Raw genomic sequence first — 70,567 nt, 5'->3', positions numbered from 1 at the left:
GCCTTGAGGTGGGCAGGGGCCGGGTGAGGGTGTCAAAATGTGCGCGTTGATGCATGTGTTGCATGCGACCGTGCGAGGGACGGACGAATCGAGATAGATGGTTGTTGTGTTACGGATGCTCCTCTCTCTGTCTCTCTCTCTCCCTCTCTCTCTCTCTCACACACACACACAAGTAAACTAGAAGACCGTTCTCTCATGTGTACACAACGTATCGGCATCTGTCTATGTCTCACTCATGCATGATCATTTGCACATTCACACCTCTCTACGTCTGTATCACACGCACACCGTCTCCACATTCCCCTTCCGCCACAACACACATATGGACACATACACACGTTCTCTCTCAGTCACACACACAAAATCAGTATTAAAAAAACTAGGGCGCACCTAAAACGTCCAAATCCAAATAAACACGAACTGGAGCTAAATTCAAATATATGGAAATATTGCAGCGTCAAGAACTTTCACAGGAAAAAAAGTTGAGTAATATTCGAGGATTGTTTTCACACACACAAAAAGGTTCGATGGATGTCCTTCGAGCGTGACACGGTGACGCACCGTTCGATCGACCACGTGGCCGCGGTTCACGCGCTTGCACAGGATTCCGTATCGTGGCTGTGGTACTAACTAATAAAAGCACTGCCTAAGTCTAATGTTTTCGTGTACTAGTATGGTTTTCTTTTAAGTTTGACCAACCTTATATATAAAACTAAAGTAAGCTCCCACATGCGCACTCATCAATATGCCGCCGCCGCCGTTGCGCATGCCGGCGCCCGCCTGCTCCGGCCAACAATTTCTCGCCCATCACCGCCGTGTTGCCGCCATCCCTGTGCCATGAAGCCGAAGGCTCGCCCGCTCACGTCGTCTGCAGTCCCTCCTCGCGATGCCGCCGCGCTGCCAAGCACGCGAGCAGCTGGTGGAGCCGCGTCTATGCACGCAGCGTACAAAGAGGAGGACGAGCGCGTGTTCCAGCACGCCGGCGAGGAGGGACTAGCGTGTCATTATCGTCTCCGCCCACGCGAAGGAGGCACGCATGGTGGCTGTCGCGGCGGAAGCCGGTCGCGCGCGCGTCGAGCCCGCAAACCGGGTGCGGACGCGGAATCTTCCTTCGAGACCTTGAATGCCACGTGGATCCTGCAATCTGAAGGAGCAATTTGGGTCAGTCGACTCATGTGAGCCGTTTGATGCAACATGGATGGCTAGAAGGGCTTCTTCCACCTTTTCTGCCGTCTTCTTCCTTTGCTCCGTCGAACTTCTTTCACAAATCGACTGACCCAAATTATACTACTAGTACGAACGTATTAAGTACAGTAGGAACACGAAGATACGAGTAGTAGTACCAACTGCAAGAAGAACAGTAGTAAGACATAGTACTAGTACTACTGTACGTACTAAAGAGTTCAAATAACGAGAAAGAACATAAACATAGTTCTGCTGGGGGCCTCAGCACAACACACCCTTGAAAATAAACTACGCAACTAGTCCGCTTGACACTGCAGTAGAACCAGCATGAGCGACGACACTGCCACCTACTCGGAGTCCGAGTCCACGTCCTCGACTTCGTCCTCGTCCCTCTTCCTCTTCCTCTTCGCCGGCGCTTCTTTGCTTGAACCGGACACTTGGCTCTGCTTCTTCATCCAACCCTTATAGATATTTAAACAAAGGTAGGCATCCATTGCTGCGTACAGGATGTGATCTTCATCTAATGTCTTCGACTCCCATGCATGATGAAACTCGTGATGAGGTTTCTTCAGTTTAGCGTACGAAGGATCAATCATGGCTGCTGCCAGGGTCAGCATTGAAGGTTGAGAGGAGGACACCAGGCTTGCCTTCTGGAGATCGAAGGGCTGGCTTACAACGAGACCTATCCGACGCAGGACATCCCTGTCGTTCTTAAAGCCTACAGTAACGAATTTTACTCTTTTGTCCTTGAGGAAGTTCTTAAAATCCTGGCACTCAACGTCGGCATGGAATATGTGGTAGACCAAGCAAACGTTATGTACGCAAACCTGGATCACGGCGGGCTTCTTCCTCTCTTCATCCTTTAGATCCTTCTCTCATCCCAGGACTGTGGTGTACTCAACATCTAGCCCAGCGACCCATTCATCCGTTGAACTGTTGAATATGCGTAGGAAGCGAGCAAGCCATGCTTTCACCGTCTCGGATCCACGTGTGTAGATGACGATGAACTGTCCGCCGGTGATGGCTCTAACCTGGTACTCAACGGCGACCATGGAGATTTGGGAGGCCATGGATTTTGGAGGAGGGTTAGGAGAAGTTGAACTGTTGTACCCCGCAAAAAAAACTGGGAGCGAACTAATGTGAAAGGACGGGACGACTGGGAGCGAACTGTTGTAAGGTAGAAGATGGGGACGAGTAGGGCGTGCGAACGGCGTGGGGTTGCTGGCTTGCCCGGTGGATAAACGGCTGCAAGCCCCCAAAGAGTTCTCGAGAACTATGCGGGACCCACTAGATGTCATGTCTACTAGACCCATATCGTAGGCCTCACGGTATAGCTTCTGCCTGTTCGCACACCATGCCGGCGCGTGGATGTAACTTCACTTAATTCCGTCAAACGTCGCGCCTCCCACGACCTTCGCCTCCCTCGCGCGGTCGCGCCCTTTGAGACTTCGACCGGCTATAAATGAGCAATTTTTTTGCCTTTTTTTAGACAAGCAATTTTTTTGCCTACTCCGCATGCATGATACTCCCTCTGGTCCTCTTTACTCCCGTCAACCGTTTGCAAAGTGTTTGACCAAATTTATACTTTTTTTGAACACCACCTTATATTAATTAACCAGCCACACCAGTACACTCATTCGATACAATATTCACCACACAGGGCGGTACGTTATTTACAAGAATACCATCTAATCTATTGTCAAAGCTATACTTTGCGATTAAGTGTGCCACCTTATTGGCCGAACGGCTAATCTTTGACAATTGAAGATTGTTGATCAACTTCGAGATGCTCAACGCTTTCATCTTCAGGTCACGCATAGCAGACCTGTCATAGTCCCCCGATGCAAGAGACGCTACCACAAAAGCGCAATCAAGTCTCTAAAATTACAGGATTATGGAGAGAAATACCTATGTAGAGACCGGCAATGCAAGCCCTAAGCTCCGCTTCCTCCATGCTTTGACAGGCATCAATGAAATCCCACGACCAAATTTATACTAAAAAGATCAATATCTACAATACTGATTATAATGAGTATAAGAACTACGTTTTATAATGAGTGTAAAAATATTGATTTGACATTGTGAATGTTGACACATTTTTCTATAAGTCTGGTGAAAGTAGAGGTACATTGACTTCAGACAAAACTTAAATGCACAATGCAGACTAGTTCCTCCGTCCAGGTGCGTGCCATGTCCTATCTTGTCATCACAACAAGGTTAGCTATTAGGCTGGCCATAGTGGGGGTAACATAAGTAGTATCATGCACTTGGGACTCGCAAACATGCTAATGTGGTAGGCAATTAAAGAAGAGAGAGATGGTTATAGTAACATAGGTAGATACCGTAACATAATAAATGTGATGCTACTATGTGTCATGCATGGCAATAAATGAGACCACCTATGATACTAATCTATAATACTATGCACTATAAAGGTAGTAACATAGACTAGTAACATATGCTTGTTACTAGTCTAAGTTACTCCCCACTATGACCAGCCTTAGAGTACCACTACCTCCCTTCTAGTTTAAAGGGCTCGATTCAAAATTTCCACCTACTCTTAGCAAGATAGTAGAGGCGGTGGAATAGTTTTTGAAGTCTGCAAAAGTACTCAACTAGTGCTGTCGTTCTTCACAAAAAAATGTGTTTACCAATGCATGCATGAACACTAGTTACTCTAACCACCCTCTCTTCTTTAATTCTTTGCCACATCAGCATGTTTGCTATTCCCGTGTGCATGATACCAGCTAAGATACCACCATTATGGCCAGCCTTAATCATCTCATGCAATGATTTAGTGCACCTTGAAATATGAACATGTGTGGGGCGTGTATGTTTTTAATGAGTTGAGACTATACCTAGCCCGGCATGCAAGATGACTTATTATGCACCGTTCCCCATACCTGCAGGAAGCCCGTTCGTCTCCAAATCTTTTCCTCTCCATGTGTGGAAACAATATGCCTGCCAAACTCTCCTTCTCCCTCCGGCGGTCCCACCACTCCACCCCGTGTGAAAAAATCTGCATGCATGACTCTCCTCCCCCCACGCTCGTCCAATCCGTTGTGACCAGCAATATTTCCACCCCTTCGCTCCCCCGTAATTTACTCCAACAAATATGCCCACGTAGCTGTTACTTAACTGCAGGTGCATTGGGTCACTGACATATGGGCCCAACAGGGGTCTGGCCCACATGTCAGTGACGCAACTAGACCTGCAGTTAAGTCAGTGCAGCTCAGTCCATATCTTACGTAGGTGTGCCATTGCTCGCTATAAATACTGTGCCTCCCACGACATCGCTATCTCCTCCCCCTCACGTTCATCGCTATCTCCTCCCCCTCCCTCTCACGTCGACCACCATGGCATCGCCCCTCCCAAGCCCTAGGAGCCCCTCGCTGCACCGCGCGGACGGTCACGCGTCGCCGTTTCGTTCCTCGCCGCCACTAGTCGAGGAGGGCGCGTCGGTGTTCCGCTCCTCGCCGCTACGCGACGCTTCGCCATTCCTTTCCTCGCCGCCACTAGTCGAGGAGGACGCGTCGGCGTTCCGCTTCTCGCCGCGACGCGACGCGTCGCTGTTCCGTTCCTCACCGCCACTAGTCGAGGAGGACGCGTCGACGTTCCGCTCCTCGCCGCGACGCGTCGAGGTGGATGCGTCGGCGTTCCCAATCTCGCCAGCACGCGCGCCGGAGGACGCGTCGGCTCCCCGCTACGAGGAGAACGCCGCGCCGCCCGCCGAGCCCCCCCAGCCTTGAGGAGCTTTGGAAAGAAATATATGTCGCCTTGTGGGAGGCTTTGACTCCAGCAGAGCGCGCCAAAATAGAGGCGGAGAAGAAGGCCGAGGAAGAGAAGCGCACCGCGGAACAAGCTGCCTGGGAGGCCTATGTCGCGTCCGAGAGAGTCAGGCAATTGGCTCTTTGGCAGAAGGCTCGTGCGAGGGCCGTGAGGGTGGCGGAGGACGCCCGTGCTGATGCCCTGAGTGCAGTCGAGCCCAAGCGCCTCATCTATGCTTGGCGGTACATGGACCGGGTGCATGCTTCCAGCAAGGAGGAGTACCTGTTGGCGCCGGATCACCACACCGGTGAGATCGCGCTCGCCCGCCGGCAAGCCGCCAATCAGCACCTCGTGAGTTGTGAGGCTGAGGAAGAGGCGTTGTGTCGGCGCGCTGGGAAACGGCCGCGCACCAGGGCACTCGTGGCGCGCCGCAAGCGCTCCTGCGAGCGTCGTGACTTTTAGGAGGAGTATAATTTTTGTTTCGTAAGGCGATCTCATTAGTTTTGGGACGCAAATGATAAATCCCGAACGTTCAGGAATTTTTAGCTTCCTTAATTAAGTATGTAAAAGGGAAAGTTTGGAAACCTTGTGTATTCATACGCATTTTGCAAGTACGTGCCTATAGCACAAACTTTACTATATACTATCGCACTACACGTCTCTCTCGATATATGCTTGCAGATTGTGCTACTCCCTCCGTCCAGGTCAATAAGTCATCTTTGGTTGTGCAACGTGACCAAGAAGGAGGGAAGACTTATACACCTAGACGGAGGGAGTACTACTATTACTTATGTACGTGCAAATGCACGTTTTAACATTACGATGCGGTTTTTGTAAAAGTAGAAAAACAACACTAGTCAAGCTTGTGAAACGATTCAATGCAAAACAAATGCAAAAATGCTTGTTTGATTGTTTACTTTTAGCTTTCTTCTCTGTGGTTATTTCTCTATCGTACTTTGTATGGAGTATCTCACTGGTTGGAAAGGCATGCAAATTCCCAAACCGCTTCCTACACCCTGTATCGAATTTTTTGCCTAACAAGTTGTGCCGTGCAATTGGAATTCCAACTTGAGTACTACTACTAGTAGGAGTACCAGGGGCCAGTTCTTTTAGACTTCTAGATTAGTAATCCCATAACTACTACCTCCGTCCTGGTTTATTGGTCCCCATTGTAATCTGTGTCAAATTTTGATCATAAATTTAACTAATGAAATGTTAGTGCATGTCACATGCACTACTCCATCCGTCTAGGTGAGTAAGTCATCTTAGGCTGTGCACCATGACCAAGGAGGAGGAGAAAATGAGAAACGTTAATGTTTATTTGCTAATTAATAGTATTGCATGCAATGAACTAACCACTGCATGTCGTGTTTGATATCTCAAGTCATTAAAAGCATGCACACTCTTTATCTCTTATTGGTTGATATGTCAAGAAACAAGAAACAAGGTACGGAGTAGAAGTTAATGCACTGCGCTAAGTGTTTTGGGATTATTTGGTTTTCGTAAGATGACTTACACACGTAGACGGAGGGATTACAATGGTGAGGAATAAACCAGTTAAATCTTTGGTCAAAATTTAGCACAAATTACAATGGTGAGGAATAAACCAGGACGGAGTAGTAGTTTAGAAGCCCAAATAAATGAGTGAGGCGCCTTATTGTTACTCTCCACTGTGACTAGTCTTGTGGGAAAAGCTGGGGAAGCCGCCAAAAGAACTGACCCTAGGAGTAGTAGCTAGGGATCGAGTGTGCGAGATGAACCGGAGAAAGTAAATGCAGAGAGATGAAATGCAAAAAAGACGGAGGGATGTGATGGTTGCTTGTCCGTTTATTTTACCAGGCCACTTATTACTGGAAGTGGTTGGGTTTTGTGATATGATGGCTTTACTGCCGCGCCACGAGCGGGGTGAGAGGTGAGACTCCCGTGCAACGCCGCCCTCTACACTTGTACTACATCGGTCGTGGTTTATTAGTCCCCCATTGAATTTGACTGAAGATTTAAGTGACAAAATGTTAGTGCATGTCAACAAAAACTATATCGTTGGATTCGTATTTGAACATAGTTTTGAATGATATAATTTTAGGTGACATGCATCAGCATTTATCATACTATATATAATGTTAGTTCAATTTTTGGTCGTACTAATCTATAGTAGTAAGGTGCCCGTGCGTTGCACCGAAGAGTGAAATGCATTGATCAGGGAGTTGTTTATTTTGACAAAGGATGTGGGGGTCATCTCATGTGTAACGGGTATCGATAGGTTTCTTCGGATATTATTTCATCTCTAGAGCTCACAAACATCCGGGTGAAATAGATAAAAAGGTATCTTTTGCAAACAAAAGCGTTCAACTGTTCAACCTGCATCCAAAACTTGTGAAGAAATAACACTTATTGTGCTTTGCAAGAAATGATCTTTAAGAATTAGTTTTTGAGTATCGATTGTTGTACATGTTGGCTACAGATGACATGGCACTTTCTTATAGTCAATAGTTGGCTATACTATTAAGTAATATTAACCATGCCCTTATACACCTAGACGGAGGGATTAAATCAGGATGACTTGCAAGCGGGCAAAGGAGATGTAAGAAATGGTTCATCGTAAGTCTTTCACAAGTACTGTAGTAAAAATTCATACATGGAAGATTCTAGACTAAACCATAAACGGATACACTTTTATTCATGCGCGATACTCCAATAGAGCAAGATCCTGCATGGAAGTCTCCACATGCTTAGACAGCGGATTACATTGAGCGAAGACTAATGATCAACATTTAACTTGATAATGCGTATGTCCAGGTGAACCTCCTTGGAGTCCCCGTGCACCGCGTCGGCGGGTAAAGGATGCCATGGGTTTTCCAAGTCCACATTGGCGGGATAGTCCCAGCTCCCCAGAGTCCAAGTCCGTTCGATGAGGCCGGTGTCGCCGCCCACGCGACCCGGAGGGGTAGTAACACTGACCACACACCCGTACATCGGCCTCGTGTCAGTGTCAGCATCAGCGGCGTCGCCCCTGACGCACATTACAGAGATGGGGCGGCGGCCTGCGCGGGCCTCGCCGGTGCCCACGATCAAGAGGAAGACGCTGCCGTCCTCCTCCGAGACTAGCAGGCGGCGGTGATCCTCCAGCGACTCCGACATGGTGAACGGGTAACACATCTCGTACTTGATGTTCTCCGCCAAGGGCCAGCAGTGACCGCTGCACGCATCCATGAGGTGATGCACCATGTCCGCCGGCGAGCCACAAAACGACATCGGGCACTCATAGTAGTGGACGAAGGGCTCCTTGGAGGCATCGACCAAGTCGTCCATGAAACGGGAGTGGCTGTAGGGGACGTTGCGCCAGTTGAATATATGAGCAAGTTACTACGAGATTTAATCCGAATAAGCACAAAATAAATCATGACGGCTATAACAGAGATGAAACTAATCATGTGGACTAGCATAGTAGTAGGATACAGAGTAGAAACATGAATTCTACCACGATTTCGAATAGGAAGGACAGAAACACATACGGTGCAACGGGAGCAGCACCGTTGGCGTTGAGGTTGTCGCCCATGTCCAAACACCACGTAGACACGGTCTTTGAGCACGTTTCGTAGTCGTTCCACGCTCGGAGATTGAAGTTTGTAACTATTTTAGATTAGAATATACTACTCCTCCGGTGCTAGTAGTAGAGTAGAGTCCTACTCTACTACTCTACTCAAGCAAGTTAGGGCATAGCACTGTAGGGAGTACCAGTACTGTGATCACTCAAGCAAGTTGTCTGGCATCGACATGACCCTACGCTGCTGGTATGTGTCTCGTAAGTCAAGCGGCGTGCTGTAGTCATCACCACCTGTCCACTTCTCGCAGCACATATTCGCTTCTCCATCTTTGTCCGCACATAATCTCGTCCAATCTTCCATCCCCGCTAAGGCGCCTCCCCCCTCGTCCGAAACCCAAGCACTAACAATGGCAGAACCGAGCAGCGTCCGCCGAAAGAGTGGCTGGAATTCGCTCCCCATAGAGGTAATCAAGCTCATTGTTTCGCGTGTGGACAATCTTAGTACCATGCCGCTCGCCGCGTGCTCGTCGGGGCTGTACCGTTTACTCAAAGCCCTCAGGCCGGAGCTTTTTAAGCCAGCTCCTTGCTTGCTGATGCCGCCTGATCTTCAGAAACGGCGTGTCACACAGCATAACGATCGTAGGGTGGCGAGCAACAACCCCCTTGACTGCGATCCGATCCCCGTCAGCCTCAACTACATTAACGGTATGTACTGGGTCGGCATGAACACGTCTTGGATGGTGCTCGTCAACGGTCGCGGCAGCTGGATGCTCGTGGAGGTCTACACCCGGCGATTGATCCCCCTTCCTTCGATTAACACTGCACTGCTTTGGCACCGCGGCCCAGAATACTCGGAATCTTACAGTAGCCAACATGATACCAAGTTTGATTTGCTCAAGGTTGTAATCTGCCAAGTGCCCACAAGATCTGCGAATTATAAAGACTTCAGGCTAATTGCGTTCTTCAACCGCGGTCTCGCCTATCTGACAGGTCACTGCGGTAAGTGCATAAATCTGCACGTCCATCACAGGATCATACATCCTCCATGGTTCTCTGATGCCATTGAACACAAGGGCTTCATTTACGCTGTCGACTCCTTCTATGGCTGGACGTATTGCTGGCCTACTCCAGTCATCGCGACAAACGGCTGTTATAGCAGTATGTTACTCCCTCCGTCCCATAATATAAGAACGTTTTTCAAGCTTACATAGCTTGAAAAACGTTCTTATATTATGGGACAGAGGGAGTACTTTCCTATGATATCATGATGGCTTGCTTATATTACTGTCAACAGTTGCTGAAAAAATATTCATGCTCATAACATGCTGTTCTTAAGATTGACTAAATCAAGAGCCCTTTTTTATTTGACTCCAACTTGATATGATGTTGTAGGCCGCCTGGTGTCCCTACCCTACCTTTCAAAGAAAAGCGGCATGGCAGTTGCAGGTGGTTCCTGGCTCGATCAGACGACGGCGAAAGATTGATGATCGTTCGCACGTACCGGACGTGTTGTTTCGCGGAATACAATCACAGTCACTGCAAGGTCTTTGAGCAGGATCCCAGCTTCGCTGGGCCTTCAGAAATTTTTGACTGGAGGCTGGTAAGTAGCCTTGGTACACGCTCTCTGTTTGTCGGACTGAATTATCCGACTAACCAGGAGATAACCGACGGCAAGGATCATGATGGCAGCGCGGTTTCGTTCATCAGGCAAAACTATGTGTACACAGCGTACCATGCGTCTCTGCATGCACCATACCCTAATATGTGCCGCCACGTTCTGCAGCCCAAAGTAGGAGAGAGGGTCGCAAGTATCAGACTTCGACCTGCTGGCTGGAGTTTCCCCTGTCAGGCACCCATCTGGTTCAAGCCGTCAGCCAATCTCCACAGCTTAATAAATAGTAACGTCTAACTGGGCCAGTTAGTTAGATGCGTACACTTGGTGTAGTAGGATCTTTATTTAGTTTGATGCATACACTTGTTCTTTTTTGGTAGCCCTTTTGTAATGATGGCTGATGTTTGGTTTGGAAGAGAGAGCTGCGTCTTCACTCTTCTGGCCTGCTTACTGCTTCTGTTGCACCCCCAGCCCTGGTTGTTGTTGCTGCTGTTTTCAATGTACAATCAGTAGTATATTTCGTCTGTTGGTTGAATAAATGTGTTGTTAGAACGACAAATACAATGTTTTGGAAGTCATTGCACGGTTCGATCCTTTAGTGCCCCGTACCGTACGTAGCGCATACTATTTTTCGTACGGAACACATTTTCCACTTGTTGATAACATGCAGCCCACTTATGAAGGCCCAATAGAGAAGCCCATAATTAACTGGAAGGGAGGCTCTCACATGAATCCGGTCCAGGTACATGCTCATGGTCCCCTAAACATAAATAAGTAAATAAATAAATAAAGCTAAATGCTCATGCACGAGTTCTTTGGAAAAATAGGTAGCCCGGTATTTCTTTTTGAAGAATACCCAAGCTAGGCCTATTTGTTTTCTCCGAATTATTGGGCTGCAAATCTTTCAAGACGAGGAGGGATGCATTCCGGCCTGGCTTAAGAGTATGGTCAATGTCTGTTAAAAGTAATATCAAAAGGGGTTGAAAATTCCAAAAAATTTATAGCAAATGGGATATAAGTTTCTTTTTTTGTTTTTGTTCTTCACTGATATGTTATACGTATTTCATTGGATTTAACATGACATAGTACTAATTTATTTTTATATTTGTTTTAGTATGGCTATTAATTTTTGGATTAAGAATATTTCGTTCCCCAGCAAAAAATTGCGAATTTTCAAAATTTCCCACATATTTAGTTAATTTTTTGACCCTGGTACTAACCAGAAAATGGCCAGCAATTCTAAAAATGGAAAACGGGCTGCAATAAATTCCATATGAATTAGAAAATGAGTAAAAATTATAAAAATAATAGCAAATGGGCTGTACACGCCACAGATTTCGAGGCTGACTTGTTTACGCAAGGCTTTGTCAGTGAACACACGATTCTAGCAGCAGTGACTGTTGGATGTCCATCCAACGGCCGACGTGTTTTTTCAATCTCTGATCTTCCTGCTCCAGCCACCTAAACTAGCGCCGGCGGGACTGCCTGCTCCCTCCTCTTGTGGCCCGCTGTGATGCCGCGCAGGCTTCCCCGGCCCACCCTACTCCCTCCGCTGGCCTGGCCGCACGCGATCAACTGCCTCCTTATTACGCAAAAAAATGATTCCTCCCACTGACATCTGGGACGCACCGGTTGGGAGGCTGACCTGTGGGCCTACTAAGTTGACGCGTACGCAAGGCTTGTCAACTTAGTCAACAAACGATTCTAGCAGCAGTAACCGTTGGATTTGAATCGAACGGTCCTGCTGCTTCTTCAATCGCTGCTCTTCTTGCACCAGCCGCCCAAACCAGCGCTGGGGGGACCGCCTGCTCCTGCCTCCAGTGGCCGGCTGTGCTGCCGTTGAGGCCTCATCGCCCCCTACTACTCCCACCGCTAGCCAGGCCCTGCGGCGACGGCAGCCTCACACCGCAGCCGAACCAGTGAACCCTCGTACTCCTCTCTGCGTGGGCATCCACTGCCGCATCTTCCCCGGCTCCGCGTCGTCCCCTTCCTAGGCCTCGCCGTCGTCCACCGCCTTGGTGCTCTCGGCGCGGCGTGGTCAACGTGGTCAACGACATTCCATCGAAAGAGTACTGTACGTGGAGAGGCCGACAGCTGGGTCCATGGCCACAGCCCAGTTTTTTTGTGATTTGCCAAGTAAGTCCCTTTGTCAGGCCTGTTGGGTTGCAAATCTTTCAAGACGAGGAGAGCTTTCATTCGGCTGGCCGAGAAAATGGCCCATCAGTAATGAGAAATGGGCTGTACATTTTTAAAACACATCAAACCGGCAATTAGTTTCAAATATCTTTTTTTTCATTTCGAGATTTTAAATTACATTAATTTTTGTGCGTGGAGAATTTGTTGGATTTTATATTGATATACATTTATTTTTAAAATCAGTTTGAATGTGAGTCGAAATTTTGGGATTAAAAACAGTTCGGACCGCACCGAAATATGCAAAATTTCATATAATTTTTTAACCGTGGCCACAATATGGGCTGTAATTCTAACAAAAAGAATATGGGCTCCAAAAAAACCTTAATAATTAGCAAATGGGTCATAAATTATTAGAAATAATGGCAGATGGGCTGTATGTTGTTTTCCACAGATTTGAGGCTTTCCTAAAAAAAGGTTGACGCACAAGCAATGACTGTTGGATGGCCATCCAACGGCCGTCGTGCTTCTTCAATATCTGCTCTTCCTGCTCCAGCCGCTCAAACAAGCGCCGGCGGGACTGCCTGCTCCCTCCTCCCGCAGCCGGCTCTGCTGCCGCGCAGGCCTCCCCGCCCCACCGTACTCCCATCGCTGGCCTAGCCATCCCTCTACTCACCCACACCTGCTGTTATTCTCCGGCAACGGCAGACGAACCAGTAAACCCTCGTACAGTCGTACTCCCCTCCGCGTGGGAAACAACTGCCGAGTCTTCCCTACCTCCGTGTCGTTCCCTTCCTAGGCCTCGCCGTCGTCCACCGCCCTGGTGCTCTCGGCGCGGCCTGGTCAATGTGGTCAACGACCGACATGCATCTGAAGTGGAGTGTACGTGGAGAGGCCGACAGCTGGGTCCACGGCCGCACGCAAGGAAATGCCTCCTTATTACGCGCAAAATAATGATTCCTCCACCTGACATCAGGGACCCACCGAAAGGGCCTCTGTATTTCGCGAAAAAAACATTACCGCCGCTGACAGCTCGGACCCACCAGCTATATCTTCGCACGCAAGGAAGTGCCTCCTTATTACGCACAAAAAAATGAATACTCCCCCTGTTAGCTGGGACCCAGTATAGTGGCAGGCTGACTTGTGGGCCTACTAAGTTGACGGGGACGGAGGGCTTTGTCAACTTAATCAATATGCACGATTCTAGCTCCAGTGACCGTACGATGTCCATCCAACGGCTGTAGTGCTTCTTCAACCTCTGGTCTTCTTGCTCCAGCCGCCCAAACCAGCGCCGGTCGTGCCTCGTGCTCCTGCCTCCCGTGGCCGGCTGCGATGCGGTGGAGGCCTCACCGCCCCTACTACTCCCACCGCTGGCCAGGCCATCCCTCTACTCACCCACACCCCGTGTTATTCTGCAGCGACGGCAGCCTCACACCGCAGCAAACTAGTGAACCCTCGTACTCCTCTACGCGTGGGCATCCACTGCCGCGTCTTCCCCGGCTCCGCGTCGTCCCCTTCCTAGGCCTCGCCGTCGTCCACCGCCCTGGTGCTCTCGGCGCGGCGTGGTCAACGTGGTCAAGGAACGGCTTCCATCGGACGTGGACTGTACGTGGAGAGGCTGACAGCTGGGTCCACGGCCGCAGCAAGGAAGTGCCTCCTTATTACGTGCAAAATAATTATTCCTCCACCTGACAGCGGGGACCCACCGGACGGGCCACCGTATTTCGCAAAAAAACGTTTCCCCCTTGACTGCTGGGACTCACCAGCTACATCTTCGCACGCAAGGAAGTGCCTGACAGTCGGGACCCACCTGGTCGAAGCGTACGTAGCGTTGTTATTCTGGTCGCGAACGTGTACGTACATATATACTGGTGGATGTAGAGGCGCGCACGTGTCGTAGTAGAGGCGGGCACGTAGCATGTACACGTACGTACAACGGCCAGGGTGCAAGAAAGAAAATACGGCCACGTATGTGTACATACGGGCGGGGTCTCGAACGCCTACTCGCGCATACGTACGGCCAGGGCTCGTGTACATGGCTGGGTCAGAACAGAGAAACAGCGTCGTCGTCGTGTTCATGGGGAGGCAACGGAATGCATCGTGTTCATGGGGAGGCAACGGAATGCGTCGTGTTCATGGGGAGGCAACAGAATGCGTCGTGTTCATGGGGAGGCAACGGAATGCGTCGTGTTCATCGGGAGGCAACAGAACGCGTGGGAGCCAACTGGCTGGGTCGGAACGGAATGCGTGGTGGTGTTCATCGGGAGGGCTTGGACGGAACAGGCGATGGAAACGAGGCCTGGCGTACCGCAAAACGGAGGAAACGGACCTCCTGCGTTCGGAACGGGGTCCTGTTGATCGGGAGGGGTGTGGCGTACCGCAAAATGGAGGAAACGGACCTCCTACGGTCGAAACGGAGGTCCTGTTGATCGGGAGGGGTGTGGCGTACCGCAAAACGGACGAAACAGACCTCCTACGGTCGAAACGGGGGTCCTATTGATCGGGAGGGGTGTGGCGTACCGCAAAACGGACGAAACGGACCTCCTACGGTCGAAACGGGGGTCCTGTTCATCGGGAGGGGTGTGGCGTACCGCAAAACGGGACTCCAAGGGATACTGTTCATCTCCACCGTCGACCTCCTCCAGCCTCCACGGGCTCCTGTTCATCCAGCCTCCACCGCGCGCTACTCCACCGGCTACTGTTCAACCACCCCTCCACGGGCACCCCTCCACCGTCTACTGTTCATCCAGCCCTCCACACCACGGGGTCCTGTTCAACCACCCCTCCACCTTCTACTGTTCATCCAGCCCTCCACACCACGGGGTCCTGTTCATCCAGAGGCAACGCCACCGCTCACTGTTCATCCACCCCCCCGCAACGCTCACTGTTCATCCAATCGATCGGCTTCAGTTAGCAGCAGTAGCGAAGGAATCGCTCGATCGGGTTCAGTTAACAGCCATCGATCGATCGCTCGGGTTCAGTAACGCGTAGCCTGCAGTGCAATCGCTCGGGTTCAGTTAGAGCCAACGCCTCGCACACACGCGCGTACGTGTACGAGAGAAACGCGCATCGCTCGGCCCCCGACCTCCCACCGTAACCGGGAACTCCCCGAAATTTTCCTCCCCCTCGCTTCTACCACGGTTTTTTCCGTCATGGACGGCCCAAAGAATGTCATGCAGCTGCGTCTCCGGCCCGCCCAGGACGAAAAGCCCATTTTCTGTCATGATTTTTTGTCATAGAAGTAGGAGCCCACCACATCTATGATGATACCGGGTTTTGTCACAATTATCGTCATAGAAGTGTCATATGTATGACAGAAAAAAAATTCGTTCGGCCCAAAATGTCACGGATGTGTCTTTTTTTTGTAGTGTGTGGTCATGAGTAGAAGCTTCATCATTTCTCGAGCTGGATCTTGAAGACTTTCGGAAGCCTTTCTTCTTGGTGAATTTCTGGAACTTCTTCACAAGCATAGCAAGCTCCTTTCCAATGTCTTCAGGATCCCCAGAACTGCAGTCAGATTCTTCTTCAGATGAGGAAACAGCTTTTGCCTTCAAAGTGCGAGTACGTCCATAGCTAGAACCATAGATCTCTCTTTTCTCAGATAACTGGAACTCATGTGTGTTGAGCCTCTCAAGTATGTCAGACGGATCGAGAGTCTTGAAGTCAGGGCGTTCTTGGATCATCAAGGCTAGGGTGTCAAACGAGCTGTCAAGTGATCTCAGGAGTGTCTTGACGATTTCATGCTTGGTGATCTCAGTGGCGCCAAGAGCATGAAGTTCATTTGTGATGTCAGTGAGGAAATCAAACGTGAGCTGGACACTCTCATTGTCGTTTCTCTTGAAGCGACTGAAGAGTTGCGAAGAGCACTGATCCTTGAGTATGTCTGGGTTGAGACACCTTCTTTGACCTTGGAAAGCCAGTCCCAAACTAGCTTCGAAGTTTCCAGAGCACTCACACGGCCATACTGTCCTTTGGTCAGATGACCACAGATGATGTTCTTGGCAGTAGAATCCAGTTGAATGAACTTCTTGACATCAGCAGGGGTGACACCTTCACCGCCCTTGGGAACGCCGTTCTTGACGACATACCAGAGGTCGACATCAATGGCTTCAAGATGCATACGCATCTTATTCTTCCAGTAGGGGTAATCAGTGCCATTGAAGACAAGGCACGCAGCGGAGACTTTGATTATCCCTGCAGTCGACGTAGCTAAAACTCTAGGTGGTTAAACTGAATCACACAGAACAAGGGAGTACCTTGCTCTGATACCAATTGAAAGTGCTAGTTATCGACTAGAGGGGGGGTGAATAGGCGATTTTTATGAACGTCTTCAAAACATGGGAGATTTGAAGACAAACAGTAGAAATGAACCTATTGATATGCAGCGGAAGGTAGACTACACTAGACAAGCCAGTAATGAAGCTAAAGCACGAAGACTATTAGCAGCTAGGTAGTATGGATCAAGATGGAAGATAGTATGAAGCCAAACAACAAAAGTCATCACACAGTGAAGTCAAACAAATAAGGCAAGCATGCAAATGACTTCACGAAGACAAACTGTAAATAAGTGAGGGAAGAGATAGAACCAGTTGCTTGGTGAGGACAAGGATTTGTTGGACCAGTTCCAGTTGTTGTGACAACTGTACGTCTGGTTAGGGAGGCTGAGATTCAACTCAGAAGACCGCTTCTTCACCTTATTCCCCTTGAGCTAAGGACACTTAGTCCTCGCCCAATCACTCTGGTAAGTCTTCAAGGTAGACTTGCAAACCTTCACAGACTTCGTTCACCGGCAATCCACAATGACTCTCGGATGCTCAGAACGCGACGCCTAACCGGCTGGAGGATTCACAGTCCTCAAGTGTAACAAGTCTTCAGGTCACGCGGACAGAAAGACTTCAGTGATGCCTAACACTCTTTGGCTCTGGGTGTTTTGGGCTTTGTCCTCGCAAGGATCTTTCTCTCAAACGACAAAAGTCGTGCACTAACTCTGAACATCCACCAATTTATGGTGTAGGGGGTGGGCTATTAATTTATAGCCACTAGGCAACCCGACCTGATTTGTCCGAAATGACCCTGGGTCACTAAGGAACTGACACGTGTCCAACGGTCAGATTTCAAACACACGCGGCAGCTAGACTTGGGCTACAAGTAAAGCTGACTCATCCAGCTCTGGATAAGATTTGCTCTCATTGTCTTTGCTCGAAGACATAGGATTTGGTTGAGCATCACTTTAGTCACTCTGACTTTGTTCACTTGGACCCCACTTAACAGTACGGTGGTTCCTATGACTCAACAAAGAAGAAAAGGAAACTACGAAACAGCTATGTCTTCGCACTCCATAGTCTTCACGTGAATGTCTTCTCAGGTCATAATCTTCATTGTGAATGTCTTCACATACCACCATTGTCTTCATTGTCTTCACACATTTTTAGGGGTCATCTCCGGTAGGTAAACCGAATCAATGAGGGACTACTACCTGTGTTATCCTGCAATTCTCACAAACACATTAGTCCCTCAACCAGGTTTGTCGTCAATACTCCAAAACCAACTGGGGTGGCACTAGATGCACTTACAGAAAGTTATGGTGAAAATGGTGAAACACGGAACGCTGAAACTGGGAGGGGCGGCAGTGCCGCTTGGAAGGGCGGTAGTACCGCTTGTGGAGCTCCGCGGTAGTAGTGCTTGGGAGAGGCGGTAGTACCGCTCATACCGGGAAAATTTGCAGAATCTGGATCGGGGTGGATTTGGGGCGGAAATGGATGATTTCGGGGGCAAAATTTGACAGATTTCGTGGATGGAAGGTGGGGAAACTTGGGGAGATGCTAGATCTACTAACCAAGCAAATCCATGGATCAAAATCAACAAAACTTCATCACACCAACAAATCACAAAAAAAATTGGGGCTATTTTTGGTGGGGATTTTCGAATTTGGGACGAAATCAACAAAATTAGGCTAGAAAACAAGGGGGTAGGGGCTCCAAATTCGTGATCAACCTTGCTCTGATCCAAGATGATGTAGGGTAGAACCCTAGGTGGCCGATCTTTCATGAAATGGAGGGGATCCCACGAAGAACACGAGGGAAAACGAGAGGAACACTCAAGAACAAGTCCAATCACACATCCACTAGACAATCAAGCACACAAGATCCACAAGGTACATGAACAACAAAGGGAAAGATACAAGGTAAAGTTCATCTCCATGAGGAGGTCTTGAGGGGGGGCATCCCATGAGGGGTCTTGAATCCGTTTGCGGGATCTTCTCCGAAGAGGTCATGAACTCCAATGGAGTGGTCTCTCTCTCTCAAGAGGAGAAGGTAGGAGCAAAGCTCACATACAAATGAGCTATCATATTTGCTGCCTCTAACTAGGAGGGAGAGGGGCCTATATATAGTCTTAGCCACGAAGGGGTAAGTGGGAAAGGATACATGGGCCGGAGGCCCGATACACTGTGCGCAGACAGGGAAGTAGTACCGGCCCCTTGGGCGGTAGTACCGTTTGAGCGGCTTAGCGGTAGTACCGGACTTGTACCGCTCGATCACAAGAGCTTGTTGGGTTAAGCGGAAGTAGGAAGGATGTTGGGCGGTAGTACCGCTTGGATGGGCTTAGCGGTAGTACCGCTTGGGGAGGGCGGAAGTACCGCCCGTTCCGAACTGGGCAGATCCTCTTCTTCCTTCTCTTCCATGCTTCCCTCGCGGACGGTGTAGTCGTTCCTTGGCGCTTGCACTCCTCCTCGTCATCCATGGTGTCTCGAGAATACCTATGTATGCACACGAGTGGAGTGTCAAGTGGTATACCATCGTCAAAGGGGTCAAGTGAACACGCGTAAAGGAGATGATTCATCTTTGTGTATGTGAAATAGATGTCGCATGTGTCACTCGTCGAACGGACTTTTGACATGATGATGTCCATAGGATGCTCCGCATCAAGAAGGTTAGTTAGAAGGTCCAAATCAAAATTGCAGCTTTTGGATTACAAGGAGCAAGATTTCCGCATGATGGAAAAGCCCCACAAGATGGAAGAAATCGAACATACCTGGAGCTAGATTTGTAGGTCCACCGACTCCGCTAGGAGAAAAGAACTTCGATTTAGCTTTTATCCACAGTAGTAAACAAAGAGGATTAAGTAAACTGCCCCGAGAAGCTCAAGAAAGAAGGAAGAAGGACCAACTGCACCGACGACGCTGAGAATAACCAACTGTGCCCCGAAGCTCAAGGAAGAAGGAAGAAGGAAGAGAAAGGGGAGTAGGGGGGGGGGGGGGGAGGGTCCGGTTAGTGCGGCGCAATAAATGTAAAATTGACATAAAGTGATTGATGGGGGTTGGCCAGTTTCCTCACATATTGCAAATACAGGCAGTTTGGAAACACAATACCATAGCTATACATGCAAGTGGGCCAACACTAACACGAATCGCGGAGGAAACGGCCGGTGTAGGATCAACCGGTACATCACAGAACCGCGCAATATGACTTTGCGGGAGCACCTCTTCCTCCTCCTCGGAAAAAATACCCCAAATGCCGGCCTGAAGCACCAAACCCCCAAACCCTACTCCTCCTCCTTGACGGGCGTTGCGCGGCGGCCACCATGGCTAGGCAGACGCCCAGGTGCTACCCGCAACTCCTCCAAACCGACTTCCCCGGCACGGAGGAGCCCGGCGTTCCCATGGACATGCGGCATGGGCTGGATCCGGAGACGCTGGACCCCTACAAAAACATGGTGCTCAAATTCATCTACTCCTTCCTCCTCAAGTCCCCCGTCTCCACCGCCGCCTCCCTCTCCTGCACCACCGCGGATGACGGCGACGGCGTCGACCGCTTCAGCCTTCTCGCCGACGATCTCCTCCGCCGCGTCGTCTCCCGCCTCCCCGCCAAGGACGGCGCGCGCACCGCCGTGCTCTCCTCGCGCTGGCGCCACCTTTGGCGCTCCACCCCGCTCGTCCTCGTCGACACCCACCTCCTCCCCGCGGCGTGCGCCGGGGCCGTCTCTCGCGCCGTCACCGGCGCCGTCTCCGCAGCCCTCGAGGCGCACCCGGGGAGCTTCACCTTCGTCAGCCTCACCTGCAGCTTCCTGGAACGCGCCGACCGCGGCGTGCTCGCGCGCTGGGTCCAGCTCCTCGCCACCAAGGGCGTCAGCGAGCTCGTCCTCATCAACCGCCCGTGGCCCCTCCCCCGTGGCGTGTGCCTCCCAGTCGCGCTCTTCAGCTGCGCCTCTCTCACCCGCCTCTACCTCGGCGCCTGGCTGTTTCCGGACACCGCCAGCCTCCCGCGCGGCGCTGCTTTCCCGAATCTGCGTGAGCTCGTCCTCGGGTGCGTCATCATGACGGACAAGGATCTCGACTTCGTGCTCGCCGCGAGCCCCGTGCTGGAGATACTCGCGGTCGTTGGAAACCAGACCGAACTGCACGCTCGTCTTGCCAGTCAGAGCCTACGGTGCGCGCAATTCTGCGTGTCCAACGTGGAGGAGGTCGCCGTGGTGGACGCCCCACTCCTTGAGCGTCTCTTCATCTGGCACACCTCAAGCCGCGGCAACTCTAGCATGGCCAGGAGCAGAACAAGTGCTAGAGTCAAGATTGGCCATGCTCCACAGCTGCGTTTGCTGGGATACCTACGACCAGGAGGGCAGGTGCTGGAGATTGGCAACACCACCATCAAGGTGCATCACTATCTCTTTGCCAGCCCATCTCTGAGTTCCATTTGTTTGTTTTGGTGATATGCGTGTCTGCCTATCGATCAGCAAATTCGAATGATGTGTGATCAGTTTTATGTTCATTTGGTGCGTTACAGGCTAGCACACAGGTGAGCCCAAGCACGATTGTCCCCAGTGTCCAGATGTTAGCATTGAGTCTACGTTTTGGAATCCACAATGAAGTCAAGATGCTGCGTAGCTTCCTCATGTGCTTCCCGAACGTCGAGAATCTTCTTATCGAGGTAAAACCAACCTTTTCCTATCATTCATTAATTTTTCAATTGCCTGATCATCATGGGATAGCAGCACATCACCCCTGCATTATATGTCATCACATAAAGCTCAACTATGCGTCAATATCTTTTTGCAGTCTGGGGAAACTCATGAACCCACTGGCAATCTCCGTCTCAAGTTCTGGCAGGAGAATGGTATGATTGAGTGCGTCCGATCACGCCTCAAAAGTATTGTTTTCCGTGAGTACCATGGGCATCAGAATGAGTTTGCCTGTCTCATGTTCATTGCCGAGAATGCAAAGGTGCTGGAGCGGATGGTGGTTGAGTCAGTGGCGGATCCAGGATTTGAAGTTACCCGGGGCGGACTTTAGAAGAAACAAATAATCAAAGCCACGGTACAATCAAATAAGACAATCAAGAAAATTAATTGGCCAATACTATGCATTTAGGCAAGATGATCAACACAATGAATTGTTCAGGGTAGTTTCATTCTAAAGGACTAAGCCAATAATATATACTACAAAAAATCATATAAAGTCTAACTTAAACCCTAAACCCTAAAAAAGTGTAACTTACACTCTTGCTGGCTGAATCTTCCTATAACATCTTATTTGTAATTGATATCAGTATTCAACTTTTAAGAATTAGGTCCATGTGACAATAAATATATAAAAATGATAGAACGGAATACGTGAAAATTACTGGAGGGCAAAAGGACCTGCTCTTGGCTGCTTCTGTTGGTTGCTCTCTTGCAGTTTTAAGCAGGACGTTGGTCCGTGGCGGTGACGAATGGCACGAGAAATCGGTGGCCTCCCTTCTCCTCCATCAAACACCATCCATTGGAAGAACTGGGAAGCGCCGCAGTGTCTCGTCAAGGTCAAGGAGGCGAGCCAACAATGGAGGGGGGCGGCGTAATCGTGTAGAGCGGTTGATCTGTTTCGATCGCTAGGAATTGGGAACGTCAAAGGCTGCGTTTTTTTAGAACGGCAAATGCTTCAAAGGCTGCGTAAGGAAAAGGAACGGCAAATGCTTCAAAGGCTGCGTAAGGAAAAGGCTTCAAATACTAGTGGGTATTCTCATGTTCTATTGGGCCTTACTCATTGGCCCATCTCTTTAACTAAGCGTTCTCTTCTCTTTTCATCTTCCTGCTCGAAGCGTTTTCTATCTTCTTCTCTGTAGCATGCCCAGAAACCTACAGCAGGAAGCTCCCCTCGCCTCCCATGGTGGCCAGGACTGGCCAAAGCATTAGGGGGTACCATGGGTTCCCAAAATTTACCCGGGGCGGCCGCCCCTACACGCCCCCACGCTGGATCCGCCCCTGGGTTGAGTTGAAGTTTGGAAGGTATGATGTGCCTCTACAGATCGCTATCAAGATGAAAGCTCTGGAGGGTGCCAAATGGGCCAGTGGAGGCCATAAATTGCAACTCACCTTCAGTAAATTTCCTACTGCATGGAGCCTCACGAGAGGATCCGACTTCTCATGTGATGACCCTTTCCTCTGCCTCTGCTATATGCCAACCTATTTCGAAATGCGAGACAGCTCTGGCCAGTTCAAGCCCCTGGGTTATCTTTAGGTTGCTGGAGTGTGCCTTGTGAAGACTGGCCAGTGTTCTTTTTCCACTAGCATTAGTATTTCCATCTGCTGCTTCTCTGAATTGAGGTATTTCTCCTAAGTATGTGAGTTAAAGTAGCAGAAAACTGCGATATATGAGCTTATGTATTGCCTACTTCAGTACCAATTTGATGTTCCTTGTTAAATCTACTTCAGTGACAGTGTATCCTGATTGATCATGCATAACTATCTATGGGTAAACTTGGGTTGAAGTCCCAACTTCGGCCACGTGAGTCAAGATCACACTAGTGGTGTGTCTAGTACGGGCACTACTGCAATCTGGGGAGTTGCATTGCATGTTTATGTTTACTCTTCCTCAAAGTTACAGTATTAGTTAGCTGATTTTTAATCCCCCTTTTACCTCCTTGGCATGCTAGGATTTTGATATACTGAAGCTGAACTGTTACTTCATTTCCTAATTCATATACATGTTTCTTCAGCACTACCATGTCTGCCGACTTGTGAATTCATCTGAAAGATGTGATGCACTAACACTAGAACACCAATGCTTGAAAGCAAAGGACATACAGTCAACATAGCGTGCTCTTGCAAAAAAGCTGATTTATATCTAAAAGAATACACCAAAGGATGCTTAGATGGATAGCCACTTGAAGCTGAGCAAGTGTTCAGTGTCATTCAGACACAGAAATGGAAAACACTCCCTCTGTATCAAAATATAAGATGTTTCTAGACCAAAAAAGTCTTATATTTTGATAAAGAGGGAGTAGCTCAAAGTACACAAAATTCCTATGAAAAAAAAAAAACCATACGCAGTTTCTAAAACGGTTTCTTCCAAAATATGCCTGTAGTTCTTGGCTATCTTGATTGCAATAGTTTGAAGTGTGCATAGTTCTAGCAATGATTGTGGCCAAAATATGCATAAGTTCTTGGTTGCTCCTCTCACTGCAAAACAGCAATTGTTCCAAGTTAATTCCTTGCATGTTTGTCAATGTTTGCCATGATGTATACATTGCAATTCAATTTGAGTAACTATTATACTCAAAAGAGCAAGCAAATGCTACCAAAATGCATGTTCAAGAACTCAATTCAACTAGAAGCTGAAATCAGTTTGTTTAAAATGTTTTTTTTACTTTAGATAAAATGCTTATTGGCCTTGGGCGTACGATGCATGAGGATTAAAGTAACTCAGTTTGACAACTTTAATAAAAGAAAGAAGTATTAAAGTTCCTCTGTTTGACAACTTTTCTAAAGAAAGAACATAGCACGATAACAATCAAAATTGTTGTGAACATTCATGCAAGGGGCATGTATGTACCTTGACAGCGTCACACGGACCTTTGGCTTCGCAGTTCTGGAAGTGATGACGTACAAGCTGTTTAAATGAGGAACTGGTAAGGTCTTCAAGGCGGTAGAAGTATTTTTCGAATAAAAGTAAAAGCATGGAAATAAACCGAACATGACTTTCAAACAAGTCCACTTTACTCCCTGCTCTACTGGAAAAGAAACATAAACTGGGAGGTCTCTTACCTGCAAGATCTGGTTTATTGCTTTTGCAAGAGCAGGTTTCAGATCACGGGGATGCACAGTGCCACTGCCGTAATCCTCCAGGAGTTCTTCGATTCCTAGGTAAGTCCTGCTTAAGAGCAAACAACAGATGTTACAGTTGAACACAGCCATCAAAATCGTGCCATATCATTGGATTCTTTCTGGACATGTATTGCGGTAGGCAGATGTTTGCAAGAGCTCTTGCATCAGTTGCAGACTTGCAGCAATACAATATTCTGCTAGTGTTTTTCTTAGGGAAATATTTTGGTTGTCCTTGGGGAAAAAAATTACTATTACCTGTTACCGCCATCAGGTGGGACCACCTCGAACTCTCTAAACCAAGGGAGAACGATATGCTCTACGTACTCCAAGCATGGATTTCCTTGAGTAATCTTGGGAGGGCAGAAAGCCTTCTTTATCTTTTTCGTAACCTCAGACTGCAATAAACAAGTTGGCCATGAAATTATTGTCACCACGGAAGAAGAAACAATGCACACCATAAGTCCATAACATTAGGCATGGATGTTTCCACTAATCAAGAGCTCAGTATAGCAATGTTGGGAGGAAGTAAAGATGAGTTTTGTGAGAGAAACCTCAGCGTCTTCCATAAAAATAGCTGACAGTGGATCACTCTCTGACATTCTCTGCTGTCCTTCTTTGAAACCAGGTAGCACATCTATAATTAGTGTCAAGGAGAAACACATTTTGACAAACCAAGCTATATCTTACACCACATAGACATATATATTAATAAATCTGTGAATAATATCATCCTCATGAAAAACTATATAGGATACGATGCAACAGAAATATTGGTTTATTTTCACTTCCAATGTGCGTGCAGTATCCTCTGGCCATCATACTCACCTCTCTTCGATCCACGCCCATCTGGCATATGTCTGCCTACAAAAGGAAAATTATTTTTTGATAACTATCAAGATTCTGTATCAATAGACCATGACAGCTTTTACAGTATCCCCAAATCGTTCTGAGCCATCCACTTTTATGGATCCAAATTTCCATATCAATTTATACTTGTGGTGAGTAAATCTAAGTAGTAAAAGACATTACTCGGTTTTATTTAAGGAAAACGTTATGTTTAAGCCGGCTGATTTCTCGTTTCTCTAAGTCGCCTCGATAGATTGACACGTGTCTGGTGGAAACGACGCACCGCACCGCCCGCAACCTTATCTCTTCGCCTCCAGCCCTCCTTTTCCCCTTTCCATGGATCACACGCGAGAGAGAGAGAGAGGAGGCCGAAGGCTGTTGCCGCAGCATGAAGTAGGAGGCCGGAGACCGCCGCCGCCGCCGCCCCAGCCCGCTCGCTGCTGCAGCAGCAGTTCCGCAGCCGGCGAGCGGCGGGCGCGCGTGGCGGGCGTCGGCGTCGGCGGCGGGCCCTCCTCGCCGCCTGACGGGGTGAGGCTGAACGAGATCGTCGGCGGCGGCATCTCCGGGGTCCTCTACAAGTGGGTCAACTACGGCCGCGGGTGGCGGCCGCGCTGGTTCGCGCTCAGCGACGGCGTGCTCTCCTACTACAAGATCCACGGGCCCGACCGCATCGACCTCTCGCGCGACACCAACCGCGGCGCCAAGGTCATCAGCGAGGACTCGCTCCGCCGCCTCGCGCGCCCCTCCGCCACCCCCTCCTCCTCCTCCTCCGCCTCCGCCCCCCACTCCAACGGCCACGGCCACCACCACACGCCCCGCAAGCCAGCGGCGGTGCTGCAATGGAGCTCTTGCCGGCGGATCCAGGTGCTGCGTTGCAGCACTCGCCGACGGCTGTTGAAGCTGCAGTGCAGCGCTCGGTGCTCCAATGGAGCTCGCCGGCGCTCTCGAAGCTGCAGTGCCGCGCTCGGTGCTCCATTGGAGCTCTCTCCGGCGGCTCCCGGTGCTATGTTGCAGGGCTCTCTGGCGGGCTCGAAGCTGTAGTGCAGCGCTCGGTGCTCCAATGGAGCTCTCACCGGCGACACACGGTGTTGCGTTGCAGCGGTCGACGGCGGCTCCGGTGTCGCAGCTGTTGAAGCCCCGCCGGAGTTGAAATGGAGCTTCGCCGGACGCGCCAGTACTGCGTGGGCCGTCGGTGCTGCTTTGGAGCTGCGCCCGGGCTGCAATGGAGCTCGCCGGAGCGTCAGTGCTGCTTTGGAGCTTTGGCCGGGGCTGCAGTGGAGCTCGACCGTAGTTGGAATGGAGCTTCGCCGGAGCGTCGGTGCCGCGTTGGAGCTGCACCGGGGCTGCAATGGAGCTGGCCGGCCGCGTCGATGCTACGTTGGAGGCTTGGAGCACTGCGCGAGGTGTGATAGCGCTGCGTTGAAAGCTTCCCTGCGCGAGGTGTAATCCAACGGCCACTAGTAGGCAGATCGGACGGCTGGCAAGGTGGTGTAAAAGTCCCTGCCATCAACCGGTTTACGCCTAGCACCGGCCTTTATTTAATCCACATATTAGGTTTGTCATCAGAAGTCAAACTTTGCATGGAAAAAATATCAACACCTACAACTACAATATACCAAACAAATATAAGATAAAAATATATTTCATGTCGGATCTAATGATATTGATTCTTTTCTAGGAACTTGATCAAACTTCAGAAAGTTTGACTGAAGACAAAGCTAATATTGAAGTAAACAAAAACAAAGGAGTACTAGGGTTAGAATCGGAAAGCACTACTACACCAAGCACTCGGCCCGACGTAACCTTAGAACCTCTAAATTCCTATTCACTTTCTCTAATTAGCTACTACTCCCTCCGTCCCAGAATACGTGTCTCAACTTTAGTACAACTTTATACTAAAGTTAATACAAAATTGAGATACTTATTTTGGGATGGAGGGAGTATTAAACATGTTGTTTCGGGAAAATGAAAAGTCCAGTTGAAGAATTGTGATTCATATTAAGTGATGTTGAAGGGATAGATCGGATTATCTTTCCCTGCTACCTCCATCTCGGTGAATAAGTCATTCGCGTAGTTCTAGGTCATCGATTTGAGGAATTAAATATGTGTTATATGTCATGAAAAGTATATTATTAAATTTCTACACTGATGTAGTCTCTAAATATATATTTTTTGTCACATATAATACATATTTAGATAGTTCAATTGTCGACCTAGAACTACGCGAATGACTTATTCACCGAGACGGAGGTAGTACTTATAAAGATTCGAGTTACTGGTCATGCCTTCACTAGTCACCTTGTTTTCCACGCAACTTTCACACGTGTCATCTGTGCCAACTGCCAAAACTCATTTAAGCTAGCATACAAGGTTCTTAAGTAAACCAAATTCGACCTTATGTTCCTGTGATTACATGGCGTAGCACATACACTTTGCTAGTTGACTCATAATTTAATATGTTTAAACTGAAGCCCAGTCAAACGAAATGAAGTGAGCCTCTTAGAATAGCCATCTCCAACTCGAGGGAAGTTCCTATCGAGGGAAAAAGAATGAGACACGCACGAGCGATGGAGGATGAAGGCGTGTGGGGAACAATGAGTGGCCGTGGGTGTGCATCACATCATAGACACACGGATATCCTGGTGTGTCATGATGATCGATTGTGATTGTGCTCAGCTTAATGGGCTTTTTCCCTCGCCCTCATCCCTCACTCACTAAATTGACCAACGAGAGGAAAAACACCCAGGCGACTTCATGTGGAATAGTGTTTTCCAGTTCCATCTCGGTCTCGACGTGGCATTTGCTGTTGATGCCGTCAAGCTAGTTGTGTCATGGTTTCTCCCTTTTTGTCCTATCGTTATCATGTATTTTGATAAAGCAACTGCCCGGCAACCTGCCTCGTGAGGGGAGTATTCACAACCATCGTGCATTCGGCAATCAAAGATTCTCATTTGTTGTGGTGGACGGGCTGATGCGGCTATTCAAAGTTAAACAAGCTTATGTAGTTATGGTCATCTATGATATATTTTTTACCATGGGACATCAAGATGTGATCCGAGGTACAGGTTGTGAGTTGGTGTTTTGATGTAACTCTAAGAGTTTTTCACTGTTTTTTGGCTTCTTAGTCAGTGAATAAATATAATGTTCATAATTTACAATGAAAAACCTCATGCATACACCCCACAAAAAGTATAAATAATGGTAAGATAGACGACATACAAACCTCGAGGAAGAGTATATCAGCACACTTCATGATGGGCTCCAAGAGTTGATTACACTTCACATTTTCCGGATCTGCATGCAGGCTAAAAACAAACGGCACAACTATCACATACATATTTGACATAGATATGGTAAAGAATTAAAACCCCCAACTTTTATTTGGAGTTACACGCAACTGTTTTTATTTACATGGTGCATGGGTATTTGGAGTTTCAACTTTAACCACTAATCTAACTAACAGAAAGTTGATTATGTGCTAAAAAATTATACTCCCTCCGTCATAAAATAAGTGTCTTAACCTTAGTACAACTTTATACTAAAGTTAATTAGTACAAAGTTAAGACACTTATTTTAAAACGAAGGGAGTACCATTTAATTCATTCAAAAGCAGTATCGGACTGTGTGTTTTATGACAAATGATTAATATATTATAGATTAAATTATTATTTTGATAAAATAAAGCTTTTATTAAGTTAAAATTAAAATATACATCAAACGGATACAAATTATATAATAAGTAATACCTGACTTCTGCATAACTACGATGCACACAGTCAAATACCAATAGTTGGACAACAGAAAAGATAAAAAAAATGACATATCAGCAACAATAAAATTGTATAGGACCAGCTCTATGCCTATGCCAAAGGAGATGGCGGACCGTTTAATAGATTACGCTGAAATTGATGGAAAGTTTATAATCACAGAAGACAAAAACGTCGTGTAAACAGGACGGAAGGAGTACCTCGCTAACCATCCGACGCGGTGGTTCCGGGAAATCCCCATCACGAGCGGCCAGTACTCGTGCGCGCGCCTGCTCGTCTCCTCGGAGCACCAGAGGAACTCCACCCCGTCCGAGCTCATGCCCAGGGCTTTCCAGACCTCGATCGCGTGGCGACCGGCGGCCCTGATCTCGCTGCTGTCCAGTCCAGTCCTCTGGTCCGCTATGAGCATCTTCACTCTGCATCCGGCCCTGACCATCTTGTTCACATTGATCACCTTCCCAACACCCTGATGAGAAACAAAAGGAAGAGAAGAAAGGGAGTATGTGTCTCAGTCTTTGCTTACAAATCTCAAGGAATTTAGGGCAGGAGCATGCGGTGCAACTTGGCCGGCCAGCAAGTTGAGATTCAGAGAATTATCATTGACCTGCCAGATGTTCACGCGGCCGGAGACGGAGGGCTCGAAGCTGTCGAGGCAGACCGGGCTGGGGTTACCGTGCAGCAGCGGGAGCAGCTCGTCCTCGCCGACGAGCTCTTCGGCGGTGCTACGCAGCGTCTCGGCGCGCTCCTCCACGCCCATCCATGCCGCCATGCTGCTCCGGCCGCGTCCCTCTGTTCTGGCCTCCAGTAGTCGTGCGCCCTCCGTTTCCTTTTCCTTTTTGAGTTCCGCCTTCGAATTTGTGGAGGAATCTGGTGTCCGAATCCACTTCCAACCGGATCGCATTAGGATATAAGCCCATCGGGACTTCTCAAAAAAGAAATAAGCCCAACGGGCCCAGGTGGGCGGCCCAGAGAGGGGAATTAAAGGAGAAAAGCCCGGTTTTCCTTCCTCCGGCTACGGCTGTTCCCTTCTCGTCCGCACCCGCTTCAAACCCTCGCAAGTACCCCCTCCCACGGCGGCGGCGGCGGCGGCAGCGGCAGCGGCGGAGACGGAGGCGACCAAAACAGAGAGGAGCTCCCGTCGGCGACGTCTCAGCTCATAAATGGATAGCGGAAGCGACTCCGACGGCGCTCCCGAGGAGCTCACCGCCGTCCAGGTACGTTCCTTGGCTATCCCCCCCGGTCCTGTGAGAAGAGAGCTCGCGCTAGTAAAGCCTAGGTGACGTAGGAGTGTGCGAGGACTCCGCGTGCTGCGCGTGTGTACTTTCCGGTAGCAGCAAACGTGAAGTATTCCGCCTAGTTAGGAGCACCTGTATTTCCCACCAGGGCCGATTACTACGCTCCGGGAACAGGAATTTCTTGTCTTTATAATTTATATAGACATAAAGGTTCGAAATGAGCCTGGATTTAAATCGATAAAAGCTCTAATCGCCCAAGTGTGAACAACACATACTTAAAACCCAACACCGCTGGGGATGCAAGCTTTACATAAAGAAGCACAAAAATCATGAGCAGCAGGGAGACCCATATAGGAAGACTTGTGCTCATTGTCAGGATCAAGCGTACTTCTGTAGTCTCGGTGGTTGTTTTTCGTCTGGCTTCCTCCATTCTTTAATCTAGTTCCTGTCGGAGTATGTCAACATGATGCTGAGTGTTCTTTCCTGCTGTTGATGCCTTGTAGGGTGTGGAGAAACATGAAGAAATCAGCAAAGTAGAGAAGGACAGCGCTGTCAGGTTTGCGGCTTGCACTTTTGATACTGTTTGAGTAGACACGTGGAGATGACTTTGAGAAGTTAAGCTCATCATTATTTGTTCTGTTGCTCTCGCGCCATGTAATTTCCGTTTTTCCGTTTTAGATTTTGCGGGTCTCGTAAAAAAAATCCTGAAGCCAAAACCATGGCATGCTAGATTAGTCTAATAAGTGATTTTCTTGTCTGTATCGGTTTATACTGCTTCAGCAGCGGGATGGCCACAGGTCATTCGTCATAAGGGATGGTTGCCTACCATTCATATGCACATTTAGCTATTGTGGCACCTTTTCTGCTGCCCCCCATCCCCACTAGGGATTTTGGGGTAGCATTTTCCAGTAAATACCTAAAGTTCAGTGATGTTGAGTTCATTTTATGTGTTTATTATATGATTAAGTATAAACATGTAGTTTTATTAGTCCACAAAAAGATGGTGGAGTACTAAATAAATAAAACGTATAAGGTCATGCAGAAATTTGTAAGGGTAGAGACCAAATGCTCATGCTTTAGACTTGCAGATGTGGCAACTTGGGCATATATAAGAACATATGCTTGTGGGCAGGTGATTGTTGATGGGGGAGGTATCCCCAACACCAGGGCGGTCTACCCATCCTGGGGTTGGCTGCAGGGATGAATACTTCTCATGCCCTTCCTCTATAATGGGGTAATTCCTTACGGGTTGCGGCTTTGTGGGGAATGTGGCACATCACCACCCCTTTCACCCTAAACGTAGAGCTTTATGTGCATACCACCTCAAAATTTCCAATTTCTAGTTCTGCCTACTGAACACATGTCACTATTGCATTTTGGGTTTACACATGTGCTCTTCTTGGACCCTCGTGTCATTGACACATGAGTAGTGCATTTTCAGTGGCAAATCTGTAGTTGCAAATAGGCTTACTCCCATTTCTTGAAATCTGTTGGCAAACACTAGTTGCTTCTGTCTTTTTGGGAACATCCATTCGAACTGACTATTTATATACTGTTGACTTATGTTAGTCACAAATTGATGTCACTTTTCCTGCTGATGGTACCCTCTCTGACCTGACAATGTGTAATCCTGTAGAGCAACCCAGGAGGAGAAAGACCGGAGGAAACGCTGGGCCCAACGGAAAACATCCTCAAAACCGAATAAAAAGAAGCCTCTGAAAGTAGAAGATAAAGATACAGAAGTGGATGAGGAGACACATGCTATGCCTGGGACACTCCCCAAGAGCGTAATTGAAATGCTTGCAGCACGTGAGAAGTATGTTTACCGCCTTCAAACTGCCAGACATTTAAATCCCTTTTAAGCTTTTTGGACATTATTGCTTACCCTGTCTTCATTTTTCTTTCAGGCAAACCTTCTCATCGGATTCTGAGGAAGAAAATGTAAACCAGAAGGTCCAAAAGAAGAAGAAAAGATTGAAAACCACAACTACTGGGTAATTTTCAATGTCCCGTCATCTCGTATGATTTTCTTTTATACTGTTATCCTAATGGTTCCTAATGTTTATCAGACCTGAAACAATTCTGCTGAAAGATGTTCGGTCAACGGAGCACATTAAAAAAGCCCTCGAATTCCTGAGTCGCAGGAAAAACCAGGTGCCAAGATCCAATGCAGTTTTGAAGAATCCTAATGCTATGCGTCTATTTAATAAACCTAATTTCACGAGTTGAGTGTGGCAGACCTAGGCAGTTTCTGAATTCTGTGTCGAGGCTTGTCTGGAAGACTGATATGGTTGACAGGTTGAGATATCAATTGTCTTTATGCGTTTGATGAGAACATATATGCTTGTGATTTGCAACGCCGCATGGGTGTGATGATGTATAATGTTCATCCTCGTTAGAAATCCTATGAGCTATAGTTATGTACGGATAATGTATCACCTGTGAGGTGTGAGCTGAATGCGCATAATGTTCACCTCTCCATGCTCCGGCATTACTGTGAAGCATGTGCTTTATGTGTTTGCCAATTCATATTCCTTTGGGAATGAGATTTTATGTTTTCCTGTATGTGTCGTTATTCTTCTTAATACAAACAGCAGAAACATTTGAAGCACTAGTGCAAAATTAATTAGTCGTAGCGAATATAATACTATATATGCTGAACCTCTACGCTATATTATTCTTGATAAATACAAGGGTCTGGCAAGCTCTGGACAAAATCTTTGAATTGACAAATTTGATAGTACAAAAAGCAGAAAAATGTAAAGCAGTAGTGCAAAATTAATGATATATGGTAAAGTGTTTCTGCTGTTTGTATTAAACATGCCTATTAAGAGATTCTATCCGTAGCCTGTGACGAACTCTTATATTTGTCAAGAATATGACATAAAGATGGTGACGTTTTTAACGAAATTATGTTCTCTATGTGTGCTTGGACAATTTTTGTTTCCCATTAACTGACAAAATCATGATAAAATCTACCCGAGTGAAAATATCTTTTGCGCAAGTATAAGTCGCTAGCCGTGGGTTTTGCACACCAGATAATTGATGAGTTAAATTGAGTGAGTACAGGAATACATGGAACAACTTGTTATTGTCGGAACCAGTCCAATAAGAATCTTACAAGCCCACGTTGCAACCATTGCCAAAAGAAATCAACCACACACGGAACCCAGACAAGTACATCTGTGGACTGGTAAAGGGCACAAGTAACCTGCCAACAACAAGAAACAACCATACGCACAGACAGACACAAATCACATATCCCAGGAAGGGATACACACACCTTTGTGCATCATAACACTACCTAGCTGAGGGCACCGTCTCGCTCGAATCAGTCGCCTCCTCGATCGTATCCTCTTTCGATTCCTTCTCTTCGGTGATGGCGTCTGAGCTGCAGGGGCCAGAGGTGCCCTGGACAGAGCTGGTGGGTTGAGGCTTGAACAGATCGTCATTCTCCAAGATAAAGAACTTCTCGGCAGATTCCCCCTTGAGCATCTCCACAACTTCAGACATCACCGGCCTCTGTTCTGGCTTGGTCTGAGTGCAAGCAAGCCCGACGAGCACCATCCGCTTCACCTCGGCCTCGACAAAGCTATCCCCCAGCTTTGGGTCAGCCATCTCCTTGAACTTCTGCTCGCGAGCGAGTGGAAGCGCCCACTCAGTGATGGTGAGCTTTGTCGTAGGGTTTATCTTCTCAACCGGCTTCTTTCCGCTGGCAAGCTCTAGCAGCAGCACTCCGAAGCTGTAGACGTCGCAGCTCTCTTTGGCCTTGCCAAGCATGGCATACTCCGGCGCTAGGTAACCGAGTGTGCCTTTCACCTTTGTGGTGACATGGGTCGCACCGTCTGGTATGAGTTTCGCAAACCCGAAATCAGCGACACGTGCTTGGAAATTCGCGTCCAGGAGAACGTTGCTCGCCTTGACGTCTCTATGGATGATATGTGGGATCGCATGGTGATGAAGATAACTACAAGGTGGAGAGATATTTAAATGTTATTAGACTGCTGTATCGTGATGAATGAATATTATAAAGTGATGTTGAGAGGCTTACGCGATGCCCTCAGCCGAATCAATGGCGATGTTCATTCTTCGCTCCCAACCAAGATGGCATTCAGCTGCATGCTGTCCGTGCAGGTGAGAGTGCAAGCTCAGGTTCTGCATATAGTCGTAGACTATCAGGCGCTCCTGGCCTTCAGCGCAATATCCACGCAAGCTCAAGAGGCTCTTATGCCGCACTCGTGCCAAAACCTCGACCTCGACAGCAAACTCCTTTTCAGCCTTGTTGCTCCAACTCTTGAGCCTTTTCACCGCAATCTGTTGCATGGAATAAACAGTTGAGTTGCTAACTAGGCTGGGAAGGAATTAAGATGCAATTTCTTGACTTTACATGGAATAAATACAAGGTGCATACTCTGATAGTCACCACATGGCACTTCAACTGAAACCTAACAACTTAAAACTTCTGGCGAAATAAAACAACTACAAACTTCTCATGAAATGTAACAGTCATAATAAAGTCGATAACAAACATACCAAAAAGCTAGGCAACAGCAACACTATCTTACAAAAAATTGCTCATTGGTTACAATATCCAAATAAGTAAAACAATATTTGCAAAGGAGATTAAGTTGAGCAGTTCTAACACACTGTCATTTACAGACAACTTCTGAAGATAAACTTCTATATAGGTATTCTGTTTCAATTCCCTTTAATATGCTCATAGGATTCTAGAAAAACACAAGCTACCAAGATGTGGGTTTCTAGCAGTTTTTAGTTATGCACTTATGCCACTGCGCCAGAAACTAGCAGGTAGATATATGGCCCCACTCTACCCCGTTCAGTGATCATAGCATGTGTCACGACATTTGGGGTCCAGGGCCACCTGTCAGTGACACATGATGGGGCATCATTTATCAGGAAGGAAACTAAGACGTGGCAGTTTGATCAAACTTTCCTTAATTCTTTACTTATTAAGTTCATCCCAAGTCAACCTCTTGCCTCATCTTTCATTTAAATATATCCATATGAGTCTACCAAGATGTCATTTACATTTCTACACCTAGTACAAGCAGATACTCAGAACAAACATATAGTGATTGTCTGGCTTTGTCAAGGCAGTATGATTGCATCTATCCAGGCCATATATGCTTTCTAATTTTCCATACCTCCGGCTGTATTCACACTTAAAAATTATGGTCCTATCTAGTAGCTTGTGATCATGAGACCTTCTCTACCACAAAGCTAAGGCTATATCCTCGGTAAAGTGAATGCATAAAAAAGTAAACCAACAGTTCTTTAGACTTGAAAAGTAAACCAATAGTTGAAGGCGAGAGAAAGTTAGTTTTCCACCAGACCAGAAAGTTCGTTATTTGCACTTTCAAAGAGTGTGGGCCCAGTTTGGATTGTTGTTCATTCTCAAAGAATATTCACGGGCTCTGAAAACTACAACCATTTTAAATTTCAAATGGAACTAGAAACCAGAAATAAATTAGGAGGTGAAACTAAATTCAGCTAAATCACAAGCACCAACAACCGCTGGACTCCACTTCATTGTCCTGTTCGTACCAGTAATAATAAAAGACACTAGAAAAAACAGATACAACAAATCATAACACAAGTTGCAGCATCTTGCGTTTCTTATTTTTTAAGAGAGGGACTGCACCTGTGATCCGTCCCAGAGCTGGCCCCAGTAGACACTGCCGAATCCACCTTCACCAAGCTTGTTATCATAGTTAAAATTGTTGGTCGCCAACTGAAGCTCTTTCAGTGAGAAGATGCGCCATGTCGTGTCCTTCTTCTTCTTCTTCCTGCCGGGTTGGGCCCTAAGAACACAACAGATTATTAGAACTTCTTCAGCAGATTCAAGTACTTGTTGGGTATACTAGGTAAGGCCGCAATGTTAGCACTCTGTCCAACTATTCCCCCGCAAGTTTGAACAATTTTCTTCACAGTAATCTTTTTTTGAACAAATTACTTATGCATAAAAATCTGCACTCCATTCTATGTAGAGCTCGTTAGCTGACAGCTGCAAATTAACAGCAATATTCCCGATAACAACAGTAAATTTTTTTGTACTAATTTATGAGCAAATCAGAAATGAAGCTCACAGATTTAGGAAACCCAACCTCAGTATTTCCCCAGAATCAAAATCAATTGCTAGTCAAGCTAACGATAAACACATAATAATCTGATAAAGGGCGAATTCGTAAGCTAATTCAACCTCCCACACAAGACAACAGCAGATAAGACTGGAACAATCGTGCTGTACGACTTCCCCCAAAAGGCCAAAACCCCCACCTGAGGAACCAAACTTCCCCAAAACGGCACGGAAATTACACTTCCATAGTAAGCTAAAGCCCCCCGTTGCCACTCACCCGTTCGACCGCTTGCAGCAGGAAAGCCACCCCATCCCCAGAGGCCGCGTCGGCTCCAACCTCGAATCTCCCTCAAATCAGCACCAGCCCGCGCGAACCCTACCGCGGCGCCGCCGGAGAGCCTGCGAGGCGGGAACCCGTCGTCCGCCTCCACTCGCCGTCGGTGGCCGCAGGTCAGCGGGGGCAGCACAGGAGACTCAGTGGAGGGAGAGGGACAGAGAGATGGGCAGCACAGGAGTTTTCGTTCTCGGGGCGTTGTCGGCTCCCTCGACGCGCACCGCTCCCCCACTAGCGCACGCAAAGCAGCCGAGGCGCGGTCCGCTCACCCGCGGGCGGTGACCCGCCGGGACGCGTCGCCCACGCGGCGGCGTCCGGTTGGCGGGTTTTGAACCAATGCGGTGACGGACCCAACGGTCGGGATTAAACCGGGGGTGATGAGGTGACGCGGCGGGTGACGGGCCGGGGTCGTTGGTTGCGGCCCTGTCGCTGACGGTGGGCCATGGGTTGTGGCTGGGGCCCGGGTTTTTGTTTTTGCTTTTGTTTTTTTGGGAGAGAGGGGGCCTGGCTGGCTTGCTGTTGGATGGCTACGTTTGACCAAAGATGAGAAGATTGCTGGGGACACTTCGCAAAGATAAGTGCAAACAATGGGGGAATAATGTTATTTTAGATGGATTGGGAGAACTGTTCTCGTCGAACGTGTGTAATGTATTGATTGCATCGTCGTTTTTGTGTGCAAATTGCGTTACATCTTACACTATTGTTTAGCAAGACATTCATTGGCGCGAACCAGGGGCCGGAGCTAGCGCCTCAACCGCCGCACCGTTGTGAATGTTACTAGTGGTTGGGGCGCCACCCGGTGGCGCCGCCTGAGAGGAAGCTGGGCGGTGTCAAGTGAGAGGCGCCCCTTCCACTTTACTTTTTATAGTATATGCAGTGTTATTGCATAATAGGCATATTAAGCGGCAGGGAGCCAGGAGAAACCAGGGATTTGAGATCATCAGGAACAAAATTTAAAGTTCGTTACACACTTGATGAAACAAGTGACACGTGCATCTTGGCTCTAACATCACATTGATAAAGAGTACTGAAATCATATTAAAAAAGGAACAAAATAGTGACCATGGATGGAGTGGCTGATCTTCATCTCGAGCTCAATGCATCCACTGTCCCAGATCCCGGGCTAGTCTTCGCCGCCATGGGTAACCGTTGTATCTTTTTGAGCCTCACCTCACAATTTCAGTGCAAAATGCAGCCATCATCTTGGAATTCCTTGAGCATATCCCTGCCAAGTGCACCATATCATCTTGGATGTCATCCTTGGATTCAAATCCAATTGAGCAGCTCTGTTGAGGGCATCGTTGGTGCTTCCACCTCCTTGGACCTTCAGAGCAAGGCTCCAGATTTTGTCTTTCAAACCTAAGGCAGAGCAAATGGTATGAAATTGAACAAATCAAGAATAAAGGAAACAAATCATGACATGATTTTTTTAGACACTCCCTAAGTTCAGATGTGAATAATGAGAGAAAAAACTATCGAATATGTCGCCTTTCATTTTCAGCAGTTTCCCTTCAAATGTGAATCCATCAATACATGGATATGTTTTCTATTAACACCGAATCTGAACCAAAGCTGACTGTAATATTAAAGAACACAATTCAATAGTTTTCAGTGATGTTACCAAAGAATTATAAAATTTTATTTGAAAGCGTACATCATACCTTTACTGCATTGATATTAATAATTATTTAAGTGACGAACTGAGCTTTATTTACCTATTATATATTTTTATTTTTCACCAAAACCTAAAATAATATAACCTTGGCAAGAGGTATCCGTAAACCTGCACAACCTCAGGTTGTTGTTCTGCCCGGTTTATCTCCTCCAACACCCATAGTTAAAACTTTGAGAGTTATATATTTATCTTAACTGATAGGAATAAACACAATAACAATGGGCAAGAGCATAGTGCATTCAGTGCATCACTTTATGTTTATACAATATACATGATGATCAAGCGAGTATCATATGTTGTAAGAACTGAAGCCTCTAACACAAGTTGAATTTGAAGATTGCAGAAACTATGAGAAGCAGATGGAACTGCAAATAATTTATTAAAAAAATAGAAAACATAAGTAAAAAAATTGAAAACTATGAGAAAGTGGTTTGGGTGGTGCCAGGTTGGGTACACGCCCTTTTCAGTTTCTTTTTTGCTTTCTGAGTGGTATATGGACATGCAAACGATGAGAGATTAACGAGCGGAATATATATTAACTACAGTAATTAAGAAGCATTGCATGTTTGCATAACTCGGTTCCATCCATTTAACAAATAAATATGTAAAGCAAGTCTGAAGAAGGCCATTCTTACCTAGGGTACGACCTACACGACTCCAGACAGCCACTGACTCCAACGGCACAAGGATGCCCGCGCAGCAAGGCTAGATAATCTTACACTGCGATCAAGGCTGTTTCTGATAGAGGGCGACATGGCCGACCTCCTCAAACGCCTCATCGCCATCGAGGATGCCGCTGCTCTTTTGCGCTGTCATCTCCCATTCCCTCATCTCATTACCCTGCGACCCATACGCCTCACGCAAGGCTGTCGAGGATGCCGTCGCCGCAGACATATGGCAACACTGGAAAATATTAACATAAGCAATGTTAATGAGTGAGAGGCTGTCCCAACTAAATTTGCTATATTTTGTGTTCTCTGTAGTAGCATGATCAAGTAGTATGATCAATGTCTAGAAAGAAAAATGTTTTTGAATTATGTTGTGGGTCTTAAGAAAACTATGTGAAAGAATGTAATAAGAACTGCATACAGAGGTACTGATGTAACTTTTTTCATTTTAAACATTTTCCTTTCGGGTCTGTTAATCTAGAGAAGATATGTATCCTTCTCTTCTATAGCATTGTTCAATCAATTATCAAAGTTAAATGTGATTTAGATTTAGGAGAGCCTGCACCTCCTAAAGGTGATAAAACAAAACAAGACATGTCAAGTGGAAGAGGCCGAGGAGAGCCTTCCGTTGGCCGACAGTCAGAGTCTAACTAATGCCATGAACAACAAATGAATCTTGGCAAGCCTAATTATAGGTCTACAATCTTGCACTAGTCCACCATAATGGCAGCATACCAAATAATCAAGCGACGTTGAAATCTTCATCTAGATAAAAGGAGATAAATATACCATTTGACATGGAGCATCATACTGTGTTAGTTTGCGTCCTCCCATCATCCTTTTCGATCTGAAATTGCTCTTGAAAATAACAAAAAAAGCATTAAGAAAGATTTGAATGATTGAAGTGTAAAGAAATCGGAAACAACCTGTGTGTTTAAGTTAATTTCTGTACAAAATGGTATCATCGCCAAACAAATGATGTCTGGTAGTTGTCTAAGATCAAAGCAACATAACATGCATAATGAGTTATTGGGTCTTCTGATTATGTTTCCTGTAAAAGAAGACCATACTCTAAATGAACAACACAACTAACCTGCTGCCAAGTTTAGTCACCAAATTTACATAATCCATCATCCATTTTCAGAGATAACAAAGCTAACAGTCAAATTCCTATAGGCAAAGATGAGGCCATAAGAATTTACGATGAACATACAAGCACTGAAGTATATGGGACGTCTTTCAGAATTTCAGTCAACCTTTAATAGAAACCCAATCAAATTTATCCTCCAAAAAAGGACAAGTAAAGAAGTATCGAGGTGATTGGCATAGATCTTGAGGGTCTTGGCCTGTCGCATGATGAAACAGACCTTGGCAATCTCCATGTGCTTGAGGAGCTTGACGGTACCCGTGTACTGCTTTGCGTTAATATGGACAAAAGAAGAAACACCGAACCAGGCGCGTCATACTTAGATCAAACAGAACAAAACAAAGAACATGCCAGGTACCCACGACGGCGCGAAGTTGTAGCTGGTGTCGCTGTCATACACATCCCCCTTCACGCTGGGGGCCATCGAGCTTGTGAGAGGTCGCGTTGGTGTGGAGGAACTTGGGGTGCAGGCAGGCGCGGCCGGAGACCCATGTCTCCAGCGCATCTGAGACCAAGCAAAGAAAAACTTAATGGCAGGCAGAGGCACATAATTTTAGAAAACATGTAAAAGCTGTCAAAGACAGATTTTTTTGACACATTATGCATCAGAATCTAGGACAAAGATTTCCCTGTTCTTTAGAGAAAAAAATAGACAATCATAAATAATGAAATAGTCCAAGAAACAGCTCAAGGACTTCAGTTGGTTTAGTATGGTTCGGCATGAAGCGAACATACAAGAGGAAAACGTGATATAGGCACCACAACGGACAATAATATTGTTGGTCGTGAGAAGATTTATGTTAGAAGATGAAGCACCAACCTCATAGTTAAGGGATTCACCCTCCTGGAGATATAACTCGGCTTACCGAAGACCATAATTTTTGGCATACAACTTGATTTCGCCATTTGATGGGTTGAGTTCATCAACCACATTGGCATGTTCCCCGGAGCACAGGCATTGCATCGCCATCCGCCGAAACACTCTACGAGATCTCCCCTTCTCTTTCCCGCCATCCATCATGCTCCATCATACCCTTGCTAGCACTTTTCCCTAGTAGAAAGAATCGTGTATTAGAGTCATAACCATGGCATTGCTTAGGTTGGTGCTATTTGAGCAATTATCCTACAGGAACTACATGCATATACATAATATGATTAAAAATAGCGCAATTTGATACTATGCTTTGGAATTGAAAATCACAATACCTAGATTATCATTCTTTAACAGGGAGATTAGAAAATGGATAGAGCATCAGTTCTTTTCCGTCCCTAATACAACATCGCTCATAGTGATTTGAACAAAGACTCTGAATCTAGCACATACAGTACAAAAATCATTGAACTTCACTCCTGAATTCCGATAAACCGATACAGTCTTGCTTTCATAAAGTATATGTTTAAGTTGTTGATTAAGAGCACACTGTGAGAAGATCTTTGAATTTAAGTTCTAATCCAACAAAAGGAAACTAAGTAGTACTGATCCTTAATTGCCAAAAGCCGTGGGAAGATGTGCGGCACATAAAGGATATGGTAATGGTCGCATACATGTTCTCCATCTCATGGACAACAATTCTTCCAGGAATGATATATTCAGGCTGGATAAAGGTATGTAAAGTACAAGATATAATAGTCACACGGTTAAGTGACTGCTCCGTCAAGGCCCACATACACTGAATAATCTCCCCAGCCTGCAAATCCCAAAAGGCATTGCTATCAGCCTATCACCAATTTTGTGCGAATATTTATGATTTAACTACAAATTTGTTATCATCTTAAGTACCACGATCAAAACGCAAGAAAATCTAAAAATACCCCCAGCCTGTAAATCCCAAAAGGCATTGCTATCAGACTATCACCAATTTTGTGCGAATATTTATGGTTTAGGGTTTATACTTCGCTCTTCGCATGGCAAAGGAAATCTGCAAAACCATAAGCTATATATGATAGTGTAAATAGTGAAGATATGCACTACATTTTTCTGAAATTGTAGCAGCATAAATTATTAGCTATATATCTCAAGAATGCAGCCACATGGTTGAGCTAAAGATCTTTCTCTTAAAAGAGGGAAATGACAACAAATAATACAGGATTTGAAACCTCCAATGAACTAAAAACTTTTCATTATCTGGCTATAACATCCCTGAAAGATATGGAATATGTGTTAAGCATAATCCATATTGCACTCTCTATAATTATCACATTATGAAAATCAGTTAGATTGAAGACAAATGCTATATGCCAAAGTAAAGATGTGTCTTATGCAATATAGTAATCATTTTCTATCTAATTAGGCAAATTTTGTAGCAATAAAAACATATAGAGAAGTTCTTTAGCAATCTGAATAGGACAATACCATGCAAAAGTAAACATGGGAATTTGACCTAGCTACAAATTAAGATGATATTAAGAAAATCTCAACTTTTGGGTTGGATAGTTTTTTTGGGTGGGTTATAGATGCAACTAGCTCAAACTAGCCCTCATGTTTAGATATACTTTAGGGCTATTTGAGCCCGAACTAGCTCAAACTAACTGTAACCCATGGATACAGCAACAGTTAATCAGCCGATAATTTGTAAGAATGAACTAAACTCCTTCCGACCCATAATATAAGATGTTAATTCATCTAATATGTGAGTATATTGGATGTTATAAGATACTCCCTCCGTTCCTAAATATTTGTCTTTTTAGAGATTTCAAATGGACTACCACATACGGATGTATATAGACGTATTATAAAAGAGTGTTGTACTACATCATTCACTACAGGAATCAGCTATTTTGCCGTCTGCCACGGCGGACGGCAAAGGCATGAACGGCGGACGGCAAAAGGCTCCGGCAAAGTAGGCTACGGTAAACAGCTACTTTGCCGTCTGCTTCCGGGCGGCTGACGGCAAAGGCCCTTTGCCGTCTGCCGCGGACGGCAAAGAGAGCGGACAGCAATAATTGCGCTGTCAGTCCGTTAAGTGGCTAACGACATGCCTTTGCCGTCCGCGGCAGACGGCAAACTTTCTAGTGTCTTTGCCGTCCGCCTTATGATGTCATCTACACGTCACTACATGGCAGGCCTTTGCCGTCCGCCGCTGACGGCAAAATTGTTTACTCTTTGCCGTCTGCCACTGTAGGCAAACTGACCAAATGGGTCAGCTCCCAGGAAGCACAGTTGGCTGCCACGTGGCTTCTTTGCCGTCCGCGGCAGACGGCAAAGAGCCCGTTGCCGTCGGTGGCAGACGGCAAAGAGCCTGCATATTGGCTCTTTTTCTGTTTTTTATTAAATCCAACAATTTTCACAGCAAATATATATGACATATATAGATATATTTCACAGGCATTCATATCACATATATCCAGCACATAAGTTCCATACATTCATACATAAGCAAGTTCAATCCATTCATACATAAGCAACTTCCATCCATACATATTACATAAGCAAGTTCCATCCATCAATTCATACATAAACAAGTTCCATCCATACATAAACAAGAAGACTAGAACAAGAAGACTAGAACAAGAAGACTAGAACAAGAAGAGTAGCTTCCATGAAGTGAATGAGATCTGCAAAATGGCAAAATAAGAAAGTTAGAAATAGGTGACTAGAATAAGAAGACAACTTTTGGGTAGCTGATGGCAAAGAGCTTCTTTGCCGTCTGCTAGCAGACGGTAAAGAGCTGGCAGATGGCAAAGTAGCTGATTCCAGTAGTGATTGTGCAATTGTTGTTTATCTTCTAATATTAACTTGGTGCTTTTAGGTACATATGTCATTGTTAAAGATCCGCGTTTCGACCCTTTCTGCATATGGGGCAATGAGATATCGATGAACCAGCATAAAGTGAGGAAGCTGATAAAGATTGTTAGTAAAATGGGTCCAAAGATGGCAATTAAACTATTTGTTTACACTTTATCCAAGACAACAGTGAACTGCAGGATGGTAAGTAAGAACTCTGCAGCCTTCTTTTTTCTGCCCATAATGAGTTGTGTTAGATGACAATGTATGAATCTTTTTCCTTTGAAGTGGTTACCAAAGCAGTTTACTCAAGATTACCTCTCAAACTATATGATTGGTGGGCATGCAAAGGTTAAAGTATTTCTACCAGAACACGATGATTATCTAGATGCTCTCATGAAGACCATGAAGGATGGGCGGTCGGCCATCACAAGGGGTTGGACTAGAGTCGTGCGTGCCTTATGCATGGAGGAGGGCACAATATGGGCATTCCGCTTCACCTTGTTCAACAACCAGAATATATTTCACCTCTTTCTTTACCGTCTTTAATAGTACAAGTATACAATTATGGTTCATCATTCTTTATTTGGTTCTTATGTAATTCTTGAACATATGTACCTATGAATCGAATAATGCGTTGGTTGTTTGAACCTGATGGATATGAATAAAGCTGTAGCATACATTCAAATTCAAATTCAAATCCAAATCCGGTACAATTTGGAAAAGCAGCAATTAAATTACGGTGAAATTACGCTCTCCAGGTTGTTACGGCACACACGGTTGGTAAAACACAAACATTTGCGATATGCACCATAATCCGAGACGGTTCACAGAGAGGAAACATGTGCAAGCATGTACACAGTTGCCGTTTGCAAAGCGTGTGCGATGTCAGACAATATCACAAACGGTGCGGGCAAACTAAACATTTGTGTTAGTTGCCTTCTCGTACACGATTCACAACTATGAAATGTTTCTGATGAAGTATGCATTGTAAACGTTGCACCACAAAATAGCGTGTGCGATAGTTGTCGTGTACGACGATGTTACGATGGTCCGACGTTTCGTAATCCTGTCCGACACTCGTACGACGATTAGCTAATCTTCTTAACGGTGAACCATTTGTGATGAGCCGCGCTGTTGGAAATATGCCCTAGAGGCAATAATAAAATGGTTATTATTATATTTCCTTGTTCATGATAATTGTCTATTGTTCATGCTTTAATTGTGTTATCCGGAAATCGTAATACATGTGTGAATACATAGACCATAACATGTCCCTAGTGAGCCTCTAGTTGACTAGCTCGTTGATCAATAGATGGTTACGGTTTCCTGACCATGGACATTGGATGTCATTGATAACAGGATCACATCATTAGGAGAATGATGTGATGGACAAGACCCAATCCTAAGCATAGCACTAGATCGTGTAGTTCGTTTGCTAAAGCTTTTCTAATGTCAAGTATCATTTCCTTAGACCATGAGATCGTGCAACTCCCGGATACCGTAGGAATGCTTTGGGTGTACCAAACGACACAACGTAACTGGGTGGCTATAAAGGTGCACTACAGGTATCTCTGAAAGTGTCTGTTGGGTTGGCTCGGATCGAGACTGGGATTCGTCACTCCGTATGACGGAGAGGTATCTCTGGGCCCACTCGGTATTGCATCATCATAATGAGCTCAATGTGACTAAGTAGTTAGTCACGGGATCATGCATTACGGAATGAGTAAAGTGACTTGCCGGTAACGAGATTGAACGAGGTATTGGGATACCGACGATCAAATCTCGGGCAAGTAAAGCACCGATTGACAAAGGGAATTGTATACGGGATTGCTTGAATCCTCGACATCGTGGTTCATCCGATGAGATCATCGTGGAACATGTGGGAGCCAACATGGGTATCCAGATCCCGCTGTTGGTTATTGGCTAGAGAGGTGTCTCGGTCATGTCTGCATGATTCCCGAACCCGTAGGGTCTACACACTTAAGGTTCGATGACGCTAGGGTTATAAGGAAGGTTTGTATGTGATTACCGAATGTTGTTCGGAGTCCTGGATGAGATCCCGGACGTCACGAGGAGTTCCGGAATGGTCCGGAGGTAAAGATTTATATATGGGAAATCACCATACGGTCACCGGAAATATTCAGGGGTATACCGGTATTGTACCGGGACCACCGGAGGGGTTCCGGGGGTCCACCGGGAGGGTCCACCTGCCCCGGAGGGCCTTATGGGCTGTAGGTGAAAGGGAACCAGCCCTTATTTGGCTGGGCGCCAACCCCCCTAGGGCCCATGCGCCTAGGGTTTGGGGGGAACCCTAAAGGGGGGCGCCCCCCCCCCTTGCTTGGGGGGCAAGCTCCCTCCCCCCTTGGCCGCCGCCCCCTCTAGATCCCATCTAGAGGGGCTGACCCCCTCCCCCCTTCTCCCTATAAATAGAGGGGTGAGGGGAGGGCTGCAGCACCACATCCAAGGCGCAGCCCCTCCCCTCCCCAACACCTCTCCTCCTCCGCGTGTGCTTGGCGAAGCCCTGCCGGAGAACTGCCACTCCACCACCACCACGCCGTCGTGCTGCTGTTGGAGCCTTCTTCCTCAACCTCTCCCTCCTCCTTGCTGGATCAAGGCGTGGGAGACGTCACCGCTCCGTACGTGTGTTGAACGCGGAGGTGCCGTCCGTTCGGCGCTTGGATCATAGGTGATTTGGATCACGACGAGTACGACTCCATCAACCCCGTTCTCTTGAACGCTTCCGCTCGCGATCTACAAGGGTATGTAGATGCACTCCTCCCCTCTCGTTGCTAGTAAACTCCATATATTGATCTTGGTGATGCGTAGAAAATTTTAATTTCTGCTACGATCCCCAACAGTGGCATCATGAGCCAGGTTTATGCGTAGTTTCTATGCACGAGTAGAACACAAGTTGTTGTGGGCGTCGATTTTTTCAATTACTTGCCGTTACTAGTCTTATCTTGATTCGGCGGCATCGTGGGATGAAGCGGCCCGGTTCGACCTTACACATACGCTTACGTGAGACAGGTTCCACCGACTGACATGCACTAGTTGCATAAGGTGGCTAGCGGGTGTCTGTCTCTCCCAGTTTAGTCGGATCGGATTCGATGAAAAGGGTCATTATGAAGGGTAAATAGAAATTAGCATATCACGTTGTGGTTTTGGCGTAGGTAAGAATCGTTCTTGCTAGAAACCTATAGCAGCCACGTAAAAGTTTGCAACAACAATTAGAGGACGTCTAACTTGTTTTTGCAGCAAGTGTCATGTGATGTGATATGGCCAGAAGGATGTGATGAATGATATATGTGATGTATGAGATTGATCATGTTCTTGTAATAGGAATCACGACTTGCATGTCGATGAGTATGACAACCGGCAGGAGCCATAGGAGTTGTCTTAATTTATTTATGACCTGCGTGTCAACTGGAACGTCATGTAATTACTTTACTTTATTGCTAACCGTTATCCATAGTAGTAGAAGTAATAGTTGGCGAGACAACTTCATGAAGACACGATGATGGAGATCATGGTGTCATGTCGGTGACGATGATGAACATGGCGCCCCGAAGATGGAGATCAAAGGAGCAAAATGATATTGGCCATATCATGTCACTATTTGATTGCATGTGATGTTTATCATGTTTTATATCTTATTTGCTTAGAACGACGGTAGCATAAATAAGATGATCCCTCGCTAAAATTTCAAGAAAGTGTTCCCCCTAACTGTGCACCGTTGCGAAGGTTCGTTGTTCTGAAGCACCACGTGATGATCGGGTGTGATAGGTTCTAACGTTCGCATACAACGGGTGTAAGCCAGATTTACACATGCAATACACTTAGGTTGACTTGATGAGCCTAGCATGTACAGACATGGCCTCGGAACACAAGAGACCGAAAGGTCGAGCATGAGTCGTATAGCAGATACGATCAACATGAAGATGTTCACCGATGATGACTAGTCCGTCTCACGTGATGATCGGACACGACCTAGTTGACTCGGATCATGTATCACTTAGATGACTAGAGGGATGTCTGTCTGAGTGGGAGTTCATTAATAATTTGATTATATGAACTTAATTATCATGAACTTAGTCTAAAATCTTTACAATATGTCTTGTAGATCAAATGGCCCACGCTAATGTCAACCTCAACTTCAACGCGTTCCTAGAGAAAACCAAGCTGAAAGACGATGGTAGCAACTATACGGACTGGGTCCGGAACTTGAGGATCATCCTCATAGCTGCCAAGAAAGCATATGTCCTTGAAGCACCGCTAGGTGAAGCACCCGTCCCAGCAAACCAAGACGTTATGAACGCCTGGCAAACACGTGTTGATGATTACTCCCTGGTTCAGTGCGGCATGCTTTACAGCTTAGAACCGGGGCTCCAAAAGCGTTTCGAGCAGCACGGAGCATATGAGATGTTCCAAGAGCTGAAAATGGTTTTCCAAGCTCATGCCCGGGTCGAGAGATATGAAGTCTCTGACAAGTTCTACAGTTGTAAGATGGAGGAGAATAGTTCCGTCAGCGAACACATACTCAAAATGTCTGGGTTGCACAACCGCTTGTCTCAGCTGGGAGTTAATCTCCCGGATGACGCGGTCGTTGACAGAATCCTTCAGTCGCTCCCACCTAGCTACAAGAGATTTGTGATGAACTTCAACATGCAGGGGATGGAAAAGACCATTCCTTTGGTATATTCAATGCTGAAATCAGCGGAGGTGGAGATCAAAAAGGAACATCAAGTGTTGATGGTGAATAAGACCACTAAGTTCAAGAAAGGCAAGGGTAAGAAGAACTTCAAGAAAGACGGCAAGGGAGTTGCCGCGCCCGGTAAGCAAGCTGCCGGGAAGAAGACAAAGAATGGACCCAAGCCTGAGACTGAGTGTTTTTATTGCAAGGGAAATGGTCATTGGAAGCGGAACTGCCCCAAGTACTTAGCGGATAAGAAGGCCGGCAATACCAAAGGTATATGTGATATACATGTTATTGATGTGTACCTAACCAGCGCTCGTAGTAGCTCCTGGGTATTTGATACCGGTGCGGTTGCTCATATTTGTAACTCAAAGCAGGAACTGCGGAATAAGCGGAGACTGGCAAAGGACGAGGTGACGATGCGCGTGGGGAATGGTTCCAAGGTCGATGTGATCGCCGTCGGCACGCTACCTCTACATTTACCTACGGGATTAGTTTTAAACCTCAATAATTGTTATTTAGTGCCAGCTTTGAGCATGAACATTGTATCTGGATCTCGTTTAATGCGAGATGGCTACTCATTTAAATCCGAGAATAATGGTTGTTCTATTTATATGAGAGATATGTTTTATGGTCATGCCCCGCTGGTCAATGGTTTATTCTTAATGAATCTCGAACGTGATGTTACACATATTCATAGTGTGAATGCCAAGAAATGTAAGGTTGATAATGATAGTCCCACATACTTGTGGCACTGCCGCCTTGGTCACATTGGTGTCAAACGCATGAAGAAACTCCATGCAGATGGACTTTTGGAGTCTCTTGATTATGAATCATTTGACACGTGCGAACCATGCCTCATGGGCAAAATGACCAAGACTCCGTTCTCCGGAACAATGGAGCGAGCAACCAACTTATTGGAAATCATACATACTGATGTGTGCGGTCCAATGAGCGTTGAGGCTCGCGGTGGCTATCGTTATGTTCTCACCCTCACTGATGACTTGAGTAGATATGGGTATGTCTACTTAATGAAACACAAGTCTGAGACTTTTGAAAAGTTCAAGGAATTTCAGAGTGAGGTTGAGAATCAACGTGACAGGAAAATAAAGTTCTTACGATCAGATCGTGGAGGGGAATATTTGAGTCACGAATTTGGCACACACTTAAGGAAATGTGGAATTGTTTCACAACTCACGCCGCCTGGAACACCTCAGCGTAATGGTGTGTCCGAACGTCGTAATCGCACTCTATTGGATATGGTGCGATCTATGATGTCTCTTACCGATCTACCGCTATCATTCTGGGGTTATGCTTTAGAGACTGCCGCATTCACTTTAAATAGGGCTCCATCGAAATCCGTTGAGACGACATCGTATGAATTATGGTTTGGAAAGAAACCTAAGCTGTCGTTTCTTAAAGTTTGGGGATGCAATGCTTATGTCAAGAAACTTCAACCTGAAAAGCTCGAACCCAAGTCGGAAAAATGCGTCCTCATAGGATACCCTAAGGAAACCATTGGGTATACCTTCTACCTCAGATCCGAAGGCAAGATCTTCGTTGCCAAGAACGGGTCCTTTCTGGAGAAAGAGTTTCTCTCGAAAGAAGTAAGTGGGAGGACAGTGGAACTTGATGAGATGACCCCTCTCGAACCAGAAAGTAGCGCAGCACAAGAAAATGTTTCTGTGGTGCCTGCACCGACTAGAGAGGAAGTTAATGATGACGATCATGATCAAGTTACCACTGAACTTCGTAGGTCCACAAGGACACGTTCCGCACCAGAGTGGTACGGCAACCCTGTCCTGGAAATCATGTTGTTGGACAACGGTGAATCTTCGAACTATGAAGAAGCAATGGCGGGTCCAGATTCCAACAAATGGCTTGAAGCCATGCAATCCGAGATAGGGTCCATGTATGAAAACAAAGTATGGACTTTGACAGACTTGCCCGATGATCGGCGAGCAATAGAAAATAAATGGATCTTTAAGAAGAAGACGGACGCGGATGGAAATGTTAACATCTATAAAGCTCGACTTGTCGCTAAGGGTTATCGACAAGTTCAAGGAGTTGACTACGATGAGACCTTCTCACCCGTAGCGAAGCTAAAGTCCGTCCGAATCATGTTAGCAATTGCCGCATTCTACGATTATGAAATATGGCAAATGGACGTCAAAACGGCATTCCTTAACGGCTTCCTTAAGGAAGAATTGTATATGATGCAGCCGGAAGGTTTTGTCGATCCTAAGAATGCTGACAAAGTATGCAAGCTCCAACGCTCAATCTATGGGCTGGTGCAGGCATCTCGGAGTTGGAACAGTCGCTTTGATGAGATGATCAAAGCGTTTGGGTTTACACAGACTTATGGAGAAGCCTGTGTTTACAAGAAAGTGAGTGGGAGCTCTGTAGCATTTCTCATATTATATGTGGATGACATACTATTGATGGGAAATGATATAGAATTCTTGAAAAGTATAAAGGCCTGCTTGAATAAGTGTTTTTCAATGAAGGACCTTGGAGAAGCTGCTTACATATTAGGCATCAAGATCTATAGAGATAGATCGAGACGCCTCATAGGTCTTTCACAAAGCACATACCTTGACAAGATATTGAAGAAGTTCAATATGGATCAGTCCAAGAAGGGGTTCTTGCCTGTATTGCAAGGTGTGAGATTGAGCACGGCTCAATGCCCGACCACGGCAGAAGATAGAGAAAAGATAAGTGTCTTCCCTTATGCCTCGGCCATAGGGTCTATTATGTATGCCATGCTGTGTACCAGACCTGATGTAAATCTTGCCGTAAGTTTGGTAGGAAGGTACCAAAGTAATCCCGGCATGGAACACTGGACAGCGGTCAAGAACATCCTGAAGTACCTGAAAAGGACTAAGGATATGTTTCTCGTTTATGGAGGTGACGAAGAGCTCGTCGTAAAGGGTTACGTCGATGCTAGCTTCGACACAGATCTGGATGACTCTAAGTCACAAACCGAATACGTGTACATTTTGAATGGTGGGGCAGTCAGCTGGTGCAGTTGCAAGCAAAGCGTCGTGGTGGGATCTACATGTGAAGCAGAGTGCATGGCAGCCTCGGAGGTAGCACATGAAGCAATCTGGATGAAGGAGTTCATTGCCGACCTAGGAGTTATTCCCAATGCATCGGGGCCGATGACTCTCTTCTGTGACAACACTGAAGCTATTGCCCTTGCCAAGGAGCCCAGGTTTCACAAGAAGACTAGGCACATCAAGCGTCGCTTCAACTCCATTCGTGAAAATGTTCAAAATGGAGACATAGATATTTGTAAAGTGCATACGGATTTGAATGTCGCAGACCCGTTGACTAAACCTCTTCCACGAGCGAAACATGATCAACACCAGAACTCTATGGGTGTACGATTCATCACAATGTAACTAGATTATTGACTCTAGTGCAAGTGGGAGACTGTTGGAAATATGCCCTAGAGGCAATAATAAAATGGTTATTATTATATTTCCTTGTTCATGATAATTGTCTATTGTTCATGCTTTAATTGTGTTATCCGAAAATTGTAATACATGTGTGAATACATAGACCATAACATGTCCCTAGTCAGCCTCTAGTTGACTAGCTCGTTGATCAATAGATGGTTACGGTTTCCTGACCATGGGCATTGGATGTCATTGATAACGTGATCACATCATTAGGAGAATGATGTGATGGACAAGACCCAATCCTAAGCATAGCACTAGATCGTGTAGTTCGTTTGCTAAAGCTTTTCTAATGTCAAGTATCATTTCCTTAGACCATGAGATCGTGCAACTCCCGAATACCGTAGGAATGCTTTGGGTGTACCAAACGTCACAACATAACTGGGTGGCTATAAAGGTGCACTACAGGTATCTCCGAAAGTGTCTGTTGGGTTGGCTCGGATCGAGACTGGGATTTGTCACTCCGTATGACGGAGAGGTATCTCTGGGCCCACTCGGTATTGCATCATCATAATGAGCTCAATGTGACTAAGTAGTTAGTCACGGGATCATGCATTACGGAACGAGTAAAGTGACTTGCCGGTAACAAGATTGAACGAGGTATTGGGATACCGACGATCAAATCTCGGGCAAGTAAAGTACCGATTGGCAAAGGGAATTGTATACGGGATTGCTTGAATCCTCGACATCATGGTTCATCCGATGAGATCATCGTGGAACATGTGGGAGCCAACATGGGTATCCAGATCCCGCTGTTGGTTATTGGCTAGAGAGGTGTCTCGGTCATGTCTGCATGATTCCCGAACCCGTAGGGTCTACACACTTAAGGTTCGATGACGCTAGGGTTATAAGGAAGGTTTGTATGTGATTACCGAATGTTGTTCGGAGTCCCGGATGAGATCCCGGATGTCACGAGGAGTTCCGGAATGGTCCGGAGGTAAAGATTTATATATGGGAAGTCACCATACGGTCACCGGAAATATTCGGGGGTATACCGGTATTGTACCGGGACCACCGGAGGGGTTCCGGGGGTCCACCGGGAGGGTCCAGCTGCCCCGGAGGGCCTTATGGGCTGTAGGTGGAAGGGAACCAGCCCTTAGTGGGCTGGGCGCCAACCCCCCTAGGGCCCATGCGCCTAGGGTTTGGGGGAAACCCTAAAGGGGGGCGCCCCCCTTGCTTGGGGGGCAAGCTCCCTCCCCCCTTGGCCGCCGCCCCCCTCTAGATCTCATTTAGAGGGGCCGGCCCCCTTCCCCCTTCTCCCTATAAATAGAGGGGTGAGGGGAGGGGTGCAGCACCACATCCAAGGCGCAGCCCCTCCCCTCCCCAACACCTCTCCTCCTCCGCGTGTGCTTGGCGAAGCCCTGCCGGAGAACTGTCACTCCACCACCACCACGCCGTCGTGCCGCTGTTGGAGCCTTCTTCCTCAACCTCTCCCTCCTCCTTGCTGGATCAAGGCGTGGGAGACGTCACCGCTCCGTACGTGTGTTGAACGCGGAGGTGCCGTCCGTTCGGCGCTTGGATCATAGGTGATTTGGATCACGACGAGTACGACTCCATCAACCCCGTTCTCTTGAACGCTTCCGCTCGCGATCTACAAGGGTATGTAGATGCACTCCTCCCCTCTCGTTGCTAGTAAACTCCATAGATTGATCTTGGTGATGCGTAGAAAATTTTAATTTCTGCTACGATCCCCAACACGCGCATCATACACGTTCTATAATAATGATCCGTTTGTGATGGGCCGCGCATCGTAAACGTAGCACCACAGAATACCGACTGCGATGGCAATGCGAGCAGAAACGAGTAGGAGTACTGTAGGGGCCCTATCCCCGACGGTTTTTGGGTAGTGTGGGAAGGACCCCCTATTGCCCACACTCACTTGGCGACGGTTCCAAATGCCGTCACGGAAAGGGGTTAAAACCCGTTTGTTTAGGACCGACGCGTACCAGTAGATGGGTGTACGAACGACGACATACTAATGTACCATCACTATCGCAGATTCACCTTTAATAGTAAAGATACCCCCCCTCTCTCCCTTCCTTTGATCCCCATCCATCTCTCCCTCCCTCCCTCCCTCCCTCTCTCTCTCTCTCTCCCTCCCTCCCTCCCTCCCTCCCTCCCTCCCTCCCACTTGGGTATCATAAAGAGTTCAAATGTTACAAGTGTTAGTGTTGAATAATCCTATACAAGTGTATAATAAAATATTTGCCGACGGCCCTTAACAATCCCAAAACACTCATGGCTTTCGAAAATTCATGACAATTTTTTTAAAATTAACAACAAAAATAGTACAAAGGAAGTATAATAAATCTGAACTGAACTTGACAAGATTCAAAATCAAAACTGAACTCATGGCTTATGTAGCAAAGAATGGAAGGCAAGGATGGAAATATCCTTCCAACTATGTGTCAGGCAAGAAATGGGTACGGTATTGCCCATGGACTCGCTAAGAATGAATGTCTGTGTTTATTCATTCATTGTCAGAATGATCATGTCTAATTTCCCAAAATTTCAAAAACATTTCTAGTCACAAATGACTGCTAACAGGAATCAATGAATACAAAATCCAAGAGATATACAAAAAAATAGTACGTACTTATATAATATCATATGATCATGATAAGCACACCCCATTCACCTCATGACAATTATATATAAGAGTAAGGCTCCTGTAACATATATTCATTCCAGATTTATGAGGCTATTTGATGCACCATTTATATGCAAATATATATTAGATAAAATACGGCTGAATTCCCAATTAACATTTGCGCCACATCATATGAAGTATTGTCGTACGACCTAGCACCAAATTTTGAATACTGCACATGACCATAAATATTACCTAAATTACCTAGCATGCTGTCACAAGCACACGCATGGCCCACGGCCACAACATATCCACACATGTGACACACATCACACCTAACCGAACACAGGACAAATCCCGCAATGTGGAGAATCAGCGAATATGATACCCCAAAAGGTTGCAGCTGACATAAGAGAAGCCACACTACCGAACCAGCATCATCCAAACCAACATGAAAGCCATCATCCTCAGCGCTCCTTTATTATGCAGGACAGATTTCGATACATCGCCAGGTGTCTCTGCAACAAACAAGACCAAGATCAATACAACACACCACATGCCTACAAATTTCAGAACAAGCAAATCTAATTCAAATAGAAAAGAACGAGGGCCAGCTGCCCAAATTATTCTAACAATAGTTAATTTCCCGTGCATTGCCATGAATTAATCGTATCACATATACTTTTAGGATATTCTTGCACGTCAAGCAACAATGTCTATATATATATTGTGTAGTGAGATCATTATTTTTCTTGTTTGGCTAGTGTCAACTTATTTTTGCGACGTTAGATCACTCTTTATGTAGTTTTGCTACTTATTCACACTCTCTTTTTAAAAAATTCACACTCTTGAGGGATTGTTTGATTAATGCCCTCCGCAATCCCATCCCGGAATAATTGGAGAGGATTTTGACTCACATGATTTAATCCCAACCCCCTTCAACCCCCAGCAAGTTGAACAACCAATATGTGGTTCATACCCACTCGCAGAGCCTCTTGGAGCCCAAACGGGGCCATGACCCCCCCCCTCCAATTGAAAATAAAATTTATTACTAAGCATTATGGATAGACAACTGCCCTCTCTAGCCCAATGCAACGATACACATCTTAGCCTTCCATGCTCATCTCTTTTTTCCCCAAATACATGGATAGATAGAAATTGTGTCTCCGACGACTCGCCTCCATGGAGATTGAATTTCTAGGTCTTATCCCAATTCCTCAATCCAGCTTCTCCCCCAACACAGTGGCGGCATTGGGGGTCTTCCTTGGACTTCCATGGAATACCCAAGTATTTGCCCTCAAAAAGATTGACTACATATGAGAATCTCTCAAAATCAAATAATCAAAATGGTGACAGCTAGGGGGATGAGGGTGTATTAGCATAAAATTACTCGTTTGAAATCAATAATGGAACAAAATGGCCATAATGCAGCATTGGTTCTGTATACAGTACCCAGTATAAAAAAATCAGTAATGACTATCCTAACCTTGAGAATCTCTCAAAATCAAATAATCAAAATGTGCAAAAGACATCAGGCACACATAATATAAATGTAATAATAAGTTAATGCAAGTTAAGTTTGTGCAAACTGCAAATGATAAATCATATGAAGGAAACACCATATCATACAACCTTCTAGAAATAGAAAACAAGGTTAGAGGAATAAGCTCTAATGATGTAGCAAAAAAGGGTATGTGTAGGCAGAGCAATCAGTCCTACCATCAGAAGAAAAAACTTTCTGGCCACAAAGCTAACAGTTTCACTGGAAGGGGCTTAGTGTTTACAACCTGCTCCACTGGTCCACCCTACACTCCTAAGGCTGTTATTTTCTGGCACTAAGATCACTCCCAATATTTCCAGGACCTGATAAGATACACCAAGAGAAAAACGAGAAGCAGTCAGTGAAGGAAGAGGAGCATCCTACATGAAGGTGACAACTCTATTACATTAACATTGCATTCTCGTTCAGTTTGAAGACTGAGTATAACAGGCTAAGCCTACAAAGAACAATCTAACATCATGAAGCGCTCAACTACTGAAGTGGGATGGCCACCATATCAAGATGTGCAATTTTAGAAGAAAAACTTGGAACAGTAAGTAGTAATATTTATGAATGGAAATTTATGCTAGATGGTTTAGCTTTGAAAAGGTACCTGAATCCACTCGTAGACACACTCAATGACTGGAATTCTGCAATCATCACCACCTGGTTCATAAACTTCAGACTGCATGTGAGAACGAGTTAAGAAAAGGTTAGCACCTAAACTGCACCTAAACTTCTAGAATATGTGTCTCTTGATCAAATTGCTACTTCCTAAAAATTATTTCTTGACCATCGATGCCCATTTTAGAATCCCAAATGAAGATGATGCTATGATATGTGATTCTTTTTGTTTGATTATGTAAAATGTAATTTCTTATGCACAAAGAAGTAACTAATTCACCAAACCATATGAGAGAGCAACATGGAGGGAAGCATAAGCTTATGCATAGGCTTCCTGTACAGGAAATAACACCCTCTTGTTGCCTGAAAAAGTTGCCAACAAATAGCAGCTATTTCAAATGCAGAGGCTTACCGTGCAACCATATTTGACATACATCCCCATTTTTGAAATATTTGTTGCAATTAAGATGTCAATGCAGAGGCTTCTGTCTCTGCACCACAAAATATGGCAATGTTTTCAAATATTTGTTGTACAAGATAGGAGACATTAATAGCAGGGGTGGATCCAAGACAAATATTTGTTTCCACCATATTTTCCCTGGATACCAAAAATTAATAGTAGCAAAGCAAAACGGGTTTTGGTTTCCTGCGACACACTGTAAAATCCATATGGTGGTTGCTTACTATACAGAAAAAAGAGCAGGTCTTCTTATCCTATCCTTACAACGTAGAAAGATTAGAAACGAGGCAGAAATCACACACACATGTAGTGTCACCATCCAAGGAATCGTACCAAGAACACGAGGGAGGGTTTGACATGAGACGGAAACCAAACCTGCTTTACCCCGAAGCCGAGACGGCGCACAAGCCGGCCGCTACAAAAACTTTTCATGTTCGATTGCTTTCTCCTCCACAGCTCGCGCCTGCGACCACGAATCCATGAAAGACGGGCGTGTAAGAATCCATGAGTGGATCCAAACTGTTGAGATAGGAGGATCTTATAGAAGGAGATGCCCACCGATGGCGGCGGCTCCGTCCAGACCCGGAGACGAGGGGAACTTTGGATCGCGGGATGGAACCTGTGATTGGAGAGGAGGGGCGTGGTGGGAGGCGCCTGAGCCGCGGCGTAGGCCGTTGGCACTCGTCGATGGGGAGGCGACATATCGGAGGAAGGCCGCCAGGGGTCGGCCCTGCGGGGGAAGCTAGGCAGCCGGCGTGTGGAGGCGGCATGGCGGAGGAGAGGCAAGCCAGATGACTTGGAGGCTCCGTGGGTGAGTATATGCTGTACAGGGGGCAGAGGCGCAAATTACAGAGGAAATTATGGAGACAAATTAAATCCTAATTAATGATTTTCAGAAGAAAAAATTACCCGATGGAAAACTGAAAGGTTAGACGAAGAGACTAACGTAAGATGGGAAATTGAACCTTACGGTTCAGGCAAACATCTTATTCTTATGACGCTTCACGTCCCATTGACTTCGATTTGAGAATAAAAAGGAACATAAAAAATGTGAGGGCAAAGGAAAGAGAGAAAGGGGAGCTCATCACCTACCATGGCCCAAAGCGAGTGCTACTGCGAAGTGGAGAGGGTAGCAGGGCGACGGCGGCATGGTGAGCCGGTGAGCAGGGGTCGTGCGCCGTTTTCGTTGGAAAGAAAGCCTCACGTCTGATTCGGCTGACAAATAGATGGAAATAATGCCTTACATATCTGGTTAGGAGATCCACGATTGGTTATTTTGTTTTCTAATTAATGTGATTGAGCGATTTAAGATAAGATTAATTAATTTAGATTTGATCTTTAGAGATTGATCGTGATTGACTCTTTTACATAAAGACATTACTAAATAACTTACGTCAGTATGGAAAGTTCTGATCCGTTCAGATTTTTTTTGTTGTGTGAGAGGGTGACGCGAAACTAAACCGATGGGGTGGGGGAGGGGACGAAAAAAACCCAGCGAAAATTAACCGTGGATGCTATTCACCAACTCAGACATCTCTACTCCTAATGGACGAGTTGGTGAATCGTCTCCGCGATTTATTTTTGCTGGGTTTTTTTCCATCTCTCCTCCCACCCTGGTCCGCGGTTTATTTTTGCTGGTTTTTTTGTCTCTCTTCCCACCACCCCTCCCACCCTGGTCCATCGGTTTATTTTTCTTTCCACTCTTTATTACAACAAGAACTTTCCTAACGTATAACAAATCATGGATCTAACTTCCTTAAATTATGCAAATCAATCGATTCCTTTTATTGGTTCAATTTGTCTTAGGAAACAAATAACAGATTTTCAGAAAACCAATAATATATTTTAATCTAACTTTCTTAAATTATGCAAATCAATCGATTCCTTTTATTGGTTCAATTTGTCTTAGGAAACAAATAATAGATTTTCATGAAACAAATAATACATTTTAATCTAACTTTCCTAACTTATCTAAATCAATCAATTTCTCTTATTAGTGAAATTTGTTTTAGGAAACAAATAACAGACACGTCACAACTTTCCTCCCAATAAATAGTTTCTTAACATTTGCAAACTTTCCTAATCAGACACGTCACAAACGGGCAGGTACTGATATCACGTTACCAAACAATAAAACCCCATTTGCATAGACATCAGTTCAAAAATCCTAACTTTCCTAAATTTTTACCTTTCCTTGATAACAACCAATATTTCCTATGTTTTTCACCTATTGAAGGAAATCACCCCTTCATCGATATTAGCATTTTTTTGAACTGAGATCTCCGGGTTATGATTTTTTTTGCGATTCTTTCCAATTGTGACCTCTCCTTCCACTCCGGCTCCTTCTCGCATAAACACCTCCACCACAGCCAGGTGACACCGCCCCAGACCTCCTGCCTCTCCACACCTCCTTCTCGTACTCCATTAACAATCCCTCCGCCACATTTGTCCACGGCGGTGTCGAAGGCATGCCGCAGCAGCGTACCAGCGGTAGAGCAGCGCATAGCAGCAGGAAGCAACACGCAACAGGCGAGGCGAGCGGCCGACGGTGGAGGGCAGAGATGCGGCCGGCGTGGCTGAGGGGGCGGCCGGCAAAAGATGGCCACGACTAGAGGCGACGCGAGGCTGGGGCGCGACAGCGGGGCGAGCGAAGGGATAGGCGGCAGCAGACGGGGCGAGCGCAGCCAGCGAGAGTGTGGCGCACGGCCAGGGTGTGTGTCGCGCGGGGCACAGTGGTGCGGTGGCTGCGGCGAGCGCGACGGCAGCGGCGGGCGCGACCGACGCGGTATAGCACGGGCGTGGGCATGGAGAGGGAGTGGCCCCGCAGGCGCGGAAGAAGAGCGGCAGGCTCGGGCATGGGCGTGCATAGGAGCGGGCATGTGCCACGGGGTCAATCCGATGAGCTCAGTGGCTACCCCTGCAATGGCCATGGCGGACGGCGGTTCTCGGCCACGGCGAAATACCTAATGAGAGCAAACGAGAGGGGAAACAGGGGAAAGGCAAGAGGAGATCGTGGCGGTGTCAATGGCGCCCTAGGGGAAGACATGGGAGCTCGGGGCGGCGCGGATCGAATGGCAATGTCGCGGTGGCCCAAGGTTGAGGAAGACGGCAGCGACGTCGATGCGGGGGTGCTGGACTTGATCTCGTTGGCGCAGGCGAAGTAGTGAAGGCGTTCGGAGCTCCTCGACAAGCTCCTAGCCCGCAGGGAGGGCAGTGGCCATGTGGACGGGGTCGGTCATGGTGGCCGTGGCGTCTGACTTCGCCTAGATCGACGGGATCGAGCGAGCGAGGAGGAGAAGTGGATTTGGGAGGGGGCGTCGAGGAGGAGTGAGGCCATGGGGGCGTCACCCTTAGAGCAACTCTAGCAGACCCCGCATTTTGCCGACCCGTAAAATGTGTTTGCAGGTCGCACGGGGGCGATTATGCAGGCCGAAAATTGCGGCGGCAGACTAGAAACCGCAAACGGACCCCTAAATTTTAAAAAAAGTTGTTTCGCGCGAGAAATTTAAAAAACAGCTCGCCGGAGCTTGCTCGCATACATGGTTCTTCTTCGCATAATAAGTTCATACACGCCACATACATACATAGAGGTTAGATATGCTAGACAGAGCCTACGCTACCGCATCACTGCAATAAAATTGAGCTCACCGGAGCTCCTGCGGTAGCTGCCCACCGGCGGCGATCAGTCGGAGTCGGAGGAGTCGGAGCCGAGGTTGACGAAGAGCTTCGCCTGCTCTTCCTTCATCACACGCAGGTCGGCCTCCTTCGATGCCTGCGCCAGCGATGCCGTGAGGCCCGAATCGAGGAAGAGCCGCTCGTACTCGAGCACGCGCCGGATGCGCTCTTCCATCTCCTGCAGCTCCCTCCCCGACCGCTTGAGGACGACGCGCTCGAGGAGCTCCTCCTGCCCCGGTGGGAGGTAGTCCTCTGGTCCGATGACGCCTCGGCACGGCGGCGCATCGGGCACGGCCTCCTCCGGCTCCCTCTTCACCGGAACGAGCCGCGAGCTCGATGCGCTCGCGGATGAGCTCCCCGCGGACCAGTTGCCGGAGGAGGCGCGGCGGCGACGGGCGCGCTCGAGCTCGAGCTCGAACTCGTCGAGCTCGCGCCGGTCGAATGCCGGCGGCGGCCGGGCACCCAGGTTGAGCCACCGACGCCCCCCCCCCCCCCCCCCGCTTGCGCGCGGCGTCAGATCTGGCGCGGCGGCGGCGCTCCGCCTCATCCCCCGAGTCGGCCATGGTGGTTCTAGGCTCGCCGGCAGCGAGAAATCGAGCGGCGCGGTGGGGAATTGGAGGGGAACGCGGCGGCGGGAGGATAGAGTTTCGACCCGCATTTGCCCCGCAAACCCGCTTTTATAGTGGCTCGGGGGTTGTGTTTGCGGGCTGCGGCAAAAAAATTTACGGGCCGGACACCGATGCGGGCTCTGGTCTGGCCAGAAAAATGGGCCGAGCCCGTATAATCGCCGGAATTATGCGGGTTTGCGCCGGATGCGGGGTCTGCTAGAGTTGCTCTTATCCATTCCCTTTCGATGCAAGCGAGGTGGTCGGGCGGGAGCCTGGCTCTGTAGCGACGCGGCTCGGTGAACAGGAGAAGACGACCGCGCGGGGACTAGACCGCTGAGCCGGTTCGGTGGCAAGGCCCAGGGGGCAGGGCGAATCCCCTTTTACATCGTCGTTTTGGTTTTTCAATGTATTCTAATCTGTTTCTCCTTTTTAACACCGTTTTCTATTTATTCTTATCAAGTAAATGATCTCTACTCCTAATGTCTCAGTTGGTAGTCTCCGTTCCGGATTTATTTTCGTCCCACCTCCCGAGTGAGGGAGAGGGGGAGAGAGAGTGAGGAAGAGGGAGGGAGAGGGTGTGTGTGTGAGAATTTGATGGTAAAAAAGGTCATTAATGTCACTTAATATGTATGAGAATATTAAATGTAATATTAACATAATTGATATTGAACTTTTAAAGTTAATGTGGCCCCGTTGTAACGCACGGGCGTTCTTCTAGTTAGGAGTAGAGATACGAGTACTAGAATAAGAAGAAGAGATAAGTCCTACACATAAGGGGTGCAACTAGAATGATCAATATCAACCATATATATGCCTTCAGGTGGTCTCTTCCAACACACCCTCGAATTAGCTATTGTTTTCTTCATCCTCCTCGCGTAATTCAAGCGCACTAATAGACATTACAGCTTGCATGATAGGTTGCACCTTTTCATCATGTGTTAATTGTCGTCTTTCCCACCATATGAACTAGGCCATATTGAGAACTAGCTCGCGAATACTGATCTCTGGGGACAAGGGCACTGCATGGACGATTTTAGCAACTCCTCCAGCACGATCCGTACTTAAAGCCTTCTCCAGTTCATCTTTCAGCCCCAACTCTTTCCAAATTTTCTTCGCTCATTGACATGTAAAAATCATATGATTTGAATCCTCAAACCCCAATAGGCACAATGGACACTATCCGGAATCACCAACATGCCTTTTAGCCAGAATTCCGGCACATGGTATTGAATCCTTCATCACTCGCCAATTGAAAATTTGAACTTTTGGTGATACCTTTGCTTTCCTGATTACATCCCAAACCTCATGGTTTGTCAATCCACCGGCAACCTCCAGGTGAATAATGTTATTTCTGAACTTATGAGACCACTCTCCATAGTACACTGATTTAACAGAAAAATTCTCGTTCTTGAGTTATGCCATGCCACAAAATCTTCCTGATTATCCGCTAGGGGGATTGACAATATTTCTTGAGTTTCAATTGGCCAAAATATATACCTCACTAGCTCCTCATCCCACTCACTCAAAATTGGGTTTATTAAATCATTAACTTTGTGCACGAAATTAACACCTTTTTGGAGTAACAACATGATGATCATGATGATTCTGTATCCAACTATCACACCAAATATCAATTTGAGTTCCATCACCTATTCACCATATATACCCCCTCTTGAAAGCTTATAACCCTGACATGATACTTTGCTAGATAAATGATGCGCCACTCTTCATTTTTTGCTTTTAATAAATTGTTATTTGGATTTGCTCTAAGAACAGTAGCACAAGGGGAATCTGGGTACTCCATTAGCATCCAACACTATTTAGCCAACATAGCCAAGTTAAAGCGAAGGTCCCTAAAGCCCATTCCACCACTCAGTTTTGGCAAGCAAAGTTTCCACCATGTCATCTAGTGCATCCTCTCTTATCTTGTTCATCACCCCCACCAATACCCCACAATAGCATCCGAGATTCCTTTGAGTTTTTTTTAGGAATTTTGAATACCATCATTGCGAAGATTGGCATAGCATGAGCAATTGATTTATAAGCGTCCCCTTCCCCCCATAAGACAATAACTTCTCCTTCAATCCCTGAATAATGATACATACCCTGTCAAACACTCAGCTTTATCAGCTCCCACCATGGTTGGAAGACTAAGAAAATTTTTCATTAAGCAATTTTGTCATTATATTCAGGATTTGGCACACTTCCGCTTTTGCATTTACCTCAGTATTTGGACTGAGAAAATGTTGCATTTTGGATCACTCACCATCTGGCCTGAACTCAAATAGTAAGTATCTAGAATATGTTTCAGAGTGAGCGCATTTTTACGATCTGCAGTCATAAGAATAAGTGAGTTGTTAGCAAATAACAAGTGAGACACTGGAATTGCATCTCTGCAAACCTTAACCTCCTTCAAGTCTCCTCTTCTTTCTACACATAAAAGCATTCATGACAATCCCTCCCCACATGAGAGAAACAAATACGGCGTTGTCTCAAACCTCTCGTAGGTGTGATTATATCGGTTGAAATCTTATCTTATACTTTACCGAAGTTATGCAAGCCCTCGTCATAGTGACCCATCTCGGGGCAAATCCTAGTTTCAGCATCATTTGTTCCAAGAAATTCCATTCGACGCGATCATACGCCTTATGTATATAAAGCTTTAGTGCACACAAACCTTTCTTCCCTGCTTTCTTCCTTTTTATTGAACAAAGTGCATTGATTCGGTGCTCAGGCTCATCTGCACCTGGTCAGAAAGAAATTAAAAAAAATCATTTTTATTGGGTGAGGTGCGCTCCAATTTGTAGATCATTTGGACATCTGAGTAGCTCTTAGCAAAAAAAAAGACAAATCAGGTCTACATGAACAGTACACTTTTTTTATGGATCCTAAATTTGTCTTTTTTGCCGAGAGTTGCTCAGATGTCCAAATGATCTGAAAATTGAAGCGGACCTCATGCATCAAATTATCTACCATGGAATTTTTTTTTAGAATTTTTTTTTAAAAATCTAGTATTTATTTTGATTTTTTTCTTCAGAGCAGGTGGGAATGAGTCTGGACTCAGAAATGGATATTCGGAACATGTCCTGCTTTCGAGGCCCACAGACCCCTCTTCTTGATCAATAAAACTTTTCCCTTGTCTAAAAAAAAAACTCTTCCGTTCCTTAAAAAAAAACCCAAGCAACTCGTGCATGAAACGGAATCTAGCTCCTGAGCGTAGGTGCACGATCCGTGTCCGTGGCGTGGTTGGTTCGCATGTACGTGTCCTAATTCCAGTGGTGTTCGGTGAGACCGTGAACATGTACAGTGCATTATATATGCAAAAAGTAAGAGAAGGTCCGAAGCGAAACGTTCATACGTACTAGCCAGTCCGGCCTTTATTGGATGGAAACTCGAGCAACGACGGGGGCTCGTGGGGCTCCGGGCTTCCTTGTGATCTGGCCAGGTGCATCGGCGACCGCCTCGACGTGCTAGCGCGCATATGCTTCCGCGCCGTGTGCCGGTCATGGAGGGCAGCGCTCCCCGCCGGCCGCGTGACCTCCATTCCGTCCCCTTTAGTCATCATCCCTGCTACAATACCATGCCGCTCCTTGTCCCTGCGATCCATCGTCGACTCATGCGGCGGCACCACCACCTCCTCCAACCCCTTAACTCTCCACGCCGTCGGCTCGGGGCTTCGCTGCGTTGGCTCCAGCGGTGGGTGGCTCGCCGTCGCTGACTCTGATTCGGTTATACGGCTGGTAAACGGCCTAACGTTACAGGTGGCGGCATGCTTGCCGCCGCTCCCGCGCAACACGGAGGTCTGGCGGCTGCAAGGGCTCGGCTTGGTCGACCCGTACTTCGCGTCCCAAGCTCCGGACGACTTCGACGACATGCTCCTCGGCCGTGAGCACACCATCCACAAGGTGGCGTTCTCGGTCAGGCCGCCGCGCGCGCGTGGGAGCAGCTACGGCCACAGCGCCGTGGCCCTCCACCGCGCACCTCGGCAGAGGCAGGGGCTGGCCTTGACATTCACCAGGGCCGGGTGGGACCGGTGGGAATGGCAGCAACCAGGCTTCTTCCCCGCCGGCGAGGATGAGCACTTCGACGTCGCCTACTGCCAACGATCCGGCGTGTACTACGTGGTGACGCCCGACTGGGTGTGGGTCCTGGACATGAGCGCTCCCGTCCCCACGCTGGAGCCCTTGGTGAGAATGAGCTGCGGCGTGTCCCTCCGCAAGGTCACCGTCGGGGAACGTAGGCACATCGTCATCCTGTCCGACGACGACGACGGTGGCGGGGCGCTCTCGCAGATGTATATGGTGATAATCCAGGAAATGCAGCAGCGGCGCGTCATTGTGCAAAGGTATACGGCCGGGGAGCCGTGGAGCGTGGTCACCGACCTGGGCGGCCGCGCCCTGCTCATCGCCAACCGCGCGCAGTCGGTGTCGGTGCTGCCTACGGCGTCGTCGCTGCCGTGGTTGAAGCGCGACTGCGTCTACTGGATGACCACCGATGAGTACGGGTACGATAGCTGGGAACCAGAACAGGGGGTGGTTCCCGTGTGGCGTTTCCACGTGCCAACAAATACCACGGACAGATTCCTACGGTCAAATCAAGAACAAGCTGGAGCCGACTACCGGATGCTGGATTGGCACAACTCCCTTTGGCTTATGCCTTCTTTGACATGATAGATTTATTTTACTTTTATTACGATTTTTTTGTAATTCGTAGTTGCATGAGAATTTCATTGTTCTTGATCCGCGTCGAGACTGTTGATCTGATGTTGAGCCTCAACACTCTTGTAACAGCAAACAAGTAATAAGATCCGGTGCTTGAAGTTGTCGTTAGGTTGTCTACCGACATAGATGTATTTTTTGTTACTTGTCATGATTTTGGTATTGCTGCGATATTTGATAATACTCCCTTCGTTTTAAATATATAGGGTTTTTTACGTCTGTGCCCCTGGTTCCTTAGCCATACTCATTCATCCCCACGCTCTTAACTTTTGCTCACTTTTCCCCATTCCCTTGCCCGAAACCCTCAGGACTGGTCACAAACGGTGGATGCCATCGGGTCAGTGCTTTGACCGTTAACTCTGACGAGTGGGTCGCGCTGACTGTGTCACCCGTTGGACCTGATGAGTGGGGTCGCGGCGGACGGTGCCGCGGTTAGCCCGTTGGGCTGTGGTTAGACTTGGGCCATGCGCGCGCCTCAACGACAGAAGCCTGCTATGCATGCACGACATGTCCAGCTAGCCTGCATGCATGCACGTAGCTAGCCTACGTGCATGCACCGCCGCCCGCCGCCACGATGCGCTGACCAACCTCTTTTTCATGCGAGCCGCCATGGACGCTGACCGGTCTCATTTTCACGCGAGCCGCCACGGACGCAGGGACGGTTGCTGCCGCTGGTTCGTATCATCTCCCACACGTGTCTCCTCGATGTAGAGCATTGTTTCACACTTTTCGATCCACTCGCATCTATTCAACGTGGCAATTAAACCCTGTTGGCAATTAAAGTGGCATATCGATCGACGCGACTCGTTTGAACGTAGCAAATCCGAAGCGCGACCGGTGCCACTCCCCTTCCCTTCCCCTTTCCCTATTTAAACCACCACCCCTCCACCTATTCTCCACACATCCATTTGCGCCGCCCCCTTCTCTTCTTCACCCAAACCCAGAGCACTCTCAAAGCGAGGCGAGGATGCAGTACAACGGCCCCACCTTCGAGCTCCCACCGACCGTGCCGGAGAGACGGTATCCGGCCGGCTTCGTCGTGGAGAGGACGCTCCGCGTGTGGGCGTTCTCACGCCGGAGGGGTGCAAGGGGGTTTGCCGAGTGGTTCCTCCGTGCGGGCTTCGCCCACCTCCCGGCGGGCTCGCCGGTGATGTTCCGACTGGCGGAAGTGCGTCCAAGCTCTAGGACTCCGCCGATAGGGCTCACCGTCACCTTCACCAACAGATTTGATGCGTACTACCTCCTCGGCAAGGTGTTTTGGTGTGGATGCGAATTCATCGCATTCACAACCCACAACATCTTCATAAACTTCGACTGCATCTTCCCCACCCGCGATATTATGCACAGCCTCCCCTACTACATCGACCAGAACGGCATGCAGAGGGAGCAGTGAAGAGAAGGCGCAGTGAAGATGGTGGTGAAGTCCCGGTCTCGATCGTGAGCTTGTCTTGCCCTAGGGTGTTAGGGCTTTTTATCTTTTATATATTTCTATCTTAATTATGTCGTTGATTGTACCGTGAACTTTTAATCTCTATCGTGTTATCCTATTTGATATGTCGTTGGTTATCAGTGTTTTTGCTTGCTATTTCTATCTTATTTAACGTGAGATAAATCGCTAGATGGATATGGTGCCGTACACGAGCCCTTCTGCTAAATCAATCAATGATTGAGTATTCCTCAATGAAAACTAGCAAGTTTTCGCCCATTTAGAGTAGGGTCAAGTTTTCACCCATTTAGAGTAGGGTCAAGTTTTCGCACGCGCGGATAATGGAGTAGTTGAAGTGTAAAAAAGGAAACTAAAGCTAGAAAAATGAGCCATGTTGATGTTGAAAAGAAGAAGAATAAAATCTAATTTTTTTGAATTGTTGGTGGCCCTATTCCGTATATTGTATGAACAAAAACAAGCTAATATTTGAATAGTTTGTGGACTATGCTATGGTTTAGGGTACCCTATGTTTTATGTAAGAAGTATGCTATGGTTGCTACTTTTTATGTTATGGATGTATGCTTGCCGAGATATCGGTCGATGGATATAGTGCCGTAGCCGAGCCGTAGACAAGCTCTCTAGATGGATATGGTGCCATAGCCGAGCCTAGACATGCTCTCTAGATGGATATGCTGGCTAATGGTGCCACCGGACTTTATTTTAGACGTGGTTTCAGATGGATATCATGATCGACATAATTAAGTCTGACATGTTCTTAATAAAAAAACAAAAAAATCGTGTATACAATATTTTTCTTGCAACAAAAACTTGTTTATAATACCCGCATGTCAAAAAATGAAAGTGTTGTGCCGTAGGCTATATACAGAAGGAAATTGCCATGATATGTACAAATAAATTTGACATGTGCAAGTCCAACAATAAATCGATTTACCATCATGCACTATTTTTGTCCGGCATGGCAATAAATGGATTTACCATGGTAATAATCAAGGGAAAAAATAGAGCCAGCGCGTGGGCCTTCGACACTCAACGCAATGAGACGGCCCAACCAGAGCTTAGTTTCAATTTGGGCCCTAGAACTACGGTTTTTTTTTCTGCGGTCGGTGTTGTCTGAGAAACTGAAGAAACTGAAAGTGTACAAAACTGACGGGTACTCGAAACTGACATGATTCACAAATTAAGCAACATAGAGCATAGAGCACATGATCCACAAATTAAGCAACATGGAGCATAGAGCACATGATCCACAAATTTAAGCAAATCGTAGAGCACATGATCCACAAATTTAACCAAATCCTAGAGCACATGACACCACACTAATAACTTCTCTAACGAGTGATGACCAGCAAGTAAGCAAATCCTAGAGCAACTACACAAAAATAAAAGGGATAAAATCCTAAAGCTATCAGATTCGCCTGCTTGTTCAATTGAATCATCTGCTTCAAGTTCTTGTTCATATTCTTAATTTCCCCCTTCAGATCTGCATCCCCAACTGTCAGAGCAGCACTTTCAGAGACCAAATTCATTGTTGCTGACGGCAGATTGAGCTCCCGGGTTGGGGCCCCATTGAATTGAATCCGCTTAACGTAGTCATCCAGCCATTCAAAATGTGTGCATTTCTTCATGATCTGAATCGAAAAAATGAACCCTAAATCCCATATCGAAAAAGAATTAAAAGCAAATAGAAAAATAAATCAAAGAAAAATCATGAGATCTAACCTGCCCCTCTGGATTGCTCTCGCATTTCACGAACTCGCGCCCATAGTTGCCATTCTTGACCTCCTTCGAAGTCAACCATATCAGTGGCGCGCTGCGTGGGCAGTCAGGACATCGCTCCATGGGAAGTGGACCATACTGGGTCCACGAGGGGCGGGAGGCTGAAGTGGAGCTCGACATATCGCCCAAAGTCACCGGAGAAGAAGAAGCAGAGGAGTGGCTACTCTCGTCGCCGGAGAAGAAGTAGCAGAGGAGGAGTGGCTCCTCTCGTCGCTGCAGAATAAGCACCAGAATAAAGGGGGTACCCGAAGAAAGGGGAGGCACTACCAACAAGTCTCGCGGATCGCCTCTCGCGGATCGCCCTACGATCCAACGATGCGGAGCCGTCCATGTGATCTAACGGCACGGAGCCTGGTCACAGCTTGCTCTCGGAATTACTTCTAGAAGACCACATCTGAGGGCTGCCGCTTGGCGCTAGGGTATGTTCGGACGGCTGACTTTCGGAGCTAGGGTTAGGCGAAACCCCGCGGGGTTTAGAGGGGTTTTGAGCTAGTCAACGGGGTTCCAAAGGCTTTGACTGAGCATAAATAATTTAAAAAAAATCGAAAAAATATGAAACATTCGCCGTTCGTCGTTTTATAGGACACACTAACGAGGAAAGATACTAAACTTGGTATACGTACATTTAGAGAGAAAAAACCTAGCTAGCACGATCGAGGTAAAATGAGCACCATTAATTAAAAAAATCAAAAAAATATAAAACCTGCGCACAATGTTGTCTTGTGTGACATGTTACCAACCAAAAATCATAAACTTTGTCTATGGACATTTTCATGAAAAAACCTTCACACATATGAGCTATCATGTACAACGTTTCATAGAGACCAAGGAGAGGAGGTAGGGTTTCCCTTCGGTTTTTGAAAATTTAAAAAAAAATAAAAAAAATCACCAAAGCTTGATTTCAAAGTGAATAAGAAGGATCTAAACTTAGTTTTCCATTTTCATATGGTAAACGTGTTTTTAATGGTTTTTCTATTAAAGTATATTTTTTTGAAAAAATGTAAAAATAGAAAGATTAATTCAATAAATAGTGATTCTTCGAATCTACACTATATAGATTGATTTGGTGTTAATAAAAAATATTTGGCTCATTTGGAGTAGGTCCAAAAAACTTGATTACAAATGGGGTTGTTTACCCTAGCTTGGGAGCTCATTTGGAGCA

General features: G+C 46.7%; 5 protein-coding genes across 13 annotated transcripts; 2 read left to right on the top strand and 3 right to left on the bottom strand.

Moving 5' to 3' along the window:
- The first annotated feature begins 19,718 nt into the window (after positions 1-19,718).
- LOC109761189 (FBD-associated F-box protein At5g60610-like) lies at positions 19,719-22,864 on the top strand. The gene is made up of 4 exons (XM_073501250.1): positions 19,719-20,891; positions 21,023-21,166; positions 21,295-21,489; positions 22,486-22,864. Exons 1-4 carry the CDS (start codon positions 19,824-19,826, stop codon positions 22,729-22,731), a joined length of 1,653 nt encoding a protein of 550 aa, XP_073357351.1. The 5' UTR covers positions 19,719-19,823; the 3' UTR covers positions 22,732-22,864.
- Positions 22,865-23,258: 394 nt separating this feature from the next.
- Positions 23,259-29,799, bottom strand: LOC109761169 (tyrosine--tRNA ligase 1, cytoplasmic-like). Its single transcript, XM_020319968.4, has 9 exons — positions 29,535-29,799; positions 29,131-29,396; positions 28,387-28,468; positions 25,073-25,178; positions 24,869-24,951; positions 24,573-24,712; positions 24,258-24,363; positions 24,046-24,102; positions 23,259-23,672 (listed from the first exon to the last, which is right to left on the bottom strand). Exons 1-9 carry the CDS (start codon positions 29,697-29,699, stop codon positions 23,670-23,672), a joined length of 1,008 nt encoding a protein of 335 aa, XP_020175557.1. The 5' UTR covers positions 29,700-29,799; the 3' UTR covers positions 23,259-23,669.
- Positions 29,800-29,938: 139 nt separating this feature from the next.
- LOC109761168 (uncharacterized) lies at positions 29,939-32,730 on the top strand. Its single transcript, XM_020319967.4, has 5 exons — positions 29,939-30,144; positions 30,669-30,721; positions 31,802-31,981; positions 32,073-32,159; positions 32,235-32,730. Exons 1-5 carry the CDS (start codon positions 30,091-30,093, stop codon positions 32,392-32,394), a joined length of 534 nt encoding a protein of 177 aa, XP_020175556.1. The 5' UTR covers positions 29,939-30,090; the 3' UTR covers positions 32,395-32,730.
- Positions 32,731-33,190: 460 nt separating this feature from the next.
- On the bottom strand, positions 33,191-36,900 carry LOC109761167 (PTI1-like tyrosine-protein kinase At3g15890). Its single transcript, XM_020319966.4, has 4 exons — positions 36,540-36,900; positions 35,828-35,987; positions 34,217-34,479; positions 33,191-34,132 (listed from the first exon to the last, which is right to left on the bottom strand). The coding sequence occupies exons 1-4, from the start codon at positions 36,572-36,574 to the stop codon at positions 33,466-33,468; spliced, it is 1,125 nt and encodes a 374-aa protein (XP_020175555.1). The 5' UTR covers positions 36,575-36,900; the 3' UTR covers positions 33,191-33,465.
- Positions 36,901-54,683: 17,783 nt separating this feature from the next.
- LOC109761182 (uncharacterized) lies at positions 54,684-58,264 on the bottom strand. 9 transcript variants are annotated; one of them, XM_073501249.1, is made up of 7 exons: positions 58,091-58,260; positions 57,801-58,003; positions 57,557-57,644; positions 57,134-57,212; positions 56,711-56,782; positions 56,345-56,420; positions 54,684-55,075 (listed from the first exon to the last, which is right to left on the bottom strand). In XM_073501249.1, the coding sequence occupies exons 4-7, from the start codon at positions 57,161-57,163 to the stop codon at positions 54,981-54,983; spliced, it is 273 nt and encodes a 90-aa protein (XP_073357350.1). In that variant the 5' UTR covers positions 57,164-57,212; positions 57,557-57,644; positions 57,801-58,003; positions 58,091-58,260; the 3' UTR covers positions 54,684-54,980. The 9 variants fall into 9 exon arrangements, 4 of the variants coding, with proteins under 4 accessions (XP_073357350.1, XP_020175576.1, XP_020175573.1 ...); XR_012187484.1 differs by lacking the exon at positions 57,134-57,212 and having other exon boundaries at positions 55,736-56,420; positions 57,740-58,003; positions 58,091-58,263; XR_005759830.3 differs by lacking the exon at positions 57,134-57,212 and having other exon boundaries at positions 56,277-56,420.
- Between the last annotated feature and the right edge of the window lie 12,303 nt (positions 58,265-70,567).

The sequence above is a fragment of the Aegilops tauschii genome, chromosome 6 (assembly GCF_002575655.3).
Source record: "Aegilops tauschii subsp. strangulata cultivar AL8/78 chromosome 6, Aet v6.0, whole genome shotgun sequence".
NCBI classification, from domain to species: domain Eukaryota; kingdom Viridiplantae; phylum Streptophyta; class Magnoliopsida; order Poales; family Poaceae; genus Aegilops; species Aegilops tauschii.
Note: the sequence above shows the minus strand (reverse complement) of the source record. Positions and strands in the feature narration are given on the sequence as shown.

Coding starts and splice junctions, on each gene's coding strand:
- LOC109761182 (XM_020319984.4), bottom strand. CDS start 57,951: ATGCCGCCTCCACACGCCGGCTGCCTAGCTTCCCCCGCAGGGCCGACC. Junction 57,645..57,739: donor GGACGGAGCCGCCGCCATCG/GTGGGCATCTCC, acceptor TCGTGGTCGCAG/GCGCGAGCTGTGGAGGAGAA. Junction 55,076..56,344: donor AGGGTGGACCAGTGGAGCAG/GTTGTAAACACT, acceptor TGTTTGTTGCAG/AGACACCTGGCGATGTATCG.
- LOC109761167 (XM_020319966.4), bottom strand. CDS start 36,574: ATGGGGTGGCTTTCCTGCTGCAAGCGGTCGAACGG. Junction 35,988..36,539: donor TGCTGCAAGCGGTCGAACGG/GTGAGTGGCAAC, acceptor TTGTGTTCTTAG/GGCCCAACCCGGCAGGAAGA. Junction 34,480..35,827: donor AGCTCTGGGACGGATCACAG/GTGCAGTCCCTC, acceptor TCCATGCAACAG/ATTGCGGTGAAAAGGCTCAA.
- LOC109761168 (XM_020319967.4), top strand. CDS start 30,091: ATGGATAGCGGAAGCGACTCCGACGGCGCTCCCGAGGAGCTCACCGCC. Junction 30,145..30,668: donor AGGAGCTCACCGCCGTCCAG/GTACGTTCCTTG, acceptor GATGCCTTGTAG/GGTGTGGAGAAACATGAAGA. Junction 30,722..31,801: donor GAGAAGGACAGCGCTGTCAG/GTTTGCGGCTTG, acceptor GTAATCCTGTAG/AGCAACCCAGGAGGAGAAAG.
- LOC109761189 (XM_073501250.1), top strand. CDS start 19,824: ATGGCTAGGCAGACGCCCAGGTGCTACCCGCAACTCCTCCAAACCGAC. Junction 20,892..21,022: donor TTGGCAACACCACCATCAAG/GTGCATCACTAT, acceptor GGTGCGTTACAG/GCTAGCACACAGGTGAGCCC. Junction 21,490..22,485: donor GGATGGTGGTTGAGTCAGTG/GCGGATCCAGGA, acceptor CCCTGGGTTGAG/TTGAAGTTTGGAAGGTATGA.
- LOC109761169 (XM_020319968.4), bottom strand. CDS start 29,699: ATGGCGGCATGGATGGGCGTGGAGGAGCGCGCCGAGACGCTGCGTAGC. Junction 29,397..29,534: donor GCCGCGTGAACATCTGGCAG/GTCAATGATAAT, acceptor GTTTCTCATCAG/GGTGTTGGGAAGGTGATCAA. Junction 25,179..28,386: donor CTGATATACTCTTCCTCGAG/GTTTGTATGTCG, acceptor TTCCTTTTGTAG/GCAGACATATGCCAGATGGG.